General features: G+C 35.1%; 10 protein-coding genes across 14 annotated transcripts in view; 5 read left to right on the forward strand and 5 right to left on the reverse strand.

Annotated features, from left to right (window-relative positions):
* Positions 1–2,796, forward strand: part of LOC125207470 (protein GDAP2 homolog) — a 5,462-nt gene extending 2,666 nt beyond the window's left edge. The window contains exons 6-15 of the mRNA XM_048106835.1: positions 33–103; positions 260–353; positions 446–655; positions 1,009–1,260; positions 1,486–1,594; positions 1,739–1,806; positions 1,923–1,992; positions 2,086–2,160; positions 2,271–2,362; positions 2,586–2,796. Of these exons, the coding sequence (XP_047962792.1) occupies positions 33–103; positions 260–353; positions 446–655; positions 1,009–1,260; positions 1,486–1,594; positions 1,739–1,806; positions 1,923–1,992; positions 2,086–2,160; positions 2,271–2,362; positions 2,586–2,661 (1,117 nt within the window). The 3' untranslated portion in view covers positions 2,662–2,796. The remainder of the gene's footprint in view (positions 1–32; positions 104–259; positions 354–445; positions 656–1,008; positions 1,261–1,485; positions 1,595–1,738; positions 1,807–1,922; positions 1,993–2,085; positions 2,161–2,270; positions 2,363–2,585) is intronic.
* A 615-nt stretch (positions 2,797–3,411) lies between these two features.
* LOC125205745 lies at positions 3,412–8,166 on the reverse strand. 2 transcript variants are annotated; one of them, XM_048104843.1, is made up of 5 exons: positions 8,055–8,166; positions 7,816–7,915; positions 7,088–7,254; positions 6,137–6,968; positions 3,412–5,682 (listed from the first exon to the last, which is right to left on the reverse strand). In XM_048104843.1, exons 3-5 carry the CDS (start codon positions 7,250–7,252, stop codon positions 3,617–3,619), a joined length of 3,063 nt encoding a protein of 1,020 aa, XP_047960800.1. In that variant the 5' UTR covers positions 7,253–7,254; positions 7,816–7,915; positions 8,055–8,166; the 3' UTR covers positions 3,412–3,616. The 2 variants fall into 2 exon arrangements, with proteins under 2 accessions (XP_047960800.1, XP_047960799.1); XM_048104842.1 differs by having other exon boundaries at positions 7,816–8,164.
* An 11,410-nt stretch (positions 8,167–19,576) lies between these two features.
* Positions 19,577–23,544, reverse strand: LOC125207913 (ERAD-associated E3 ubiquitin-protein ligase HRD1B-like). 3 transcript variants are annotated; one of them, XM_048107427.1, is made up of 8 exons: positions 23,397–23,544; positions 22,118–22,663; positions 21,841–22,017; positions 21,514–21,663; positions 21,243–21,439; positions 20,853–21,009; positions 20,374–20,497; positions 19,577–19,976 (listed from the first exon to the last, which is right to left on the reverse strand). In XM_048107427.1, exons 2-8 carry the CDS (start codon positions 22,648–22,650, stop codon positions 19,833–19,835), a joined length of 1,482 nt encoding a protein of 493 aa, XP_047963384.1. In that variant the 5' UTR covers positions 22,651–22,663; positions 23,397–23,544; the 3' UTR covers positions 19,577–19,832. The 3 variants fall into 3 exon arrangements, with proteins under 3 accessions (XP_047963384.1, XP_047963385.1, XP_047963383.1); XM_048107428.1 differs by lacking the exon at positions 23,397–23,544 and adding an exon at positions 23,067–23,348; XM_048107426.1 differs by lacking the exon at positions 23,397–23,544 and having other exon boundaries at positions 22,118–22,674.
* Positions 23,545–23,866: 322 nt separating this feature from the next.
* On the forward strand, positions 23,867–26,722 carry LOC125204266 (protein UXT homolog). 2 transcript variants are annotated; one of them, XM_048102867.1, is made up of 7 exons: positions 23,867–24,157; positions 24,688–24,787; positions 25,004–25,033; positions 25,208–25,309; positions 25,670–25,777; positions 26,235–26,289; positions 26,465–26,722. In XM_048102867.1, the coding sequence occupies exons 2-7, from the start codon at positions 24,696–24,698 to the stop codon at positions 26,513–26,515; spliced, it is 438 nt and encodes a 145-aa protein (XP_047958824.1). In that variant the 5' UTR covers positions 23,867–24,157; positions 24,688–24,695; the 3' UTR covers positions 26,516–26,722. The 2 variants fall into 2 exon arrangements, with proteins under 2 accessions (XP_047958824.1, XP_047958823.1); XM_048102866.1 differs by lacking the exon at positions 23,867–24,157 and adding an exon at positions 24,272–24,371.
* Positions 26,723–37,910: 11,188 nt separating this feature from the next.
* On the reverse strand, positions 37,911–41,817 carry LOC125207770 (protein argonaute 7). The gene is made up of 3 exons (XM_048107248.1): positions 41,335–41,817; positions 39,651–40,881; positions 37,911–39,570 (listed from the first exon to the last, which is right to left on the reverse strand). Exons 1-3 carry the CDS (start codon positions 41,720–41,722, stop codon positions 38,121–38,123), a joined length of 3,069 nt encoding a protein of 1,022 aa, XP_047963205.1. The 5' UTR covers positions 41,723–41,817; the 3' UTR covers positions 37,911–38,120.
* Positions 41,818–45,886: 4,069 nt separating this feature from the next.
* Positions 45,887–48,315, forward strand: LOC125205571 (pentatricopeptide repeat-containing protein At1g01970). Its single transcript, XM_048104600.1, has 3 exons — positions 45,887–46,463; positions 47,143–48,047; positions 48,135–48,315. The coding sequence occupies exons 1-2, from the start codon at positions 46,029–46,031 to the stop codon at positions 47,905–47,907; spliced, it is 1,200 nt and encodes a 399-aa protein (XP_047960557.1). The 5' UTR covers positions 45,887–46,028; the 3' UTR covers positions 47,908–48,047; positions 48,135–48,315.
* A 932-nt stretch (positions 48,316–49,247) lies between these two features.
* Positions 49,248–51,598, forward strand: LOC125205574. Its single transcript, XM_048104604.1, has 5 exons — positions 49,248–49,717; positions 50,297–50,396; positions 50,478–50,601; positions 51,142–51,237; positions 51,307–51,598. Exons 1-5 carry the CDS (start codon positions 49,375–49,377, stop codon positions 51,442–51,444), a joined length of 801 nt encoding a protein of 266 aa, XP_047960561.1. The 5' UTR covers positions 49,248–49,374; the 3' UTR covers positions 51,445–51,598.
* A 902-nt stretch (positions 51,599–52,500) lies between these two features.
* On the forward strand, positions 52,501–56,813 carry LOC125205569 (integrin-linked protein kinase 1-like). The gene is made up of 11 exons (XM_048104599.1): positions 52,501–52,871; positions 53,653–53,727; positions 53,908–54,024; positions 54,627–54,721; positions 54,986–55,106; positions 55,191–55,270; positions 55,615–55,674; positions 55,769–55,890; positions 55,989–56,074; positions 56,169–56,284; positions 56,449–56,813. The coding sequence occupies exons 1-11, from the start codon at positions 52,563–52,565 to the stop codon at positions 56,573–56,575; spliced, it is 1,308 nt and encodes a 435-aa protein (XP_047960556.1). The 5' UTR covers positions 52,501–52,562; the 3' UTR covers positions 56,576–56,813.
* Positions 56,814–56,872: 59 nt separating this feature from the next.
* Positions 56,873–58,216, reverse strand: LOC125205575 (transmembrane emp24 domain-containing protein p24delta9-like). Its single transcript, XM_048104605.1, has 4 exons — positions 57,909–58,216; positions 57,333–57,542; positions 57,179–57,255; positions 56,873–57,096 (listed from the first exon to the last, which is right to left on the reverse strand). The coding sequence occupies exons 1-4, from the start codon at positions 58,122–58,124 to the stop codon at positions 56,952–56,954; spliced, it is 648 nt and encodes a 215-aa protein (XP_047960562.1). The 5' UTR covers positions 58,125–58,216; the 3' UTR covers positions 56,873–56,951.
* A 4,293-nt stretch (positions 58,217–62,509) lies between these two features.
* LOC125205572 (transcription factor MYB106-like) lies at positions 62,510–64,225 on the reverse strand. The gene is made up of 3 exons (XM_048104601.1): positions 64,071–64,225; positions 63,828–63,957; positions 62,510–63,382 (listed from the first exon to the last, which is right to left on the reverse strand). The coding sequence occupies exons 1-3, from the start codon at positions 64,201–64,203 to the stop codon at positions 62,719–62,721; spliced, it is 927 nt and encodes a 308-aa protein (XP_047960558.1). The 5' UTR covers positions 64,204–64,225; the 3' UTR covers positions 62,510–62,718.
* Between the last annotated feature and the right edge of the window lie 5,115 nt (positions 64,226–69,340).

A 69,340-nucleotide genomic window follows, 5' to 3' on the forward strand; every position in this document is an offset into this window, starting at 1 on the left:
TGGGATTGAGCTCTTTTGAAAATTGATTACAGCATTGCTATGGGTTGTGTATACACAGAAGCCAAAAACTATCCACGAGAACCAGCTGCACATGTGGCCATAAGTAAGTAGTTCCCTTACGGTTTTCTATCTATAATAAATTTCAATTTTCCTGAATTGAAACCCATGCCCTCTCCATTTTGTTTACTAGAATGCTTTTACAATTTTAGTACATACCTGTGTATTATGTCATGAAACCCAATGTGTATCTTTCCTTTAGGAACCGTGAGGCGATTTCTTGAGAAACAAAAGGATAAAATACATGCAGTCGTTTTCTGTACCACAACATCATCTGATACAGAGATATACAAAAGGTTTGTTCACTGAAACTACCCATCATTAGATCTAGTGATGCATATGAAACATGACTATTACTTTGTCATACATTTGTTTCTTCTTGCTACAGATTGCTTCCGCTTTACTTTCCGCGTGATAAACTTGAAGAGGAGATGGCTGTTTCGAAGCTTCCTGCTGATGTTGGAGATGAAAATGGTGAGACGGTCATAGATGAGCGCAAAATAAGGATACAACCTTTACCCAAATTGAAAAAAACCGCCCCAAGACCTCCACTGGCCTCTACTGATCTGGCAGACAGCAATATATCATTAGCAAGACGGTTCGTGGCTCGTCATACTTTTCTAAGTCCTTTTAAGTCATATATGATTTCACGTAAAAAGCTTAAGGTTTTAACCCTTATCTGGTTAACTATATGTGTAATGTGTATTTGTTGTTTTGTACTAGTTCTAAACTTGTTCAAACTTGTTTTGTTGACATACATACGTAGTAGCACCGGACATATTTTTCTTGTAATTGTTAACATCTTCCAAATGATACTTGCTTATGAGATATTCATCTTTGTTTCTGGTTCAGATGGTTTACTTTTCTGTTTAATGAGACCAAAACTCGTACAATTTGGGAGCTGTTTCCCTGCATTGACTGATATCAAAGCATTTCTTCTTTTTCAAACAGGGACTCATCGTACTTGGAGTCTTATCTGGATCCTGCATTCATGTCCCTGATCAAAGATCCAGATCAGAGACGCAGAGAACAATGGGAAAAATCCGCTCAGGCTCGAAATGGTTGGAGTTTTGCTAAAATGCTTGGATATGGAGACATTGGCAGTCCTCCTTTATCAGCTGCTGAAGAATACTCGCTCCATTCTCGATACCTTGCTAAAGCAAATTCACTTAATCTTTCTGATATTGCTGAAATGAAAATTGTGTAAGGCACTGTTAGCTTTCTATTTTAATTGATGTTATGCATTTAAGAGGGATCCCTCCCTACAAATGATTCATATCTAGCTTGACTCGGATTTATCACTGAACTGTTACTCAGATCAAAAAATTTGTAGACCATCTCTTTGTTATTATCAGACTAAACTTTAATAGTAGGATTTTCCCTGTATGGGCATCCTAATTAATACACAGCCTCTTGTCTTCATTTTAGTTATCGGGGTGGGGTTGATAGTGAAGGTCGTCCGGTGATGGTGGTGGTTGGAGCACACTTTCTCCTAAGATGTCTTGATCTGGAGCGGTTTGTGCTTTACATAGTGAAGGTAAATGACCACATTTCAGTAATTTAATTTATTGGACCACTGCGTCATGGCCCAAAATATTATATTTAATGGCATCTATCTACTACTTTTTTGAATCCTTACTTGCCTTATTTGCTAGATGACTACTTATTATTCTGTTTTCAGGAGTTTGAGCCCTTGATACAGAAGCCTTACACAATAGTTTATTTCCACTCTGCTGCATCATTGCAGATGTGAGTATTTTCTCAGACAGATTATTCTCTTAGTGCCATTTCACTGTTTGCTTTAAATTCCCTATAAAATGTTAATGAGCCAACTGCAGCATCTAATTAAAATTCCTATTCAACAGACAACCAGATCTGGGGTGGATGAAAAGGTTAGAGCAAATACTTGGTCGGAAACACCAACGCAATCTCCATGTATGATAATTCTCTTTAAAAGCTCCTATATCAACGCTGACAGACATTTTCTCTTCACATGCTCTTCTCACCGGTCTTAGCTTTATAATGTAGGCAATATACATTCTCCATCCAACCTTTGGTCTGAAGACTGCAATATTAGGATTGCAGATGCTTGTAGATAATGTGGTATGTGTGATCTCAGTTTATCCCGTTACACAACAAGGATGAATCCCCCAAATTTCAGATACCATGTCTCTCTTTTCCTGAAACTCAAGAAATTCTAATCCAATCTTCAGGTCTGGAAGAAGGTGGTCTACGTTGACCTTCTTCTGCAGCTATTCAAATACGTCCCTCGTGAACAACTGACTATTCCAGACTTCGTATTCCAGTGAGTTGCTGTGCCTTCCAATCATCACTTTCTTTATCAGCCTCATATAATCAATCCATGTTAATATGAACACTGTCTCAACTCCCATGATTGTTTAAAGTCCTAAATGATTACATTATTATAACCCCATATTTATTTTGGCTCATGTAGATCTTATTGATTCATATAAAGTTTGTCTAGAAGAAAATAGAGAAATTTAAGTATCATAAAATCGCGGTTGCAGGCACGACATAGAGGTCAATGGAGGGAAGGGCTTACTCGTGGATCCAAGAACAAAATATGTATATACAAGACCGTAGCAGCAGATTCAGACTCCAGCGTTTGTGACTTTTTCATAGTCTCATCATTTCATTCATTTATGGGTTAGGTTGTATTGTAACGAAGTACTACTAATATTTTCTTTGCTTGCATATGTACTATGATCCCTCTTCTCACTCTACAGTGTATTTATAATCTTGAATCTGTGTAGGGCAATAAAATTTTATGAGTCTGCAAATTTACATTTCTGAAACGTTGGGTAGTATAGAATCTAACTTCAGTCATATTCATGCTACAAGTAAGTATTTAAATTTCATATCTACTCTAGACATTCTATAGAATTATTACTTGATAATTTCTAATAAAAACACGCAATTTTTATTTTATTTATATATTGTACTTATGCCCCCTCATTTTAGGGTACTGGAAATGTGTATAATTTCCTTTTGGAATCTCATATTTCCTTTGTTATTGCTGAAATATACAAGTGTACTACATAAGTAATGTTGCAAAAGGCATGCATGTTGATTCAGGCAAGTCAATTTGTGATTTGAGTCAAGTGAAGAATAGTGATTTCTTTCAGCAACAACTCAAAATACTAGATTGGTGACCAAATCAACATTTGTCGAAACAAATAACGTGTGCACGAGTTCATAATCAGTTTGATCATTTTTCATGATTTGGTATAAATTTTCACGTTACCACAGTTAATTAATTAATCTCTCTCTACCAAGAACTGTATTCATGTTGCATCTCATATTCCAGTATTAGAGGAACACAAACTCCCAGTATTTGACATTGAAAACAAGGATGTGTATATATGTAGATATGAATGGGGCCACATTATTTCTGAATCAAAGGGCATAAATCACGACCACTACATTTACAAAGACAATTAACCAACATCACTCCCAAAAAAAAGTACACTACTTTATGTTGGGACATTAATCTATAGAACTCCGATTCAAGAATGCAATGCCTCTCTTTTCCATTGTACTATGTTAGCACCACAGTATGAGGATTACCTGCAGGGCATCTCTGCCGGCGGGGACGTCTCGTCGTTTTGCCCCATCCTGTTAGGCTTCTGTCCTCCAAACCGGCTTCGATGCTACTGAGTTGCTGTATCAACGGAGCGCAGACCGCGCTTGCAATGGCAGGCGGGACGCTTTCAACCACTGCTCGTCTCCTTCCCCGAGCACCCCCGTTTCTGGTGCCATTTCTTCTTGCTGGCCCCGAGTTCCAAGTATGGCCCGTGGCTCTCATCATCCCTCCAAATATTTGGAGATCTTCTGTCACCTCATGCCTTGCCAGTGATGCTAAACCAGGAAGAACGTCTCTTTGGAAATCCCTCCACTGCCTTCCTCTCCTTGCATGACCCCTACGAGTTCTGGTCTGAGGAGGCCGAGCTCGTGTCTCTTCGACTTTCTGAGGTTCAGGAATAAAAGGTGTAGGCATGTAGTCTTCTGCTTTCGTCTCGACTAGTTGCAACGCCCTAGCCTCAAAATCATCTATCCCCTGGGATGAATCCACCTTTGGTGGTTCATCCTTGACTGATGTGTTCACAACTTCATTAGAATCTGAAGATAATGCATTGGCCAACACAAGTAACGCTTCTCCCAATGAATCTTCAGAAGGAAGAGCAACAATATCCTCTGTATCGACCTGTTGAAATGATGAGATGCCAACTAGAGTTTCGGCTGCATCTCTAAGAACCTCATTCTGAACTTCCTTATTTTCAAACGGCTGCGAGGACACCTCGTTCAGCATTTTTCTTTTCGGCTCAATGCTATCATCCTCGCTCTCCTCAAGGATCGGAACTTCCAGATCTATCTCCAAAGTCATCTTGACTCTGGGATCACTCCGTTCATAACAGGGCGATGAAGGATCTTCAGAGTCACTAACACAACAATTCAAATCAATGTGGTCCTTAATATGAGTGCCCTTTTTTTGGTTTTGTTTCTCCATAATTGGCTCATCAGCAGCAATTTGTTCATCAGGCTCACATGCTACGTTTATATCAATTATCCCATTCTTTCTTCCATCACCCGTGGTCTTCCTTCCTTCAGGGTTACAATTGACATCCACTGAGATGGACTCAGGGCATGACCTCTCATTGTCGCGTACATCTGTCTCAAAAATGGGAAAGCCGAGAATTTTCTTAACGGCTTGAGGTTGACCTGCTGCTTCCTTCACTCTTAGAGTCACAGAATCACATGAAGTAGACATACGTTGTGAGGAAAACAGTTGATTAAGATCTCTAACTGTTCCATTATTGCTAGACAATTCATTGGAAGAATCAAGACGGTAGCCTAGTTCTCTCGATACTTCTGATCTTCTCGTATCCATAACCCGATCAACATGCACAGGCTTAGGTCTAAGCCATGGCAAAGCCAGATGATTGTCTTCAGGCTTGCTCTTCCCATCTGCCATATTAAGATCCTGCATGATCACATTCTCATTTGCGAGGCTTTTGGGAAGCTCTTCATTCAAGTTAATATCCATAGCAGGCTTTGGATCAGCATGATACGGACCCTTAAGAAAACTCGCAAAGCCATGATTAGTCGATGAAGATGAATGGTGGAATCCATTTGATTTTAGCTCACTACCCAAACCTCCATTAACATGCCACTTTTGGCCAAAAGATTGCTGGCATGGAGCAGGAGGCTGCAAATGTTTACCAATTGCTTCTACTGGATTTCTAGAAGTTTCTGGTGTTGTTACCTTGGGAGTAAAACTACTTGATGGATGTGCCCAAGATGAGACAGTCTGAAACCATGAACTGGCAAAAGAAGACGACAAATTAAAGAATGGATAAGAGCCGGGAGCATGAGAAGCTATAGATTCGAACTGGCTATTATTGGAGTGACTATAACATCTATCAGAAGATTCTAAACCATGCTGGAATCCCTCTCTCCATTTCTCTTCCCTATTGTAATTACTTGAATACATTCCGGGAGGATGATGAACCAGGTTAATGGTCCCTTGCCCCGGATGGGAAGATAAATGTGACTTATCTGGTTGACAACCTTGCATGGCAGAACTTAGGTTACCCTTCCGGGATCCTGAAAATACAAGAAATTAATGCTACATTAAAAAAATTAAGCAATAGTGCAAGATAAATATTCAGTTTATAACCAAATCGAACATGTCAAAGAATACAACTTCGACAGCACATGCTGATTTTTAGCATAACATTATTGGTTGAATTTCAAAAGTTATTCATAACATAACTGGTGTTTCTTCCTTCTCTCTCTGGCCACCATACTACCACTCTTAGGATAAACTATTGCATGGATGTGTTGATGCTTGATAGAAGAAAAATTTGACATACCATAACCAGCAAAATGTAAAACAGGCTGAAGGCATTATAATACAGTTACAGTATAGATGTGAATTATTATCACACTCCATATTTTTAGTTCAAGTAACCCTAGTGTTTAGCTTATTTGATATCATGACAGCGAGAGAAATCAGAAATGGAGCAAAGAACTATGAAAGTTCATTAAAAATCATTACCTGCTCTGTTAGCATGGGGAAACCATCCCCTGTCATTAACCTGACTATCAACAGACGAATTTATTGAAATTCCATCACGCACATGCACGGGATCTCCAGCTACACTTAAAAAACTAGCAGTTGATTTGGCATGCTGGTGTATGGTTTTAGCCTCTCCATTTTGTGAAGTATGACCTAGGAAATCAATTGATGATGGAGCTGTTGCTTCTTCAATTTGAATGGGTTCATTTAAATCAGCCAAACCAACAGAACTCCTTAAACAGGCAGCAGAAGCTGAAGCTGAAGCTGAAGCTGAAGCATCCACTGGGCAATCAGTTCTTTTAACTGCATGACTACCAATGAATGACTTCATAACATTTTCAGGCCCATTGTTCAGATCACCGTTACGACAAGAACTTGATACACCAGATTTTTGGTACCCCTGCAAATTGTCCTCTTCTTCGGGGTCTACGTACTCATCAGCTGGCAGTTGTAGATCAAATAACTTCTTTCTTACTTTCAGTGGTCGTGAGTCTAATGCTTCAGAGTTTATTGTGGTGCACCCATTTGGGAAAGGAAGCCGACCTGGCTGTATAGGGTTCCCTTTTGTGCAAGTTGTGGGAGAACTAAGATTTTCAACAGCAGCAACAGATGTTCTACCATAACCAGAATTCGACAAAGGAAAACCTGCCATATGCCATTTTCGAGCTTCATCTGAAGGCACTTGAGGTCCTGGAAGACTTGATGATGATGCTGGTTCCACTGATGCTCGATCACCATTATGTGGTTCACTCTTTTTGAACTCTTCCATCATGTCCCTTTGTATTCTATAAAGACGATGGAGTTCCAAAACCTGTATGCCCAAAGTTATTCATTGAATTACAAGGATATAGACTGCCCCAGTTTGAGACCAAATTAACCAGCAAATGATCTTCGAATGAGCAACATAATGACAAAAGAGATCCAAAGTACCTGATTCTTAAATACTGCCTCGTGTTCAAGCATTTTTTGTTTCAAGGAGTCTTTCTCATGCCCCGGGTAACCATTTTCTAGAGTCCTACTGCTAGAATCATCATTAACGTCCCTCATCGTGTACAATCCTGGGAAGTAGCTTTTGCAATGCATCTTCGTTCCCATTCCTGTAGGAAATAGGAAACATTAATTTGCCAAGTCCATGGAGAAATATGGTAATATGTCTCCTTTTAATATGCTTAGTTTCCAGCATTTGCATTACCAAACCTAGGATATCACTGAACTTGAATCTACTGCATAGATGATATGCTACCCAGAACACAACTTAGAAACAGCAAAGATTGACACAATTAACACTATGTAATATCAACTCTGCAAGTAAGTATGCATTGAAAGCAGATCCTATTTGCACGATCACACATAAAAATACAAGCACCAATCCAATATCAATCCAAAACCCTAAACACGACAGCAGATATTCTTCAAAAGCAAATGGGCAATCCGAAATTCCAGCAAATGAAACCACTCATCTCCATAATTTCCAATTCAGGTTACAATCATGAATCTACTCCAAATAGGATCATCAGTCACATAGAAAAACTATTTACAAGCCAGTGGATAAACACTACCTCCGATTTTCCGTGTTTTCTGTCACAGTCAAACACGGGTAAACCTTAATTGAAAAAAAAAATGGAAGAGTAAAAAAAAAAAAAAAAGAGGGAAATTACCTCATAACCACATCCTGAGACCACTTCTCTCCTCAGCAATACCAAATCATAGAGCAGTGTTTCCGATAATTAAGGAAGGCGGAATTCAGAGGGTTTCATACTGTAAAAGACGAAGCCAACAGAATAGGAAAATAAAAAAAAGTAGAAAATAAAAGCTAAAGTGGCAGCAGTAATTATGGGGAAATGGAGGAAAGAAGTTAGCGTTTTGGTAACCCCATTGAAGAAGCTTAGATCCTCACCAAATTCTAACTAAATATTGGGAGATTTCGATCTGCTGGGTCTCTCTCTGTGTGTGAGAGAGAAGAAATTAAAGGTAGCAAATTTAGAAAGAGAGAGAGAATGAGAAGAAATGAAATAAGAAAGTGAGAATTTTATGCAACTGTATATATTTAATTATTATATATACTAAGTATTTAATTAATATGGATTTTGTAGAGAGAGAGAGAGAGAGAGATCCCAGATAAGAAATCTTAACAAAAACAAACGACCTTCTAAGAACAGTGACATAAAATTTGTCAACATCCGGTCTCTTTTTATTCTCTCTAAAATCTCTCTCTCTCTAAAACCTCTCTCTATAGAAAAACACTACTTCCATCTATGTTTATATGTGAACAGATTTAATGGATTTATGGTGAATTGCAACCTACAATTTCATCTTGAGCTCATAATATTTATTTTCGTAAATAAGGGTTAGGTATTTAATTGTTATCCAAACAAGTGTAGTTACGTGTGACATCTCTTAAAACAGAAGATAATCAATGTATATACTCGTCCATTCTATTAGATCTTTTACACACATTAAGAAAAACATTTACTGTTTTTGAAAATGTACAATATACGTATAATTATTCTATTTTGTCTTATCTATTGCTACACATATTATCTTCATAAACATTATAGAATATTATATTAGTAAATAATTGAGAAAAATCAAATAAAAAATTAGCTATATTGGAGTAGTAGTAGTGTATATACTTAAGTTTTCTCGGTTACAAATTTACATTCTACTATTTATTTTACTTTACTTTCTAAATATGTGTTAGATGAAAATGAAAATATGGCGGTGTATAAGGATTTAAGATCATTCATAACGGATCCCTTTACCTCTCCTCGGACATCTACCATTTCATTTTAAAATTTCACTTTTTAATTACCAGTGAATTTATTAATTTAAATACATAATAATATAAATTACTAAAGTATTAATTAAAAGCATTAAAATTACAAGTCTTCAAAAAAGTGTGCATATTTATAACACTACGAATAACTAACTTACTTAATTAAAAGCATGAAAGTTACTAAGTCCCTAAAAAATGTGTGGAGTAATCTGACTTAGATTTCGATGCCTGCATAGTTTGTTGACTAAATTATGTGGTTATTTGTATTTGCCTGTAATTTTCTAAACTTTTTCTAAATTTTGGTTTTGCACCAACTTTAAAATTTATACATAAATTTTCAAATTACTTTATGATTTTGCAATCAAACAAAATTTAGGCCTTCTTAACTATGCATGCTTACTAAAATACATCATACATGGCACAGCTGTCGTTCACTCATACTTCACTTTTCATGTAACGTAAAAATGGGTTGAAAACTCTAAATAAATTCCATTTATAGTAATCAAACCTCACTCTGAATGCAATTAGTGTAAGTAACTGAAATTTATTGATTCATCTACATTACAGAAAACCTGAACAAAGAGAAATCGGCAAAGGCAGACATATAAAAATAAAATGAAACAAAATTTGATGAATCTAGAAAAGAGAGTGGAGGGTAGGAACGAATGTGTAGTAAGAATTCTTGGAATGTCTTGGGCATTCTTGATGGGTGTAGAGGTAACTTTTGGTTATAAAGAGCATGTTTGACCGGGAACATAACTCATCTGCTTGGAATTCTATAATCATTTAGACTTTCAAAATGAGTTATAAATAGTCATAGAATTCCAAATATAGATGAGTTATCTTTCCTATCAAACATGTGTCCAAGGAGTCTCGTACTTCACTTTTGCAAAGCAAAAAATTTATAGGAGTACAATAATACGTTGAAAGTTCCAAATCAATCCACTCCCACAGCCCACAATCATCCCATTGAAGGTGAAGTTTGAGTAACTCATTTTATTACACAATTCAACCAAATAAAACAACATAAGCAATAAATGTAGTTTTGTGATTACAATTGTAAAATCGTTGATCCTCAGTATGTGACGTCCTCAACACAACGGAGACTTGATGGAAGCACAATCTAAAAGTATTTAATTTAGTATAATGTGAGACAGTTTGTTTGCCTTCAGTGTGACGTGATTTTAATGGTAGTCTGATTGTGCGACGTAATTTAAGCAGCAAGTTATGTTAGCGATGAAATCGACCTAGTGGCAAAATCAGATCAAATGAATAATTTGGTCATTTACTCACGAATTTTTCAAAGATAATATGCAAAATTCAAATTTAATGAAAAAAATAGGAATTTAGGCCAATACCGCTAATTGTATGTCTCTAAATGGTAATGAAGTTTAAGAATGCCATGGATCCCAATATGGAGTGATAATTTGATGGAACCGAATATACAGTAGAATGTAATGTTTCAAAATTTTATTGAGGCAAACAAAAATCAACTATACTGTGTTTATTTATTGTTAGTTTGTTTGTGAATGTGGAATTCAGTATAGTTGATATATTTATGAATCAATATAACAACCGTAATAAATTTCAAATGCAACCAAATATGTGTGGTGATTGATTCATTATTCACCACGATCCGAATTAAACACATGCGACTAGATTATTGTTAGTATTAGATAAATTTGTATATATTACTGTAATCCAATAGTCTAGTTGCACATAAACTAAAGCCCAAGAAACAGTGGAGACTTTATAAATTTGATATTTCCATGGATAAGAGTATTCTATGGTGAATTGCTATTTTAAGTAGTGTCGTATTGGCTAATGCAAGAATCTCGACAAAGGCGCGGGCCCCACCTCTAATTCTCTTAAAAAATAGATTTCCTGATTTTCTCTCTCTACTCTCTCACCTCAGAATTACGGAAAAGGGCTTTTTGATTCGCCTGCGGCAGATTTAATTGGCCAATTTGCTGTGTTTGGTATCAGAGAAAAGTAAGTGATTAAATATTTGTTTTATTATTATTTTTTTGATATATTTTGGGGTTTGAGAATTGAGGGTACACTGTATGTACTGTGCAGAAGCAGCCATGAATGAACAAACATGATCATTCATGATGGACGCGTGGCACCCTATCAGAGCAGCAACGACCACAAACATTTGATTTGCCTAGTCAATGATGATTGTCTTTCATTTTTATTTTTTATTTAAATCTATGGTTTCTTTTGTGAATGTTCACGAATTGATGTAATCGAATTAAATACGTAGGTATTTTTCTTTGAAATTTCCTCTGTGAATTTCTGAATGTTGCCACAGAAAATCAAACAAGTGTAAAATTCAATGACAAAATTAATGATCGAAGGAAATAAAGTATGTGTAGTGATGTTTACTTTTTAGCTTTTTTTTTTTATTATGTCATTATCCTTTTTAGTTATGGGTTGAAAATTGGAAATACATGTGTGGATTTGTATTGAACGTTGAGTCGTATAAATTGGCACTCCAATTTTATGTTTCACTTTCTTCTTTTTTTTTAAGGTAGGGATCTTCAAAAAAGGAATTTGTGCAAGGGATCGTCAATTAATAACGTAGGTCCAGATTTATTATGTTTTTAATTTGTTAAATATGATGTTTATCGTTTTTTTTTTAATCTTAGAATTCAAGTAAGTAGTTACTCTTTAGTCTCTTTGCAGTTAGAAGTGAAAATAACAGATCATGATTTGATTTCTATGTAGTTTGAAAAGTTTAGGATTCAGATTTTAAATTAAGACGCGTAATTGAAAAAATAAAACAAAAAATATTAACATGGAATTCATGATATGTAATAATGTAAAGAATGTTGTTTAGGTCGTCAACAATATTTTATTAAAGTAATACTCCATTGAGTGAGCGAGTCAAAAAGAGAGAGAGCAAAAGGTCGACTTCATTTTTATTTTATTTTGTGAGAGAATCCCGCGGTACACGTATTAATAGTAGAATTTTAATTAATGATTCTAATTAATGTTGTAGTAATAACATGTTTATGTCGTAAATGAATTCATTAAACTTTAATAACATGTTTATTTAGGTTCCTAATTTTTACATTTAAAAATTTTGTACATTTAATTTTGTAAATATGATAACATGATAACTTATATTTATAGTGATAACCTAATAATTGGAGTATCATAACTGGAGTATCATTTTATAGGCGAAAGCATTTTTGGCAAATATGATTTTAATACTCAATAAAATGATATTCTTTCAGCTTGTTTAAAATGATATCTCCTCCGTCCCACAAAGTTTGTTCATTTTACCATTTTCGTATGTTCCACGAAGCTTGTCCCAATTGGAATCTTTCAAGACATTAAATATACCCCTCAATGTGGGACCCTTATTCCACTACACACCTCCATTTAATACAAACTCAAACAATTTCTTAAAATCCGTACCGAATTAAACTGAGATAAACTTTGTGAGATGGAGTGAGTATTTGTAATCAATAAAATGATTATGATCATAGTATGTATATATAAAAATGATATTTATATAAAATGATATTCAGTAAAAAAAAAGCCTATATTTTATCTATAAAATAATAAATTATTAGATTATCATCCTAAATAAGTACATAATGAGTTATCAATTTATCATTCTAAATTTCTAATGGACCCTATGTAACTAGCTAAAATAAATTAGCGCTACTTTTTTTTTTGACTGCATAAGCTGTTTCATTTGTCAAGTGTCTTCTTCATTACCTATAGCTGTGAGTCTTTATTAATTGTACAAAATATATTAAATTTGTAAATACGGATGCATTTACGTTAAAAATTACGGATTCATCTAAATAAAGTAATTATTTTGTACTTTCCTATCAACCCAGTTTTATGTACTATCTACTCCCACCGTGGTAAAAGTTGCAATAAGATTTGTTTGTGTTAATTCTTACGAATTATTAATATTGTATAGTATTAATAGAATATAAGTTTTACAGTAAAGTAAAATACAACAAATTAGAGTACGAGACTAGATCTAGTGATCTACACTACAAATCAGAAACAACATTTAATCATGTCTAAAATCCACAGATTTTATACTTTGCATCCTTTGTCTAATTGTCTTAATTTTTAGTAAAACATGATTTCTCGTCAATTGAAAAATAATAAAAACGGAGAATGAGGAGACAACAACAAGAAGAAAAAAAACACTTCCTCAATCCAACACCGACAAACAACGCCAGCTAGTCTATGTCAACCTTCTTTAGCTGTTCAAATTCATACGGACAAGTTCTAATTTCTAAATTCGATATTGATACAAGATGAATACAAGTGATCACTAGTAGTTCTAAATAAGATGAAAAAATTACTCACATGTTAGGATATAAAAATTAAAATATTACGCTAAAGAAAGTCATGAGATGCATCAATCTAGTCACTTGAACTAACCTTGTGGGATTGCATATACAACTACAGTGTTAGTTTATTCTTTTTGGTTCGGCTATACCATGACTTTCTTAACAATTACAACGATTTCCAAAAATATTTATAAATTAGTATCAAGCTATAAATATATTAATTTTATCCCAGCATTTCCGATTTGTAATTAAACCTCTAAATTTTAATGGGCACCAACTCTCCCGTTAGGTTCTTGCCCATGCCAACTGTAAGCAATAATAAGTGAAGATAAAATGTATTCCGCGGATAATAAGATATTTCTTCTCTATTCAATAAATTATATCCAATAAATTATAAATTAAATCATTATGAAATATATGGAGAATCATTATTTATCATCTTTAATAATAATAATAAATAAATAAAACTACTATCATAGTAGAATATCTGAGTTGAGAATAAGTTCAATGGGGATATAGAAAGTCAACAATAATATTTGTTGGCATTGACAAATATTCACAAACCCATATCACAAACTTCAGAATTCCTCAATCAGTAATAGAATTATAGAAAAAGCTCCAAAGTTAGGGCATGTATAATCAAAGTTTTATTTACTAATAGTACCAAAAAAGTTTTATTTACTAAAAAATCATATGGAAGATTGTGGGAAACAATTAAAACGAACATATTGCCCTGGCCGGGGCCCACCAAGAAAAAAAGACAAACATTTAATTACCAAATACCCTAGGATTTATTTACCAAAAACTCAATTGTGGAGTAACCTTCTTAAATGTGTATATATTTTATTTGATTTATTTTGGAGTCATGAATTTGGTCAAACTTAGCTTTTACAACGGCAAAGATCTTCATAGCTAATAGTACTATGACAAACAAATACTATAAAGCTGTTTAAAAAGATAAAAACACTTTATTGATTTACACTCTTTTTTCTCCAAAAATGATAACTTCAAGTTTTTTTTGATAATGTCTATATTTTTTTTTATTAGAGCATCCACGGTGCCGGCTAGCCGATTCGCGGCGCTGGCCGATCGGCTAGCCGAACCATTGCAATCGGCCAGCAGCGAATCGGCTAGAAAATCGGCGTGGGCTAGCCGGTCGAGGGGCGCTGGCCGATGCGCTGGCCGCCATTGTGGTGTGCCGATCGGCCAACGCCTATTTTCTTCTTTTTTCTTTTTGAAAACCTATATATACGCGATTTTAGCTTCATTTTCATTTGCACCACTTGTTTTAACGAGTTTTCTCTCTCTCTAACTTTCTGCACAAGAGCATCATCGAGGGATGAGTCACGCGGGTGGTAGTGGTGGTAGTGGTGGGGATGATGAGGAGTACGAACGGCAGGATGAACGAGGCTATGGAGGCCTACATGAACCGCGAGATGGAGTGGTACATGCGAAGGGTGGAACAGCAGGCGGTCCCTCGCCCTCCACCGGTTGTCCACCGCCATCAACGGCTATATGATGACTACTTCGCTCCGGACCCGCGGTTTCCAGCAACCATGTTCAGGCGGCGTTTTAGAATGCGCAGGGAGTTGTTTATGCGTATCGTTGACGCTTTGGAGCGTCGATATCTTTATTTCCGCTTCAGGCACGATGCGGCTGGCAGACCCGGCCACACCCCTATCCAAAAGTGCACGGCACCAATCAGAGAGGTTGGCCTACGGAGGCGCGGCAGGCATGTGGGATGAGTACCTCCACATCGGTGAGACGACTTCTCCTCGCAATGTCTCAAGTATTTCTGTCCGAGCGTGATAAATATTTTCGGTGAGCAGTACCTTCTTCAAGCCCTACTCCACAAGATTGTCAGAATTTGATGCAGATGCACGGGGAGCAACATGGGTTCCCCGGGATGTTAGGAAGCATAGATTGTATGCATTGGGAGTGGAAGAACTGTCCGACCGCCTGGAAGGGGGCCTACACGACCGGCTACAAGGGAAAGAATCCCACGATGATCCTCGAGGCCGTAGCCGATTACCGGCTGTGGATCCGGCATGCGTATTTTGGGGTAGCCGGGTCGAACAACGACCTCAACGTCCTCAACTCGTCGCCCCTCTTCAACGAGAAGTGTCGGGGCATCGGTCCAGCCATCTCATTTGTGGCCAACGGCAACCGGCATGATATGAGCTACTACTTGGCGGATGGGATATACCCTAGGTGGCTTTGTCTTTGTGAAGACGATCAGGCACGCAAGTGATGAAAGGAAGGCCTACTTTGCGGAACGACAGGAGTCGGCGCCGCAAGGATGTGGAGCGCGCATTTGGTGTGCTCCGGTCTCGATGGGCGGCAATTAAGGGGCCAACGCGTTTGTGGGATGTCAAATGCGTTTCCCAAATAATGTACGCCTGCATTATCATGCACAACATGATCGTCGAAGACAAAGGCATACAACTGACTAGTTGGGCCAATGACGATGAAGCCGGCCCAAGCCACGGAACGGCCACCCCTAGCGTACGGTGTGGGGTACCTCTCGATGAAGTCGGCCGCCTCAAGGAATTTGCCGACATGCGCCAAGTGGATGCTCATATTCAACTCCAAAAGGATATAATTGAAGAGTTGTGGGCACGGAAGACATGCACGACGATAGTTTTTTTCCTTTATTATGTAATCTATTTTTTTAAATGAATGTAATTTTTTTTAATGCAATTAATGAATTTTCCCGTATATGTCTCGTACATTTAATTCCGCAATTTAATCGTAAATTTAATTCCGTAAATATAATTATTTTTGAATTATTTTTATTACAGCTAGCTTATGGCTGGCCTATTACCATTGTGGATGCTCTTACTACGTTCCAAATTTAAGAACTACGACAATAGTATTTTAAAGATATCTTAATATGTGCTGGACATACTAACACTTTTATACTACTCCATTTCTCAACATAATCGAACATTAAGGTACACTTTTATACTACTCCATTTCTCAACATAATCGAACATTAAGGTGGTATGCAGCTGATATTAGTAGTATCTTTTTTTTTAAATATCTTTCTTTTTAATAGCAACCATCTAAACAGATCACGTAATATTAATTTTTAAAGAATATAAAAAAACTATTGCCTAACACCGAGATCTATCAATAATTCAAGACATAAAATATTTAATTCTGCGCAATTAATAATTTCCCCTTCAAATATTTCAGCTTTATTTTCTGCATATTAATTGTATCTTTATCAGACAAATTCGTGGACTTTGCTGGCCTATTTTGGATACATATGATATGATTCCATTTAAGTTAATTTTACACATATGCGTCTAAAACTTTTACGTGCAAATGTGAAATAAATTAGCGTTGCTATTTGTGTATATCATGATTTAATTGAATTAATGTCGGTATGTATACCGTATACCGTAAATAATGGCATACAATAGTATTTCAAAATTTTGGTATGACATGATATGTTGTAGTATATCTCTATTTAAAAATTCATACGGTTATCATACGTGAAGCATTTGATAAGATTGCAGTAATTATTTTAATTAATTAGCATGGCAACTTAAAAACAACTTAAAATTTAGGCAAAATCTAATGTGCATCGTGTCAGTTTAGATATCACTATTTTTTATTGGATCAATTCCACTTTTTTTTCAATTGATTGAATGATGTCCCTTCCTACTAGCGCTGTGGCTTGGAATTTCTTTTTCTTTCTTTCTAGATGATAAATTGTGAATAATTTATTATTAAATGGGACACAAATTTTTTGGCCTATTAACTATGGATTTATTATGTTAACCTTTTACCATAAGAAACTAAAAAATCCAAAATAAAAGTCAAAGTTGCCCTCTTATTCTTTCCTTGTTGTCATCCACTATACTCTATTTTTTTCATTTATACAACTTTTTGAAATTAAATAGACTAAACAAATTGTTTTATTTCAGTTGAATGTAGTAGACATGAGTTTTTAAGGTCAATCACGGCTGTAAATGAAATTGACATGTTATGGACAGTTTGGAAATCCAAATAAAATCCAGATACAGTTTGAATTTATTCATCATTTTATCGAAATATAACAATTCAATTCAGATACACAAATGGTTAAATAAATACCAAATTAGGAGATGCGATAATAGTGTAGTATAACACACCATATGGGTATTTAATATTTATGTACTTTTTGGCTAATTAACAATATCCCTAAAGTCTAAATTAGTACTAGTAGCTAGATTTAATTTATTTCCGTAGAGTATATTTTTTCAATTCGATTTCATTTTATCATCCAATTTCACACTCTGAATGATCATTATCATGTGGCTCACTATGAATCTTTCTTCAACAGAACAATACTCTTTCCCAATTAGTTAGCTTTAATTTCTAGTACAAAAACAAAATTCAAAAGAAAAGAAAAATATTGTCTTGTTTAATTAAAACTTAGGTGGGATATCTGATGACACAAGTTAGTGATTAAACATTAATTAATGACTTTGTAAGCTAATCACTTGGCATGTTGCTTTCATGGTGTCATAATGGCACCTGTCGCTGTCGCCCAAACTTAATCACAGATCTTAAACCTTTGACATATGGGAGTGGGTTAATAGTCAATTATCAATTAAAGGGTTTAATCACATCTAGATTATTTTTTTAGCTCTTTTTTTATTTGAGGTAATTTCTTGATTTTTATAATGTTTTTTTTTTGTGTGCTTGGAGTGGGGACCACAGGGCCTCTAGTCATTTTCATAGAAAATATCTGAAGGTTTGTTACTGGTTGAAGATTAGGCAACCTTCGGAGTTGGTGGGCCCGCTGGAATTTCAAGGTTCTTGAAATTTTAGTAACATTACTATGATTTTTTTATAAATATAATATTTTATTGTGAATGTTGTAATTGCATAAATTCGAATAGATAAAGTGTTATTTCGGATGACTTATCTTTTCATGGATATTCCAGTATTTACATGTTTGAAAATAATTTAGAGGAATAATGTTCAATTTTGTGCCTTTTCTTCTTTTTTCCCTTTTCTAGTATTATTAGACTTTACCCCCTTTAAAAAAGTAGATATCAAGGCGGCTTGTTTTTATCTATCACAATTTGGTTATTTAATAATATCTTTTTGATAGTACCAATAATGTAGATTTTGCCTGGAAATGTTCGTAGAGTACATAAAATTATAGTACCTCTTAATTATTACTAGTAATATTCAATCTAGGAGACAGAAATAAAAATCTTGCTGATGAATAATAATTGGGTCCTTTTAGATTTAAAAGGGTCTGCCATTTCATTATTTCTTTGAAATCATTTAGATTTTTGAAGGGGGAAATAATTATTGCTTCGAGTACTTTAATATTATTGCAATTCAAATCGACATGGGGATGGAAAAGTAAAAAAGAAATGCTGGAAAAGTGTGGATAGCCTTTTTTCCAAAATATTTAGGAGTACTAACTTTTCAACATTTCATTGATATATGTTTTAGATGCGTAGAAAATAAATTCTTGCAATTTATTTCCAGAAGGTACTTTTGTTTTTAGTTTCCCCACAAGTTGAATATTTCATAGAAATAGTAATATCATATAAATACTTGACCAAAATAAAATTAAATCTAGCCATTATCATTTATTAATATGGGCAGAGGCTTATATTAGGTCCAACCGTCCAAGGGGACCATTTGTCCCCCAAATCTTAACTCATAGTGATTAAACTTTAAAGTTTTCTGTCTCTTCTTTGTACTAATTTTTCTTTTATATTTAGGAATAGATTGGAACTATAATTATTGAGTATTTTCCTTGTTGAATTTGTCCAGTTTTGAATTTTTTTAGGGATTATTCCATTTCTATGAACCAACACTGAGAGCTTCGCCTTTTTCGCATCACTCGAGCTGATGTTAAAAACAATTTTTAAGATAATAGAATCAAGTTAATATAAAAAAAATTAAAATATAGCCTAAACCATAGTAGTACTCACGAAAATATGATTTGTTTTTTTATTGACCCAAGTATATGAGAAAGGAACAGATCAACATCCATTATTGTGTAACTGTAATTTGTTAAATTAGTGATGTTAACAACAATTCATGAGGTACTAGGGTCAAAACAAACAATAAAATAAAAAAAATGCTAATGTAGACTAAAAATAAACAAATAATAACGCTAATGCAGACTAAAGATGATACTCCTAAGAAGCTCAAAGAAGATGATTAACGATTTAACTCTCTTAGGGCCATTCAATTAAAAATATTTCTTACTGTATCTGAGAAGCTACAAATTATATAGCCTACCTTTTCCTCATCATTCAAGAAAGGCATTCTTTGAAGTTATAATAAGCAGGATTGGCTTGATCGAGTCAAAATACGAATGCTGAAGTATACTACACCGTATATACAGGAGGAGCAAAAAAGCCCTAGATTAACTCACACTGCATTGCAAACCGTATTTGGCAGGGAGTCTAACAATCAAGATACAGAGCATATTATGCTGACTCTCAAACAGTATCAATACAGAATACTTAATGTAGTTCGATTGTGAAGGCGAAAAAGGAATAGTGGCTACCGCAAATGTAATTCCATGGTTTTCCTGTTAGTCAGCCTATGGGTTGCCCGTCTCACTAGAGTCTACAATAGACGACGAAGATGGTGATGATACTGCCTTCCCTTTAATATCTGATGCTCCTGCGCCCGTTTTCTTCTCACTGCCTGATGCTTGTAGATGCTGGAGCTGCCATTGTAGATACTGAAAGCATGTACAGAAATTTCACATCATAAAGGTGCAGTTAATTTATATTAACTGGGTCCAGAAAAGAGCAGTGTAGTGATCGACATATAAATTTTAGAGCATGTGATATCTAGTCACATTTGCACTCTGATAGCTGCTTTCAAGTTTTGAGATTTCTATAGGGACAGCCATATTTGCAGTGGTAACTATAGATGGTTTAATCATGAAACAAGATCATTGCAAGAAGCAGTGTTTATATAGTATTATCACATCCTTGACCTTGGAAATCATTGAAGCAATAACTTAATCATGAAAAATGGTGGCTTGAAGTAATTTATCTCAATTATGTTATTGTTCAAGCCCTCCACAAAGAAAGGAAACATTGTATTTGACAGGTAAATAATGTTATATATACCTCAATCTGGCGCTCAATTAATTTTACTTGTATATCCTGTTGAGAGGCTGATGCACTATCATTAGCTGTCATATTGGGGCCGGAAGGTCCAAATGGTTGAGGAGGTACAGTATGTCCAGGCGACCTGCAATAGTGGAGATAATAAATGTAACTATTTGCCATTTTTATTTTTCCTGTTAGAGAACACTTGCAGCCTTGCAGGCAAGACTACCCACGCAATCAATATGATTCCTCCTCATAAGTGGTACAAGTGACATTCCAAAAGCAATGTGTCGCTCAAACTATAACGCAATGTATGGTCTATGACCTTATAATAGCCCAAAACACGAAATCAATGATATTCTACAAGTCCAACATTCAGAAAAAAACATGAATTTCCATGCCTCACAGTTTTGACTACGAAGCAACAGTGTGAATAAGAAGCTAATAAGAACTACGGAAGAAATCTAATAATTGGTGAACAGAGAAACAATGCATACCATGCTAGAGTACTTGGAGAAGGATACACAAAAGACTTCTGATACATAGATGCAGCAGAAGCAGCAGCTTGGAGTCTAGCCTGATGCTGACTGATATTACCATTCGCCTCACCAGAACTGACAGAGCCTTGAGATGATGTACCAGTAGCGCTAGTTCCTGTACCCACGGGAAAGTTAGTAAGTTGTTTGTAAAGGTTCATTGCATTCCTTCATATGAAGCATAACCAAAAGATGGCATCATATTTTTCTATTATAGAATCATCACCAGTAAGCTTGTTGATCCTAAATTGAAACACTGAGAAATGCAGAAAAGTCTAACCAAATGCTCAGTTCTTAACAAAAATGAAGCTCTATTGCTCTAACAAGGGATAATAGGAAAAAACATTATACCTTGTTGTTGACCACCAGACCTCGTTCCAGTAGTACTCATCCCATGTTCAGGTGGTACAACAGGTGCTCTGCATGTAGGGCATGTATTTTGTCTTTCTAACCATGACCTGAGGCAGTGGACATGAAAGAGATGCCCACATAGAAGTTTCTTTGCAGTAGTCATCTCCTCTCGGCAAATAATGCAGGTTGCATCACTCCTGAAAATCAAAAGATATGAAGTAGAGTAAGAAGTAGAAATCCAGCTAGTTCCACCGAGCAGTAAATAACTCACGAGTTGATCTCTTCAGATGTTGCATCAGGGAAACGATCATTCATATTTGAAGTAATCTTCCGATAGCGTAGATAGTCAGCAATACGGATTTTGAAGTTACGGAAAGTCTCATACAGTTCCCGTATCAAGTGAAGAGGCACACCATAGTTCCTGAAGAAAGAAAATAGCAAATTTGATATCACTGAACATCTTTTGAATAAGATTGCATTAAGAAAATATCAGGTTCATGATATGAAGCATCCATGTTACTTTTACTGATTAGCCAACCATAACACTAAGCTAAAAAGTTTTAAATCAATAGAAAATTAAAGCTTAAAATTTTCTTACACAAAAATGACGAGGAAGAAACACATGTACATAGTCAAGTGAAGCAAGTCTCGAGCAAGCTCCAAGTAAAAGGTGTAAACAGCCTTCTTCTCCCATTGTCCATCCATAAGCATGTCACTGACATAGAATATATATTTCAAAAATGTTGATACAGTTGTTGTGGCCAGTATCATGTACCTGAGAAAGGAAATGTGCACCATAACAATACAGATTAGAAATAGTATTCGAGCCATAAATCAAACAGAATAACCCACTATCAGTCGACAAAAAAACTTACTCGAATGCAAAGAATAGTGAAACTGAAGCCTGTTTGGTTTCCAAGAGATACTTGATTGAATTGTAGAGAAAGCTACAATCAAGAAGGAGAAGGAATCCCATGAAAGATACAATTCGGATATGAGCTAGCTTAGGAACAGATGGAGTCGTTTCAATGTATTCAACTCTCTTCTGGGCCAACCAATGCAAAGCTTTGATCAAAAGTAATGCAGTAACCATCACTATAAATGAAACCGAAAAATCTTGTCTGAAAATAGTTATGGCAAACAGTATTTCCATGACTTCCCGCCATGACTGCTCATTCAGCCTTTCCACTTCCGCTTCTCGTAACTTGCCAAGGAAGATCTTCTTTGTTAATTGCCACAAAATGCACATAACTACCAGGCCCATATTTAAAAGCAGCACCAAACTGATCTTTGAAGTAGAAAGGTAAACCATTGCCGGATAAAACTGGCCTCTGCTACTAAATGCATGATAGATAACAGCCAGTGTAGCTATTAAACTAATCCCTCCATAAGTTTGCAGCCTCATCATTTCGCTCTGTTCCCTGCCAATCATATTCACACAATCAGGCAAACTTATTCCTTTACAAGTGGAGTATCAAAATCTGAAATCTCAATTTCGACAATTGCGTAAACTTCAACTAACATATGGGATGTATAAATCTTTATTATACATATGGGATGTATGAATCTTTATAATACCTCATATATTATCGAATTTCTCCTAAAAAAATTCTTATACTCCACATATAGGATAAACGTCACCACGTACACAATACATAGACAATAAGGAATTGCCGATAGCATCACACCACGCATTCACAACCAACTACATTCAACAAATTAGGCAAAACCATGTGTAAAGTACAAACAGAAGGAGTACTAATTATGAAAATAAATAGATAAATAAACCAGCACAACACTGAAGACAAGTATTTCAGCCATCACCTCGTCAATTCCGTAAATTCGTTAAATTAATCCATTGTTTCCCCACCATTCAGCTTATTTCAGCCTTAATCACTAACACCCGCGCTCAAGTACAACAAACAGTGGAAAAAAAAGTCAGATGTTTGGAAAATTTTCCAAAAACAGCCCCATCAGACACTCAAACATCAATTTGAGGGTTTCCGGTGGAAGAAGAAGTTAAATTAGAATTAGGGCAAAAGTGTATCGATGGATCTTGTGCAGAAGTAGCTATTGATATGCGGAAGCAGCTAAAAGAATGAAATAGAAAATACAAAAGAAGAAGAGAAGTTGAAATCGGAGGTGGAGACGTACAGGATCGCCGCCGATATCGGGATCGTAGTTCGGGCAAAGCCTTTCAAGTCAGAACTCTGATATGACGTGTTTGTGTTTACATTACATAACAGTATTTAGTATTTACAGATTACTATATGAGATAAATTATTAGTCGTCTATTTCTGTAACTAAAAAAACACACTTGAAAAATTGTGTAAAACACGGGATTTTTTTTATACTTTTCTTATACAGTAGTACTGTACAGCATAATCTTTTATTTCTACCAATATAAAATCAATATAATAAGTTTGAGTACTATGTACTTATATTCGAGCAATTTTAAGTGTGTCAAGTATCGCTGAATAATTTCGGAGCTTCTTAATATTTGTATCAATATAAGTAAATTTAATAAGAATTAAAATGGAGTAATTAATGTAGGGTAATGGTTGAAATTGATGCATAATAATATTTCTAGTGTCCACTCTTGGATTTAAATTTACTCATCGAACGCCACTCTCTCTTTCATCTCAAATTGAAACCAATTTCTGAATTCTGACTCCAATCTCTCTTCTCACGCCTTCCTCCTACAATTCCTCTCTTCTCTCAAACTCTTGTCACTTCCTCTCCTCTCTACTCTCTCTCTCTCTCAACAATTCACCCCAAAAGGGAAATTCTAAATCCCGTCTTCCTTAAACGCTCTCTCTCTCTCGCTCTCTGCTGCACCAGCAGCTGCCGCCCACTCCACGCCGTCCAGCCGCCGGCGGAAAATCCGTCCCTCTCCTTTCTGTTACAGCCTACAGGTAATTCCCCTTCCCCTTTTCCCCAATCAATTAACTTTTATTCCAATCAAGAGAAAATCATAGGAATCAATATGGGGAAAAGATATTGAATTGAGAGGGTATACCTTTGATTGGAAGGAAAAAATTGTGATGTGTAGGAAGAATTTCGTCTCCGGCGTGGATATTGCAACTCTTAATTGTTCGTTTCGAGTCCATCCCTTGACTGAAAATTTAAGTGAGCCCTAATTTCCAGATTGCTTAGCTCATACACTTCATACTAGTTCATAGCCGTGGTGGTTTCACCCAAATCTTTGAAATCTAGTACTAGTTCGCAACATTTCATAATTTTATTACATAACTTTGAAAGCAAAAGCGTTCACTAGCAGTAGAAGGTAGGGTTTGGAGCAAAACGCTACTGGAAATTGCGTTTTACAGTTCAATTGGAATTGTGCTCATGTGTGTGAGGGTGTGCGCTCTGTTCTCCCCTCGAACAATTAGCCTTAGAGATACATTGATTGAATGCTGAATGTAGCGCGTGTGGTTTGGTGCAGGGGCTGCCATGGACACTGAGCTATCAGAGGAAATCAAAACGCTTGAGGAATTTGTTGAAGGGCGCTTGAAACCTAATCTTGTGCGTGCTATTACTGAACGGTATTTCTCATTTCCATCTTCCTCATTTCGTTAATGCAACTAATTCTGTTATTACTTTCTCAACTTTTTTGCGTACTTGTCTGGTAAAATCAGTTCAAGATCAAGAAAATTTTCCTTTCATTTATGTTATGTGTCATACGAAACATCTTTTATTGCATAAGAAATATTAGTCCAAAAGAAGTCTCGAAATGATTGATATCTTCTGCTACTTTGCAGGGACAAGGTCTTTGAGCGGCAGAAGACTTTGTATCCTTTGTGATTATTTAAGATATTACTCTTTTATTGGTCATTTACATCTATGATTTCTGGCTACAAGAGTATTTTTAGGTTAATTAGGGTGTTTAATAAAACGATTTTAGTCTTTTAAATGGTTTAGCTAGTTTATTTATAAATTTGCTTTTCTTAGCCTGGTTGCCGTAGCTCTGACCTTAGAAAAAACATTGAGAATCTGGAGAAGAATACGGTGACCAGTATGAGGACACTCGTCAACATTGGTGCCGAAATCTACACGGAAGCTGAAGCGTAAGCTCACCATCTTGTTAGTGATTTGAGCTGTGACCGCTGCTATTAAGTTTTCCCTAATTGTGGCCACATAAATGTTTGTATTAGAGCTGAGGGGCTTGATGTTGGAACTTTTAAAATTTATTTGAATAGCTTTTAGATAGTCTCTGACTCCTCTAACATGTAAATAAAACTGAATTACACAGATAAACGTAGAAGTAAAGCGAAAGGGAGATGACAGAAAGTACTTACTACTACTACTATGTACCTGAAAATTGATGGATGTTATGCTTTTGAATTTGCAGATGCCATCAACTTGAATGGTTTTTTATTGTAGCTGGGGTTTAGATTAATAGTTTCTTATTATCTGCATATTTGCAGGCCAGATACTCGGCATATATTTGTTGAGGTAGGACATGGATTTTATGTGGAGTTTACATGGGCTGAAGCTCTGAAGTATATAGCTGAAAGGGAAAAATTACTATCCAGGTATGTCATTGTCTCAACTAAAATGGAATCAACCTAATGTGTGTATGATTTGTGAGCCACTTATAAAATAGGTTACTTGCATGTTGAATTTTTGTCAACAAATGTCAGTGACTTTCTTCGGGTCTAGATCTAGAGACTTCAATAAAGGAAAAGGATCCTAAACTTGCATATAACATCTAACATTTGTTTGAAAAGGAAAAGGTCCTGAACTTGCTTAAGTTCTCTGCTTGCTTCTACCACTGAAGTCGACTGCCTCGTTTTCTCTTTACGTGTGTATGTTTTGTTATTAGTCGAACAGATAAAAGAAGAAAAATGAGATGTATGTAAATTGGATGGAATGCGATAAGGATCCTGGATTCATGATGTTGGTCATGTTTTGAGCTTCACTCATTGAATTTTTTCATGAACCTGTTGAATGTTAATGAGCAAGGAAGCTAATTTTCACTTGCTTTTGTAGGCAAATAGAGGAGTACACTGGCAAAATTGGAGCTATAAAAGTTCAAATCAAAGTGGTAACTATGCCGCCTCTTTCTCAATATTTCCAACTGTTACATTTGTTCATACGCAAAACATCTAAAACTAAAACTTGTTTGAAGAAATTAAGGAGAGATGACCTTGTCTGGTCGATATTAATCGTAACCTAAATATGTTGATGGTTTTGATAACTTTATTAATCGTTCCATGCAGGCATTGGAAGCTATAAGGAAATTACTCAACATACCAGACGCTGAGCTATAATCTATACGCGCTATTCAACATCAAATTGTTCAGAGTTACTAAGATATTTTGGCATAAAAAAAAGTGAAACATGATTTTGATTGTGAGAGAAATTTAGATAGGAAAAGACTAGTCTTTGAAGGAGAAATGGAGAATGTATTCTATAAAAACCTGCCATATGCCTTTCCTTTTTCTTTTGTTTTTATCATCATGTTAATTTCCTGCTGACGTGCTCAACCGTGCCAGTGAATTTTAATGATGAATTGATGATAGTGTGATATTAAAAAGACTAAAGTCCCTTTTTGGTTTTTTTTTTTCTCTTAACATATGGCTATTCTTTTAATTTGGTCAATAATATTATCTTTTGAATTATTTGGTCCTTAATAAATAAAAATTGGTCATATTTGGTCTGAAATTGACGAAGCTGTTAAAATTAACGGTCAACGAATTTTAAATCAATTTTGACTGAATTAAGAGTTTTAATTATGTTTAATTAATGTCTAATAACTAATTAATCAAAATTTGAAAATTTACAAAATTTTAAGTAAATAATAATAATAACTATTACAAAATTAAATTAAACATAAAATATATAACAAAAGAAAATGAAATAGCGAAATCTCTCAATCGCGAACAAACACCACAACAAAGAAACAAAATCCATACATCACAACACTACGTAATTTCTCTATTGTCCTATTATTCTCCTCGATTGATGACAAAATCAAACTAAAACTCTCACATTCGGTGCATTGAAGAAGTCACGGCGTCGTCTTCGTCGATTGTCTCACACCACTTGAAAAATTGGCAAACTTTTCTCTCACAAATAAAGTATAGCTTCCCCCTTGTTGGTTTTCCATAGGTGTTGACGATTCGGAGTGAAGCCCGATTCTTGCAATGGCAAAATTCGTACCGGAATCGGAGGTCACGTCCACCGCCACTCCCACCGGTCTCTCTGCTGTAGTTCGAACGGTCCATGGTTGACAAGTTTGGATTACTTGATGTTCTTCCAAACAATGAAGAAGATGAAAAAAGAATACTAAGAATGTAAACTTGTCCTAGGGTTTTTAAATGATACAAGCAATTCCTTTTAATAAAAATAATTTCAAAAAAAATAGAATTTATTTGAAAAAGAAAAAAATTTCTAATTTTTAAAACTCTTAATCCGGTCAAAATTGATTTAAAATTCGTTGACCGTTAATTTTTAACAGCTCCATTCATTTCGGACCAAATGTGACGGACTTGTGTTTGTTAAGGGCTAAATAATTTAAAAAATAATGTTATGTACCAAAATAAAAAAATCGCCAATATGTTAAGGACTAAAAATCACCTTTACTCAATTAAAAATACAGATGCTACTATAATTTATTTTTCGTGTCCAATTTGTTATAATATCTATAGATTTGAATTTGACTAAAGAGCACTGGAAAATATTAGGTAGAATAACAAGAACATCGTGCAAAAAAAATATTAGTAGTAACTGCTTAATGAAATCGTTTAATCAAATTTTTTTAAAATTAAATAAATTACACCTGAACATTAAGATAATGGTGCCGTTCAATTTTTAGAAAATTAAATAAGCTGACTGACTTAATTGGCAAATATCATAGTCGATGTGTGCTCAGTCTAAATTACGACATTGAGATATTCTAATGCCGGAGAATGTAAATGAACATTTTTGTACACATAAATAAGATTGTGGGGTTATAATTATCAATCTCAAAATGTGGGAAATTTTATCAAATATTTAAAAATGGAAATAGGTCAGAAAAAAGTGTGAGTTGGAATAGTTGTCTTGATCACACACAGCTGCACACTAGTACCGTTTTCTACATATGAGTTGATTGATTTGTAATTTCAGTTGCGACGTGAGATTCTCTGTTTTATTACTACTGTCAAATTCATTTGAAAATTTAATTAAAAAAAGACAAATTTCGAAAATAGAAGAATAACTGTTCATGTTTGCACAAACACAGTTCTGCTCGAATTTTAGTACCCTTTCTATTTTCCTTTTGTTCGCCTTGCAAAATAAAATTAAAGAAATAAATAAACAGCAATAATGACGAAGTGGGGCCCACGGACGGAATCTCGTGCAGCGCGGGGTATGGTTTCGAATGTCATCTAACGGCTTATATTTATCCAGAGCTGATTTTTGACGCCTCGTGATGTGTGATGTACTGCACCAGTACAGCGGCGAAAAGGAACTTCTACGGCAAAAGGAACAATACCGCTATTTCTTGTTGCCGGTTGAGTTTTTTATTCTTTTTTTGTGATTTTTATATTCTAAATTGGATTAATTCAAGTGCTGTCCATGTTTCATTCGTTCATACTCTCTCTAATCGAACAAAAATTATGTTAATTGAATTAAGTAAATAAATAGTACTCCCTCCGTCCCTGATTAATTATCACTATTTGATCAGATACGAGTTTTAAGAAATATAAATAAAAATTGGTTGAAAAAGTTAGTGGGACGTGAGATCCACTTTTTTAAATTGGTTTTATAATAAAATGTGAATAAAGTGAGTTAGTGGAATTTGTGACATACTATTTATGGTAAAAATGAAGTGTGACAAATATTAAGGGATGAATCAAAATGGAAAAGAGTGATAATTAATAGAGCATGGATAGAGTAATAAAGCAGGAAAGAAAATGTAGAAAAATCAAAAGAAAGTTCTTTTTGTTCATACTTATCAATAGATATAGTGTGGAGTGGATAAAACTTTGTCAATATATAGGCTCTGTGATAAAAATATGTTGTTTGGTGTAAAAATAGAGAGCGAAAAAAAATTGAATGTATTATTCCCTCTGTCGTAAGATATGCGATTCACATTCAATTTTGGGACATCGCAAGATAAGTGAGTCATTTTCTTTTTTGATGTCCCATCTCTTACTTTTTCTTTTTACTTTATCACTTTTCACTTTACTAACAAAACCTCATTTCCTCAAAACCTCATTTCCTCAAATCCCATGTTAAAAAGTTTGTGCTAATTTATCTTGGGACAGAGGGAGTAATAGAAAGAGAAAAAAATAATATTAGTTAATGTTTATTGTATTTATTAGTAACATCCATCTTGTGGCAGGGTAATATATTGCGTTGCTAATATTTTAAAAAAAACATAATCATATCAAATTATATGAAGCACAATCACAACGAAAAATATAACATCATATACATTGTACTTTAGTAATATGTTTTACAACTATAAATATCATACAAAGATATATATATATATATATATATATATATATATATATATATATATATATATATATATATATATATATATATATATATATATATATATATATATATGAAAACATTATATATATATATATATAGGGATGTATTCATAGAGTAGTGATATAGGACAAACATCCCTTAAATATATAACTAGAGAGTAAATCTCAGCCACACAATCAAGAAAATTAAGGGTTGATATTCAACTTATGCTTTTCAAAATTGTCCCAGATTGTACTTCATTATGAGAATGAATTAGTTCACTATAATAAGGCGGGGCAAAATAGTCATTTACAAAAGTTAGGGTTAAAATCAATTACACTCATTTTAAAAAATGTATCGTTTCGCACCCACTGCGCTTCTTCTTCTCTACTCTCTTCTCTCAATGGAAACCTAGGGTTCTGCAGTTTCCTCTCTCTTCGTTGCTCATTTCAGCCGCTTCTCTCACTTCCTGCTAAGTTTCAACATCTAGTCATCGTTTACGCCAACGTCGGGGTAGGGCTGGGCCATGGGATGTTTGCGGCGAAGGGTCTCGCCGGAGTGGCGTTGGGAGAGAGATCGATGGGGTGTAGCCATCGTTGTTTTCGGTTGGGATCGTATAACCATTAGCAGTCACTATCAGTTCTCTCTCTCTCTCTCTACTTACTACACTAATTGGATAAAAATATATATGTTTATGTCTCTATTGCAACTATGCTTCTAACTATATCTGTATTTGTACTAAAATTGTGAATTACAGGAGTGGAAAAAAATACACATTTACACACACTAGTCTTATTCTTATGCATAGTCTTTCTAGAGAGAGAGATCTGCAGGGATGAAAAGAATCACGATTGAAACTTGATGAAGTATATTATGCTTACGGTGAAGTATATTGTGTTTATAGTGAATTAGTATTGTGTTTATTGTGAACTAGTATATTGGCATGTGAGTTGATATCTGAGTTATGTATATTCTGTTTATAGTGAAGTATATTGACATGTAAGTATACTATTTTGACATTTGAGTGATGTGCTTGTATTGAAGTATGTTGTTTTTATAGTGAACTATATTGGCATGTGAGTGTAATGTTTTGCATTTAAGTGATGTATATTATGCTTATAGTGCAATATATTTTGTTAGTATAATAACATGTGAGTGTACTGTTTTGCCATTTGAGTGAAGTATATTATGATCACAGTGAAGTATATTGAGTTTATAGTGAAGTATATACTGATTACAGTGAATTATTTTGGCTTTATATTAAATGTTGATATTAATCTTTTTTTACTTTCTTTAAATGATAGGACTTTCTGTTAATCTTTCGAAAGCTACAGATATACATAAAGAAAGACGAAGAGAAGGGTATAGAGCAACTGAAGCAGAGGCTAAGATCAAAGTATTGCAGAACATTAATGTTGTTGAAGATGAACCATGAGTCATTGACTAAATCCAAGGCAACATCAAGGCATTATGAAGATTGTAGCAAACACATGGACATAGATGTGAAAAATGATTGCAAACTTTATAGAAAGTGATATAGTTAATAACATGTGTCATTAAGTTCACTGTAAACATATTCGATTCATTCAAATTCAAAAGTCAGTTCATAACTTACATTAATATTTTGTTAAAAATTTTTTTATCTATTTAGTTCATAGCTATGCACTTTTAGATGATTTTTATTAGCTATTTTTTTAATAATTGAATACTTGTACTGTGAATATGTTTTACAGTGATGTTTTAATACCTTATAGTGATGTTTGAATGCCTTATAGCATATATACATGTTGATCACAAACACTTCACTCTAACCATGGAATACTTCACTCTAAGCACGTTTTACTTCACTGAAATAAAAAAATAGTGCACTATAAGCATGAATCACAAACACTTCTCTCTAAGCATGTAATACTTCACTTTAAGCACGTTTTACTTCACTAAACTGAAAAAACAGTGCACTATAAACAAGGAACACAACACTTCACTTTAAGCACGTTTTACTTCACTGAACAGAAAAACAGTGCACTATAAGCAAGGATCACAAACACTTCACTCTAAGCATGAAATACTTCACTCTAAGCACATTTTACTTCACTGAGATGAAAAAATAGTGCACTATAAGCACGGATCACAAACACTTCACTCTAACCATGAAATACTTCACTCTAAGCACGTTTTACTTCACTGAAATGAAAAAAAATAGTGCACTATTCACTCTAAGCATGGAATACTTCACTTTAAGCACATTTTACTTCACTGAACTGAAAAACAATGCACTATAAGCAATGATCACATATACTTCACTCTAAGCATGAAATACTTCACTCTAACCATAGAATACTTCACTTCATGCACAATTGACTTCACTGAGATGAAAAAATAGTGCATCATAAGCACGGATCACAAACACTTCACTCTAACCATGGGATACTTCACTCTAAACATGTTTTACTTCGCTGAAATGAAAAAAAATAGTGCACTATTCACTCTAAGCATGGAATACTTCACTTTAAGCACATTTTACTTTACTGAACTGAAAAAACAATGCACTATAAGCAAGGATCACAAATACTTCACTCTAAGCATGAAATACTTCACTCTAACCATAGAATACTTCACTCCATGCACAATTTACTTCACTGAGATGAAAAAATAGTGCATCATAAGCACGGATCACAAACACTTCACTCTAACCATGGAATACTTCACTCTAAGCACGTTTTTTACTTAACTGAAATGAATGAAAAAATAGTGCACTATAAGCATGGATCACAAACACTTCACTCTAAACATGGAATACTTCACTTTAGGCACGTTTTACTTCACTGAACTGAGAAAACAATGCATTATAAGCAAGGATCACAACACTTCACTCTAAACATGAAATACTTCACTTTAAGCACGTTTTACTTCACTGAATTGAAAAAATAATGAACTATACGCAATGATCACAAACACTTCACTCTAAGCATGAAATACTTCACTCTAACCATAGAATACTTCACTCCTTGCACAATTTATTTCAATGAGATGAAACAATAGTGCACCATAAGCACGGATCACAAACACTTCATTCTAAACATGGAATACTTCACTTTAGGCACGTTTTACTTCAATGAACTGAAAAAATAGTGCAATATAAGCAAGGATCACAACACTTCACTCTAAGCATGAAATACTTCACTTTAAGCACGTTTTACTTCACTGAACTGAAAAAACAATGCACTATAAGCAAGGATCACAACACTTCACTCTAAGCATGAAATACTTCACTCTAAGCATATTTTACTTCACTGAACTGAAAAAAATAGTGCACTATAAGTAAGGATCACAAACACTTCACTCTAACCATGGAATACTCCACTCTAAGCACGTTTTACTTCACGGAACTGAAAAATCAATGCTCTATAAGTAAGTATCTCAAACACTTCACTATAAGCACATTTTACTTCACTGACATGAAAAATAGTGCACTATAAGCACGGATCACCAACACTTCACTCTAACCATGGAATACTTCACTCTAAGCATGTTTTACTTCACTGAAATGAAAAATAGTGCACTATAAGCATGGATCACAAACACTTCACTCTAAGCATGAAATACTTCACTTCAAGCACATTTTACTTCACTGAGCTGAAAAAATAATGCTCTATAAGCAAGGATCACAAACACTTCACTGTAAGCATTAAATACTTCACTTCAAGCACGTTTTACTTCACTGAGCTGAAAAAACAATGCTCTATAAGCAAGGATCACAAACACTTCACTCTAAGCACATTTTACTTCACTGAGATGAAAAAACAGATCACTATAATCATGCATCACAAACACTTCACTCTAATCATAAAATACTTCACTCTATGCACATTTTTACTTCACTGAGATGAAAAAATAGTGCACTATAAGCACGGATCACAAACACTTCACTCTAAGTATGAAATACTTCACTCTAATCACTCTAATCAGTATATTCTCATATTCTGATTGGTCCTGACTAGTGGTAAATCCCAAGAAATCGGTTCTATTTTACCTAATGGATTTGGCAGTCTGGTACGTAGCAATTCCAGCTTCCTCAATGTGATCTAACTATGTTTTAATGCGAACCATCTACGATCATCTGAAAATTATCTTCAGCTTCAGGCTCCGCATCTTCCCAAACGATAATGCCTCAGATCAAAGTAATTTTCGTATGCTATAAAGTCCATTACAGACGTAATCGACGAGTGAAAATACAGAATAAGTGTTGGATTGATCGAATGTGATCCTTGATTTCGCGATTGAAATTCCAATTTTTATTTTCAAAAAATTTCCACAATCGACAAGCAAGACGATGCCATATATACGCAGATCTCAAATTGACGACCGAAATATGAAAACTAGGTTAGGTGATTTCAGCCTCGCCTTAAGGTGCATCGACGGTTACAAGCTGCGATCGACGCCGCTAGTTGGGCGGTATATTATTAGGAAGCCTACTACGTCACACCGGAGATGAAGACGAAGCGGTAGGAGGTTGAAGGGGAGCCGGAAGAGATGAGGGCACAGTCGGTGGGCCACATAGATGAGATGACAGGGGGAGGCAGCTGCAAGAGGAAGCCGGTGGAGGAGGGCGTCGCCGGAGAGGAGGTTGATTCGTGTCCCTCCACCTCCTTCGTGTATAGAGAGAGAGAGAGAGTATGCATGAATGTGATGTGTACGTCAGAATATGAACAAAGTTGATTTCCCAAATTACCCCCATGCAATATTTATTAATAGAAAATGAATACTTAATTTAGTCATTAGATTAAGATAATGAGTGGCTGAGATTTATTCTCTAGTTATACACTTAAAATTAGTTAGACCTTGATCACTCCTCTGTATTCATATCCTTATATATATATATATATATATATATATATATATATGGAGATGATCAAAATAAGAATGCATTTAAATCTAGAAATGCAGCCCAAATCTTGGCCCTAGGATTAGATGATCTAATGGCCAATAATTAACCCAAAACACGGAAGGTCATAATTAAGTAGTTTTAGGTCATATTATAAGATTTGAGTTTATGTCATGTTAAGATCATTTTAGGTCATGCTTTGTTAGCATTACCTAAAATTAAACTAACTATGACCTAAAAATGCCCTACGTGTGACTGTGTTATGTGTTTTTATATTTAAATCTGGTCTTCATAGATTAAAACCCTATATATATATATATATGGTGAGTTGTGATCAATGTCGAACCATTTTTAAAGACCGAACTAGAGACCAAATTTGGGCCACTCATTTTTCTTTATCTTATGATTATGATTAATTTAGAATTAATTTAATATTTTATTAAATAAAAACGTTTTTAATTTATTTTTTTAAAATTTTTTAATTTTTTTTATAGAATTTTTGTTTATTCGATAAAAACTTGTTGGAGTAAATAATGAACTATATTCACTACATAATGAACTAAATGAATTTATGTTATGAAGTAATTTTTCGCATTCATTATATACTGAATTTACTTCAACTGAAAGATAATTATGTCATAATTATGAAGTAATTAAAATAATAAAATGAAGTAATAAACTAATGAAATGAAGTAATAACATAACTGAATGAAGTAATAAACTAACGGAATGAAGTACTAAACTAATAGAATGAAGTAATAACATGATTGAATGAAGTGATAAACTAAAAGAATGAAGTAATAACCCTAAACTCAACTGAAAGATAATTATGCCATAACACATTATGAAGTAATAAACTAATGGAATGAAGTAATAACATGACTGAATGAAGTAATAAACTAACGGAATGAAGTAATAAACTAACAGAATGAAGTAATAGCATGAATAAAAGAAGTAATAAACTAACGGAATGAAGTAATAGCACGACTGAATGAAGTAATAAGCTCATAACAATAACATGACTGAATGAAGTAATAAACTAACGAAATGAAGTAATAGCACGGCTGAATGGAGTAATAAGCTCATAACAATAACATGACTGAATGAAGTAATAAACTAACGGAATGAAGTAATAGCATGACTGAATGAAGTAATAAACTAACGGAATGAAGTAATAACCTTAAACCCAACTAAAAGATAATTATGTCATAACACATTATAAAGTAATAAACTAATGGAATAAAGTAATAGCATGACTGAATGAAGTAATAAACTAACAGAATGGAGTAATAAACTAATAGAATGAAGTCATAGCATGAATAAATGAAATAATAAACCAACAGAATGAAGTAATAGCACGACTGAATGAAGTAATAAGTTCATAACATACATTCATTTAGTTCATTATGTAGTGAATATAGTTCCTTATTTACTCCAGCAAGTTTTTATCAAATAAAAAAAAACTAAAAAAAATTAAAATTTTAAAAATAAAAATAAAAAATTTTAAAAAAATAAAAAAATAAAAAAAATCTAAAATAAATAAAAATAAATAAAAAAAACGTTTTTATTTAATAAAATATTAAATTAATTGTAAATTAATCATAACCATAAGACTAAGAAAAATGAGTGGTCCTAATTTGATCTCTAGTTCGATCTTTAAGGGTGGATTTATGGTTAACACGACTCTATATATATAATTCAAATGTCAATAAATGAGAACCACTTGTTATAAATACAGTACTACTACTCCATATGAAAATGAACGAAACATATATGAAAATCTGGAAAAAATCCGATTTAATATGCTAAAATTGTACAAACTCACTTTTATAGAGTGCATAACCACCTTATATATATTCGACTAAGAAAAATGTACTATACTAATAATATGTAGTAGTATTTTCGTGTGGAATGATTTATAACCATTAGATCAACATAATTTATGGATATTAATTGGTGTATATTATTTGAGTCTTGGTTATTTATTATTGGGCTACCTATATTCGGTATAGAGTAAAGTTAAAATGAATGAAAGCAAGGACATACTGCCATACTGGTTATAATTGAAGTTTGCATACAATTGGGTCCCCTTTTATTTGCAGAGTTCTCTGAGCATACTGTAAAATTACATAAGAAAGCTAGAGACATAAGTTGTACAAACCTATAATAAGTGAATACAAATAAAAGGTAGTAAGAGAGAGGGCAGCATACCAATTTTTGGACAATAGACAAAAGGGGAATTCATCCATTTCCTTCTCTCTTTTTTGCCTTTTGTCTCTACTTAACTATATTCATCTTTTCTTTGCTCACTACTCATTTCTCCAAATTCATCAAATTTCATGTTAATAAGTTTTTCACTGAATCAAGATGTTGTACTTACAACTCTCTTTTATGTCCGAAATTTCAAACTCATAATTTAAAAAAATTGATTGCTATCATGATATAGTAATAGTGTAATACTAACAGCCATGTAATAAAGAAAAAGTACTAGTACTTATATGTATGGGGTTGTCAATTTATGAGAAATGGAGCGTATAAATGAGGGCAGAGAGGTTTTTAGTCAGATCTACTTTTTCTTGTGACTTTATCTCTGTTCATTCTTCAATTCTGATCAGTCTTCATCTTCAACCAATGACACATTCTGTGTTATCCTCTCTCTCCTCCAGACTGCAGTTATGTGACTATTCAAAATTTCTGGTGCTATCAAAAAGGATTCTTTTGCCTCAAGAAGACCTAATTTGTAGAGACCTTCTGCTTAATATTTGAGTGACAGATCTCCATAAACTCCATTCATGTCAACTCCATTATGCTATTGCTTGCTTTAGTTCCATCCATCTCCCTACCATTATTGCTCACTAAATGCCAAATCACCCATCCATATACAACTAACATACAAACTTTCCATCTTTTTCACTGACATCTACCATGTTTTGCATGGAGGGTAGTATTGTAATTTCATCCTCTCAATATTCTTCTACTACAAGTACTCCTCCCTATAATGCAATCTTGTCATTTTGAATCCAATCAATTCAAATGTTTTGGATTCAACTAAATTCAAATTTACCCCTCTATAAAAATCATATCAATTCGATTTATCTCTAATATTGCGGCGTGGATGTAGCTTTGATAGGATAGCAATTATCCACATAGAACCATCCTTGATAATTTCATCAAACATTATAATTGCTTTTTGGAACATCAACGCTTTCAATTTTGTCATGTTATGTTTCAACTACAAACATAACATGCTTTGTTGGCAAGTGTTACCACAAAATCTCTTCTTACATCATCACACACACTAAAAAAAAATCTTTTGAATCAAGAATTGCAAAATCTGTTAATCATGTAGTATTAGCAAACATTACACCAACATAGTAGAAAATTGAAATCTGATCAAACTATGAGAAGAAAAGATAGTATAAGATCAGTAAGAATAGGTCTGTGATGAATGACACTATAACGCATCATCATCATTAAGGTGTAAATCAGACCTAATTTTGTTTCCGATTTTCCCGCCAAAATCAGCAGTAAAACATTAGCTTCCTAATATTATCACTAAGTTTAGGCAAGGGCATTGCCTGCGGCGGGGCCGACCGCGACACGGTGGGGCTCGTCGAGCTCGTAGTTCCTGAATCCGAGCGCTCGAGGTACAGCCGGCCCCTGTACGCTGCAAGGTGCGCATAGTAGGCCGGCGGAACCAACGAGATAGGCTTAGTGCACCTCACAAAGGTGTAGCATAGGTTATAAACCAATTTCTGTGCTTCATCGGACGAGAAGCCGCTCTCGTCCCACAACACGTGGTAGTGTATCGGTCGGCTCGTCCCCTTCACGCCCCAGTGGCTGCAGAGGTAGAAGTCGAACTCCCGGGGGTGCGTGATCACTGTGTCCACGACCGTCCCCGGATGAACGTTCTCGTCGTTGGATTGAGACGGATCGGCTCCCTCACACGGGAAGAGACGCGTGTGGTGCCGCTTTTGTACCACAAAAAACGTGATCGGTGGGTCGTAGGCCGGGAACTTCGAGCAGGCACGCCGTATCGCCTCTAGCTCGTCGTGGAGCACCTTGTTGAACTGCGTCTCGCTCACCCCATCTCGGAAGAACACGATTCGCCTCGGGAGTTGGGAGAGCTCTTCATAGAAGTCATCCAATATCTCCTTAACCATTGAGGCCAAATCTTGGATGATCTCTTGCCGGTGCGTTTGTGATCTCATCCGCGATGCGTACTTATTCGCGGCCGGCCAGTTCACGCTTCCCACGACCGCAGCAACGGAGGGGCTGCTGTCGTCCAACGGGTGGGGGTGAGTCACATCGGCTCCCATGAAGATGACTGGCTCGTCGTGCTTGAAGAGCCTCGGCATTTGGCAAGGCAACGAGTTGTACAACGCGACCGTGCAACCCCCGACTTTGGCATTGATCTTGAGGGCTATGTTGGCGAGGAACTGCGAGCTCGGCCTGCCAAGATTCGAGTAGAGGCAGCACTGGCTCAATACACCGATGCTCGTCTCAGCGATCCGTTTCAAGTCGGCGTATCCCTTGTGCTTCCTCTCCATCACACATATAAGGAGCTGCAGATTGTTGAAGGCAGCCTTGTGAATCTTCCTCAGCTTTGATTCCAACACTTTGGCATTTGCAAGGACATGCATTGGCTCAAAGAGAGGGCTAATCACAGTGCTCTTGTTTAGGAAAATTCCCAACTGTTCACATCTTTGGCATAGCTGGTTTATAAATCTTGGGATGCCGGATTTCTGATCAGTCGAGCCGCCAAAGCTTATGATCGCCCACCTCTTCACGCACGTGCCCTCGAAGACGTGGCTGTCTAGGAGGTTCCATTGACGGTCGTGGCGCGATGGGGTCAGATTCCTCACATGGCCACTGTGTCCGAGCTTGAGCTTCGGAGGGTAAAGGATTCTCCCTTTCAACTGTGTCATCTCTCTAGCCACATGCAGCTTGAACTCGTTCGCCATGCTCCCACTGTCGATAAACGGACAACCTCATGAAAAACGCACAATCTTTCATCAAAGAAGGCAAAAAAAATCGAAGATCTACACTACCTTGTTGGTCCGGCTGGCCCATGCATGACTCCATCGATGATAGCCTTGCGTTGTAACGGCCGTTGGCAGCCCATTTTGAGGAGCTTCGCGGTCTGATCATCCGAGAGCTTCCCGAAAAACTTCTGCCCTTCACAGATCACACAAAGCTCCATAGGTAGATAGCAAGGCTTCCTCCTACTAATCTGCAAACATGGCAGATTTCTATACTGCACATCATAATCATAGTGATCTTTGAAATAATGTAAAAGCCTCAAACTTGAACCATCTCTATCAGGGAACCATAGATTCTCAGTAACTTCCTCAGTTAAGCTATGGACTCGATATCTCTGCACCGTCTCTCTATGGCAGACAAAGATCCGGATATTCTTAAGGGCCCTCTCGACCTCCTTCCTCTCTTCGCCTGTCAAGCACCTTGCCTTTGTTTGGCAGACGTCGTGCATGAAGTCGAACCGTTTCTGCAAGTAAGGGATCACTCCGATGCTCTCGTGGAAAGCTGTCACAGAGAAATCCACATTGAGGGCAAGACCTTGCTGTGTTGGCCTCAGGCTCTGAAAGAACCCTCTATATGCAATGGCTCCTCCCCCGATCTCCTTCGCCCCTCCCATCAAACGAGAGTAGAACGACCTCCCTGAGGCAATGCACTTATCCGTCGGCCCCTCCCTCAGCACCACATCAAGAGCATGGATGTACTCCTGAGGGAGAGGTGTGGCATCATCTCCTTTGCTATCCAAATAGCTGCTCAGAACTTTCCCATCCAACTTCGACACGAGCTTGATATTTACTCGAAAGATCTTATGCTCCTGCTTTTTCTGTGACAAGTCCACCACTTCTTCCACAGAAGTTTTAGCTATAGATACCGGGAGGCTGATGAAGAACTCGAGCCTATCGTCTTGGAACTCAACAGGGCTGTATAGAGTCCTCCGGCCATCATATACAGGGAGAGCACCAGATAAGAGGCTTGGATGCTCCTCAACCAGCTTCTTCTTGATTCTACGCGCAATGTCCTTTGAGGGACTCGGAGATATCTCAACATCGTAATGGAAAACACGGTGGGACGGGCTGAATTTGACTAGGAAATGGTTAGCAAGAAGAGTGACAACTCTCCCTTCCACCCCACCAGAGTCTGGCCTTCTTGCTATTGCATATGACATAGCCTTAGAATCTGATTTCTTTCTCCCATTTTCCTTCCTGTTATAAGGCATGCTAACTGGATTTTTGATTTCTCTTTTACCTAAATAACAAAAAGTCTCCCACAACTTAAGCAATAACTATATAATCAATCATCAATTTATTTACAAAAACTCTAGCAAAAACTATAGCATCAATCATCAACTACGCCAATATATCCATTCACATAGTACCAATTTTTTTTTGTCATAATGATTGTTTAGTCACAAAAACACTGCAATAGTAGTGATAAGACATTTAGAATTCAAGAATATATACAGCATTTGAAAAATGAGGTCTTTAAGGTTGAACTAACCACCAAGATTCCTTTTTTAATTTGTTTGCTGAGCAGTGAGCGCAGAATGATTTAACATGCTACAACCAAACATGCAATACGAAATAGTACCCAGACATAACAAAGACAAAGATTGAAAAAACCCCATATTCAAGAAAACCAAAACAAGAAAAGGGTTTTAACTGAAACCTGTGTGATTTTATTTTTTTTTCATTTTTTTACCTGCAGAGAAATCTTGAACATGGTAATCCGAGGAAGTTGCAAGAGCAGGGCTACATAGACCTCTCCGAAGATTGGATTTGTGTCCAAAGGTGTGATTTTGAGGGAAAGCTGTGAGCTGCAGAGGTATGGTTGGAGGCAGAGGGAGCAAAGCAGGGAAATTTTGGTATTGATTTTGGTAGCCAAATCCAAAGCCATAGCCAAAGCTGTATGAATTCTGCAACAGGTGGTGGTGGCGGTGGTGGTGATAGGTGTAAGCTCTCTCTCCCCTCTCTCTAAAACTCATAGTTTTGGGAGTGCATTTGGTGCTGGTATTGGATTCATCTTCTTCTTCCATGACTTGTTTGAGAGGGAGAGAGCTAAAGGAGTCAGCAGAAGGGCCTATATTCATGAAACAGAAGCAGCAATTAATGGTTAAGTTAATTCCTTTTCCCTCTAGAGAGAGAGAGATAAAGAGAGCAGACAGACTGAGAGTTTATTTTGCTCTCTACTTTTGCTGGTCAGTGGTTTTAAAGATACTGGGAAATGCTAATGGTCAGGAGGTAAAAGGTGGGCCATTTTTTCACCTTTGTCAAAAACAGAAAAATGTGATTTTTTTAATAAAAAAACAACAACGGAGTTTCTTGTTTCTAATCACGATTAGATTTTTTATGATGCCCTTTTAAAAAATAATTGATTTTGATGATACCCATTTGAAAAAGATTATATTTTGATGAGAGCATTATTCATTCTATGGGTGAAACTGTGTAGGTTTTGCATCAAAACATAGGAGTCTTTATTGTTTGTAGTTATATTGTCTATGTTTCTTTTTGACCTTGAAATAAATATTAGTAGTATAATCTTTGGCCTTTTTGTCTTTGAAGTCAAGAATTGAGCTTTTTGGTGTATGCTTTTATGCTTTCTCAAATGACTTATAATAATCTTGATTTTGATTGAACTTGCATCTGATCATTCCATATTAACTACTACCAAGCTAAACTATTAGAATATTTAGTAAAAAGGGAAGTAAGAAATATGATATTTTGTTTAATCATCATTATATTCAATGAACATCGTAATAACCGTCGTGGTTGTCATTATCGTTGTTTTGCCGAATTCACGATTATTTTTAAGCAATTTTAAAGGATGAGATGAGGGTTTTGAGGGCGTTGATGTTTAGGACAAGAAAGATTAGTTGAATTTGAGATTTTTGGGCAAGGATTAATATGAATAGATTCTTGCTACATATAAATCAAATTCAAATTATTCAATGCGTATATAACTTTACTCTCATACAGGAATCATATAAATTGGGAGTTATATGCTACTCATTTAAAAACAATGTACTATTTCGTCTTTAAAAATTCGTCACTTATTTTTATCTGTCCTCAAATATTGCCATTTTTTCACTTTTATTATTTTTAACAGTGGATCTCATATTTTTCAAAAAATTTTAACTTAATTTCTACTATTGTATTTTTAGGAATTGGTACACAGTCAAATTATGATAAAATTTAAGGGACGAAGAGAATATAATCAAGATAAAAGTTAGTAAAGATGATTACATAATAAATAATTTAATAATATTAATAGATAAGAATGGCTATCACCTTATAATAAATTGTGATTAATGAGTAGGTACTATTCATATTTTTTCATATAAGAGATAAGTATTATGAATACAATAGTAATGGTTATTACTTCATATTTATAATTTACTTCACGAGAATTTTCAACTTTGGTCAAATGGAAAAACTTGGAAGCCGACCCTTTTGGACTTGTTTGGATCTTCTTGTTTGATTTTGTTTCGTATATATATCGACGCCTGCAAAATATATTTAGAATACAAATTATTGTAGGTCGTGATTGAAATGCCTAACTAAATCTTGGTGTATAATCAAATAATTAAATATGAAGGTTATGTTTAGAGAGCCCATATATTAATTTTAGATTGTTTTAATTCAAAATGGGGAAAAACAGAAAGGTTATTTTAAGATTATTTTAGATTAAATAATCATATGAATTAGATAAATTCCTTATTTTAATTAAAATTAATGGTGGGAGGGTCCGGGTTGTGCTATCAAAATGACCAACTAGGCTTCGGGACATAATTTCACTAGTCCAAACAGTTACCAAAATGCTTTCATTTACAATTAAATTGGATTGGACCGTTTTGGGGCAAAAAAAATCTACTTCCTTTATTCAATTGAAAGAATATTAACGAAATATAACAGTCATCTTATGTAGTAGTATATCAACAAAAAATATACTCATACTTTATGAACAAAGAGAATATATATTCAATATTCAACCACTTTATGAAAAATACTCATGCTTTGTGAACAGAGAGAATATATATTCAATGAATAATCCATCATAAAATGGAAGCAATTTATGGCGCCGAACCACCTTTGACACATCATCAATAATCATGATGACAAAACAAAGTAAAAGGTCTAGAGCTAGGATCATTCAAATAAGTCAATTCTCTATTTTCCCTTTAAATCTTTTTGGGGGTTTAGAAAGTTAATGTTATCGGACTATTTGAATATTTATTTTGCTAGTAGTATTTTTTCTTTACATTTATCTGATAAATAGATATAGGTAGTCTACAACAGTGCGCTGTTTTCAGTTTTACTCCTCAAATATATGTCCTACTTTCTGCTTTCAGCCACTTTTTTGCTTCAGCTTTTATCAACATGTTCATTCTCGTGCTCTGAAATATGGACGCCATTTTAATTTCTTTAATGATTAAAATATTTACCCATATTAGTATAAGTTGGTACAAATTATAGTTCTCCCTCCGTCGCGCCCCGTCGCGCTTTAGCAGTCCCATTGACTTTTCTGCCATCTTTTTGTAAAAATGATAAAAAATAGTTAAAGAGGAGAAATGGTAAATTAAGAGAGAGAATAATATAGAGAAGAGTCTTATCTACATTATTGTCTCTCTTATCTTACCATTTCTCCACTTTAACTATTTTTTATCATTTTTATAAAAAGAGGGCAGAAAAGTCAATGGGACTGCTGAAGCGGGACAGAGGGAGTATTAAAATACTACAACTAGTAGAGATGGACCACAATGCGCCTGCTTAAAATATGTTTTTTCTTGAGGAGCATTTTTAGAATAATAAAAAATGCTATAAAATCAAATAAACAAAACGCAAAAATCCAAATGCATGTATATGTATATGCGGTATTTTTTTTTGTGTGTGGATACATTTGACGTGATTATATTTTAATTAGAAATTCTTTTGCCATACAAGTTAAATTTTAGTAATACGGAATTTTAAATAATTGCCATTGAAATATAACTATCTCGAGTGCTTTAATTTTCCAAGCAAACAAAATATTGAACTATGTAATTATTCATTAACATGGCATAATCGCCAATAAGGAGACAACAAAAAGTATAGTATAATGAAAAAATTTGATGATATAAGTATGGCCTAACTACAATCAATGTGATGATAATTGTATTAGATGATTGGGCCTATTTGAATTTGATGTGATTGGCTACTCACGGGCTTTCCACTTTCTGGGCCATAATGGGCCTATTGTTGCGTAATATATAATCAATTATTCATTATTATCTCGTCTATATTTCAATTATTTTATTATTTTATTAAAAACTATTTCCTCCTTTCTGCCGTGGTGGAGTCCTTCTAACTTTTAGTAGGTTCCGTTTAAATACAATCATATTCTTTTTAAGCAAAAGTCAACACATTTTTTCTCTCTTATTTTACCATTTTTACCTTTTTTATTTATTTATTTTTTTCTTCATTTACTTAACTTGTTTCACACAATATTTCACAAATCGCATGCAGTAAAAAACCTTTCCACTGCTGCAGAACGGAGGGAGTGGTAATTATTAATCTAAATAGTAGAAGATTCGTATACTTCTTCCGTCCAAAAAAAAAAATAGTTTCATCTGTGGACAATACGAGTTTTAATGATAAATTGGTAAAATAAGAGAGATGAAGAGGAAACGTGGGTAAAATGAGAAAGATAGTGAAAAAAAGTAGATCAATTACGAGAAAAAGGAATGGAAAAGTACAATAAATAAACTTTCCATTTTAAAAATAAGATTATTTTTCATGGACGGAGAGAGTAGTAAAATTTAAATACAAAACTAAAAAAATATAAATATATCGATCTTCATAAAAAAATTCAATAGTTAGTTGATACTCCATTTTTGTTTTTCTCTTATGTCCAAATGCGGAGTGGATCTCCCTATCACTTTTTATATTCCACCTCTCACAATTTAATAAAATAATCTTATAACATGTAAATGATGATTAACTAATGATGTGATTATTTTATGAAGTTGTGAGAGGTGGAGTATGAATGGAGTTGAAAAGGTGGAGTACGAGATCCGCTCCGATCCAAATGATCTATAAACATATTGGAGTTTGGGAAGAAGAATTGAATTCTTCTTGTCTAGTGTAATTGCAATTCAAGTGTTATTTTAATTGTTTTTACCAACAAAGTATTGAAGCTCATGTTATTAGTCATTTCCTTACTAAAATTGCACTAATTCTAAAAATAAGAAAAACTGAAAACTAAAACGATGATAGATTTAGAAAGAAAAAGAAAAAAAAGAGAAGAATCTGCGAAGTCAAAATCCCTAGTAAAATTTGGTGTTTATCACTAAATGAATGAATTCAACTTCCCCAGAGCCCCTATCAATGAATTCCAAATCCATGTAACAACCCTCAACGATGGCTTATCTCGCGCCAAAATTATCCTTCACGCCCAGCCCTATCTGCACATTAAGCTACAAAACTTCAATTTTGCTTCACAACTCAGCATTCGGAATTCGGAAACCCCATTCGCACAAGTTTCTGCTTTCCAATCGAATAAATGTCGGCGGAGATAGTGGAAATGGAGTTAGAGAGATGGAGAGGCCGGCGCTTAATCGGGCTAGGGCGAGCCCCAAGTTGAGCGATGCGCAGAAGCTTGCTATCTCTCAATTGCCGCCGAAGATGACGAATCGGTGCAAGGCGTTGATGAAACATATCATTTGCTTCTCAACTGAAAATGGATGCGTCCCTCGAATGCTGGCGGCTTGGGTGAGGAGCACGAAGCCGCAGAGAGCTGATTGGCTTGCTGTTCTTAAAGAATTGGAGCGCTTGAATCATTTCCTCTATTTTGAGGTTTGGTATTTCCTTTTTCCGGATTGTTTCTATGCACTGAAGCCTTCCTGAATTGTTTAAGATTGATATTTTTCTGTTGTGAGGATTTTGACGTGATGTTGTTTTTCTTGTCTTGGTTGGAAATGTGTATTGGATGCTGGTTGAATGTGAAGCTTGATTGAATGTGTATTGTGAGGTTAGAGTTGTCCACAATTTCCAGTTTGTTTGAATGATAGCTCATGTTAATTCTATATGGCTTAGGAGAGCATACACACTTTGATGATGAATATCATTAGTGAATCTCATAGTTTAGGCAGCTCGGTATTTGGAGAAGACGTAGCTACCCACCATGGACGGAGTTTGAGGGGATCGGTAGTTATAATTCTTGGTTTCCTCATCTGAAGTTGTGAATCGGATTTACTCCCCGTTGGCCCTTCCCCTCTACATTGAGGAAGAGCGTGTTGTTGTAACAAGGAACATAATAACCAGATTTTGAGGGGATGGGTAGTTATAGTTCTTGTTTTGCTCCTGTTGGGACGAGGAAGACTTAATAGGAGCGTCACCTCCATATTCCAATACTCTGATCTTCCACTGCTTGACACACTCTTGCTTCTATACATAATTTTCAGAACTCACTTCACTTTTTCTTTGAGGTGAAGTAGTAACAAGTTTTAATCCAACTCTGTTTCTTATTTCTTAGATTGCTGAATATGCCCTTACAGAAGAATCTTTTGAAGCTAACATTCGTGATTATACCAAGATCATTCATGGTTATGCAAAGCAAGACAAGTTGGGAGAAGCTGAACGCGCTTTGGAGGCCATGAAGAGCCGTGGTCTTATGTGTGATCAGGTAACTCTAACTGCTCTAGTGCACATGTACAGCAAGGCCGGTAATCTCAAGATGGCGGAAGACACATTTGAAGAGATGAAGTTGCTTGGCGTGCTACTGGACAAGAGATCGTATGGCTCCATTGTGATGGCCTACATCAGAGCTGGGAAACTAACCTCAGCAGAGAGCTCACTGCGAGAAATGGAAGCCCGACAAATCTATGCACCTCGAGAAGTGTACAAGGCGCTGCTGAGAGCCTACTCGATGCTAGGCGACAGCCAAGGCTCTCAGAGGGTCTTCGATGCTATCCAAGTTGCTGGCATCATCCCCGACGCCAAGGTATGTGGGCTTCTCATAAATGCGTACGTTGCATCAGGGAAAACCCGTGAAGCTCGTATTGCATTTGAGAATATGAGGAAATCTGATCTGGAGCCTAATGACAAATGCACAGCCTTGGTGCTGGCCGCTTACGAGAAGGAGAACAGAGTGAAAGAGGCATTGGATCTGCTGATAGAGTTGGAAAGAGACAATGTGATGCTAGGAAAGGAGTCTTCAAGTTTACTGGTGCAATGGTTCCGTAGGCTAGGGGTCGTAGAAGAGGTCGAACACGTGCTGAAGGATTTCGCTTCTCGATGATGCATGAGCCAGTTTGTAGCTCACCATCCCGACCCCTCACCAGTCATGGATAGTCTGCACCGTTTTCCTCTGGCATTTGTTTCTTTTGCTATTCGGGTTACATTATCGTTCATACGGCCTTGAGGAGCTCGGAAGTGCAGGTATTGACCGATCTTCCTTTCAGCCACCTTATTTTCGTTCGAGAGTGGTTGCATTGAGTAATGCAAGATTGTGTATTCATGTTGCAGATGTGTCAGTTTCGACCTTGCTGCTGCAAAAAGAAGCAGGAACAAACAACTCATCAACAGCCTCTGTATATATAGCTTGCTTCGCCGTTTTGTTTCTTTGCAGGATCAGTTGGTTATATTTGTTACATCAATTTTACAAAAAGAAATTATCATGAGTTTAGAATATGAGATTTATATGTTACATGTCTTCTCAACTTTCCAACGCCTGTCGCTTACAACAAGTTTTTTTTTTGTTTTGTTGCTTTACAACAAGTTATATCTACCTAATATTTTTTGATATTTTGTGCAAGTTAAATGTGATACAGACATACAGTATTAATTTGGGAGCTGAAAACCCGCTAAACATTTGGGACATAAAGTGGTATTTCCTTTAATAAAGAAATACTAAGAGCAATGAAATTGTCGGATAGATTTTTGAATCGATTATCACAGGGCTATATCTGCATTTTTCGAGTCAATTAATATAAGACTATGTAACTAAAATCAGTTATCTCATAAATAAATCACAAAATAATCTTGGTTACAGTTGTAGCTCATAAGATATAGAGTATACATTGCACACGTCTCATTAATTTTCTCAAACGTAACAAATTGTGTGGTCGTCTGTGACGACGACAATGTTTCCTTGTTCGATTTGGAGACGATACTAATTATTTCAATAATTTTATTTATTTATCATTATGCTTCAAATTGAATAATAAACAAATAAGCGCGGCTCGCTCCATAATTCTCGCAAAATAAAATACTCCCTCCATCCACAAACAATATATCACTTTTGTCATTTTGAGACAAAAAATAGATCACTTTCTTAAAATGGAAAGTTTATCTCTCATATTTTTCCTACTTTACCCGTTTTTCTCCCTGTCTCTCTTACTTTACCTACTTTTTCTCCTCTTCTCTCTTGCTTTACCAATTTTACATTAAAACTCGTACGTGATCTATTTTTTTTGGACAGAGGAAGTAGCATAATTACTTTTTTGCCCTTATATTTTCCATGATCGACGGAGTGCGGCTACACGTGGACTTTGACTCCTGAGCCGTGTCCAATTTCCATTTGTTGTTTGCACCTACCCGACCCGACTCCAAGCAGACCCAAAAATATCTACGGAAAACATGAATCTCCAAACTCCATTTCTTCCAATCTAATTCTCGGAGCTCCACTATTTCTACAGATTTCCGCCACCGTATATATACATACACAGAAATTTGTACAGAGTTACGAAGCGCGATACCCTCAATTATGGATTCTCTGTCTTCTGTATCGCCATCTATCGTGCCGCCGCTCCGCTGCAACCGCCGGTGGCCCAAGGCTGTATCGTTCACATGCAGAAAATCAATTGGCGGATTTGGATCGCCTTATGATTTTCGCGGAAGACATCACAGCATGCGAATTTACTCTAAATCGGGCGGGGAAGCTGATCAGGAAGGGGGAAATCAACGGCGAGATGAGGACCTGGAGAGAGCGCTGCGGATGGACGGTACGATCCCTGGAACTTCCGATGAGTTTGTCAAGCAGGTCTCCTCGCGCGCTTATGTTATGCGTCGCCATCTCCAGCAAAGTTTCGATAGCAGTAGCTACGATGGTCAGTTTGCTAATGTTGCTGAATTTTTTGCTTTAGCTATTGTGATTGTTTGTTTGTTTGTGCCTTTTATCTGTTGCTGCTTTTGTTTTTTTTATAGTAATAAATTTCGCATCATGTTGTAATTAGCAATTGTTAGAGATGATTAAGTTGAGTATATACTCCTCTTTAGCTAGCTCATCCGAACAGCACTTTGACTCGTTGAATGCGTGTTTGATTACTATTTGTTGTAGCTGTTTGAATACATAAACTATGAAATCTCTGTCCCTGATTATCAATATTGATCATCTTGGTTATAGCTGATTAGGAACAATTAACGATATGAGTCATATGACTAAGATCCTCATTATCTTTGGATAAATGCAACTTAGTTCTGCTAGATATAGGAAATCTTCATCTTCTTCTCTCTAGGTTGACAAGCATGATCCAAGGTTTTATATGGTGCTTAGATTGTGAACTCGTATACAGACAAAATTTCACCCGACTAGGTTCTAGTTACAACTACAGTCCCTTTTATGACTCTGTTTTGACTTTGTCTGCATAAGTGCAAACTTTGTCTCTCAATGTCATATATATGCGCAGTATTGGAGGCAAATCCTTGGCAAGAGTCCTCGAAATCTGTCTATGTGCTGACTCACCAAGAAAACCAACTATGCACAATGAAAACTCGAAGAAACCGCAGGTGATTTAGGTTTTAATTTCCATGTGTTTGCTCTGCATCACTACTTCCTTCAGTGTTCCTCAGGGATTATTTTTTATGCAGTGAAGTCGAGAAAGAGCTTGGACTTTTGTTTTGTAAAGGAGGGAAGAAGCAAAACAAGTCAAAGCAGCCAGGAACCAGCACCAAATTTCAGATGCTTGTTGAGGATGTTCGGGAGGGTGTTCTGGTAAAGTCACTTTACTTATCGTTCCTATGTCCTGTTTCGTTCGAAGCTTAATTCATTAGGACATTAGAAACAATACGGCACTTGGAAGTCTGAAGAGTTGGCTATAATATAGGAATAGTTGAGAGACTGTGAGAATTGAAGTGCCTCAAACTTGACCATTTTTATGCTTAAGCATCATAGTGTTCTTAATTTCTAATAGAGTGCAGTATATTTTTTGTGGATGGGATTTTGTGTTATTCCCTTATTTATGCGGAGAATCTGCAGCTGGATAGTTCTGTTTCTAAAGGAAAGCCAGATGATCTAAGCGGAAAGTTAACTTAAGGTCTGGACTGTCTACGAACACGCCCAAATGGGGGAGTCCAAACCCAAATTTAGGAAGAAAATCAACAAAAAGTTACTACCAAACACCCACAAAAGAAATCAGGGTCTTGGTTCCCCCAAATCAAAACTAGAGAATAATATCCCCATTATCTAGTTTTCAAATCAGTCGATTTTCTGAATATGGTACTTGACTTCTAAAAACTATCTGCTTAACCAAAGGTATTCGAAGATCAAAATGAAGCTGCAAGGTACTGTGATCTGCTTCAGGGAGGAGGGCAAGCTTGTGAAGGTGTTGCAGAGATAGAAGCTTCATCAGTAAGCATCTATGTCGAACCGAACTCTACACTGTATGCATTTTCAATATTAAACATGATTTGGTTGCAGGTGTTTGATCTTTGCCAAAAGAACAGGGCTCTTGCTGTCTTGTTCCATCGGGGTAGAACACCACCTCTGCCAGAGAGCCTTAAGCTTGACCTTGGGGCGCGTAAACACTCCCTCGAAGATGAAGAGGACTTGGCTTGAAGGTTTTGGAATGGTAGCTGGGTGGTCACACATGCATAATTGCAAACACACACATACAGCTCTATAATTTCTTGTGAAGCTAATATTGACAGGACAGTTTCAACAATATACTGATTATTTATACTGTATATAATGGAGATTTTTTACTTCCAAACTGGAGTGGAACTTGATTCTATCTGTTAGTTTTCTGTTTTATGAGATTGGAAAAGCAGCCAAGCTGGGCCATGTTGAATCATTTCAAATATACCACCCTCAACATATTTAATAGTGCTTCATTCTCTTTTTAAAAATTGTAGGATAGATCGGATTGAGAAAAATATCAAAGTTATGATATAATTGACCCTTTTTGAAAGTTACGGAATAGATCAGAATTTGACCAAACTTAGAGTTTTTTTTTTTTTGTTGCCATTTGTACTTGAATTTATACACTACATAATAATTTACATGAATTTCCAATGTTATTTGCATTGCCTTTATTTCCCAAAACCTACGATCATAGCACAATAAAATAGTGAAATACTACCAAGGATGATATTGTAGCCCCAATTTATCTAAATACACTCAAATCCCGAAAAAATTAGAGGATATTCGGTAATGGATTCTTTCATCACCGAATCCTTTTATCTCGTCAAACACAAAAGTCAGATTGGAATCAGATTCTACAGCTCTAAATTCTAATCACATGTCGAAATATTTCTATCATTGCTAATGTTTCCAAATTCCAATAATACCATCAAATAATGAAATACTCGATCGCTTTTGTCTTTAAATAAAAACCCCAAACAAAATATCCAACTATTTGTAGTAAATTTCCGACTTTATTTGTTTTACACCGTCAATGTAAGCTATTTTAAATCATAATTGGCCAAAAAAACCAATTCACATATGCATAATAGCTCCAAGTCAAACGACAGTTTATTGCAAAAAATTATACCTAAAAAATGGAGTGGACTATTGTGAAGGGGATTTGTGTTAAAAGTCAATTCGCAGTTAAAAAAATGTGAAGAAAATATGCAGGTTAAAATAAAAAGAAATCTGAGAATGAGAAGAAACCAAACAAAACGGTTACTTTTTATTTCAGTAAAACGAACTGCCCCCAAATTTAACGATCCCGATCCATGAGCGGAAGCGAGGGCAGCTCAGGGAACCATGCCGCCGGAGAGGCGCCGCCTCCGCCTTCCGATAGAGAGAAGAAGAAGGAGAAGGCGCGCGTGAGCCGGACGTCGCTGATTCTCTGGCACGCGCACCAGAACGACACCGCGGCGGTGCGGAAGCTGCTCGAGGAGGACCCGTCCCTGGTGGCCGCTAGAGACTACGACGACCGCACGCCGCTGCACGTGGCTGCGATCCACGGCTGGATCGACGTTGCCAAGTGTTTGATTGACTACCAAGCAGATGTCAACGCACTAGATCGCTGGAAAAACACGGTATAAATTTCTCTTGCTGCGTATTTATGCAGTTGTGAAGCGTGTTTGGGTTGTGATTATCTCTGGTTATTAGGTATTGTCGTCGATTCAATAATTGGATCGATAGTTTGATTTCGTTTGAGTTCCGTTTTCTGTGAGATTTGGTCAATTGTGCCTTTTAGGATGTGAATTGGTGCTATCTGGATTCATAATGATGATGTGTTATGTTGCTACTTCATTTCAACTAATTAGGATCAAGAAAAACTAACTTTTACTACTTCTTAAATTTCAAGTTAATAATGAGACAGGGTGAATCTTTGTTTGTATTTCTATCAAATTGTAAGTTCACTGAGTTGTTGTATTCTGTTATTTACTTCAAAGTTTGACCTTCGTCGAGATCATCATCAGCACTGAGAATGAAATATGATGTATTTTTTGCTTGTATGTTTACAGATTCAAGGTTCTTTTGTGTTTTTGTTGTATGACACAACGTCAGAGCACTGTGAATTGATATATAACCATCTGCACCTTCTTTAGCTAATTCTACCATCAGATTTTTTGCCTAAACTTTTGCTAGTTTTACTTCAAAGTGACAATCATTGCAGTTTAGATCATTATTAGTGATTATTGTTTGATTATCACATGATTCAACTGTAGGGTTCATGCTGAGACAGGTTTCTATCCGTGAAATGCTTATATGTGCCAAACACAAACATTTCTTCTTTGTCATTTCTATTTCTTGTTAACATGAAATGGACATTAGTAGATGCTTGTCCATCTTAATTTTTTTACCTTGAAACAGCCTTTAGCTGATGCCGAAGGAGCAAAAAGATCGGTCATGGTTGAATTATTAAAATCCCATGGTGGAGAATCGTATGTAAGTCCCATGCTTCTGAATTGCATTCCTACTACTGGAATTCTTTTTCTACTTGGATCTCAAAATCCCTTCCCATTTCTCATATTTCCTTTCTTATGCTTTAACATTTTCTAGTATCCTATGTGAGAGTCATTCAATAAGTATCATTCCACATTCAATAAGTATCATTCCACATTGCAGGGCCAGAATGGAAGTCACTTTGAACCAAGACCTGTACCACCTCCTCTGCCCAACAAGTGCGATTGGGAGATAGACCCTGAAGAACTTGATTTCTCTAACTCAACTCTTGTGGGGAAGGTCAGAAATATTTATGTTACTTCTTAATCAACTTGGATATAGACTTATGACCCCTGAATTCGTTAGAAATTTCGATACCATATGATTCACAACGCTAGAGTCTGATAAATTACATCTCTTATGAAACAAAATCAAAATTGGGAATGGGATAGTACATGTAGGGTCCCTTTCTGTTTCCACTATTTATAATATTTACTCTTGCCATCGATCTGAAAATAAAACCAACCTAGATTTGATTCCATTAAAAAAAAAAATTCGTCTTGTAATACCATGTGCATGTAGGTCTGCCCTTGTGGAATTTTTGAAAGTTGTGTGTGGACCTTGTTACTGCTTCCTTCTAATTCTCCTCTGCAATATATACTTCGTATACGGCATGATGTGAAGTCAAAAAGTGAGAAACCAAGAATATGGTTTACCTTGGATGGATTTCCATTTTGTATAGGGATGTGGTATGCTTATCCTAATTTTTTCCTGACAACTTTCTATGATTTTTTTTCCCCTCTTATAACATCTAACCGTATTATGAATTAAGCTACATGTATCTCATCTCTCCTCTTATGTTCTCAAAACTCGTTCTTGCTAACGATACTTGATATTGATAGGGCTCTTTTGGTGAGATACTAAAAGCTAGTTGGCGGGGCACACCAGTAGCTGTGAAGCGAATTCTTCCAAGCCTTTCAGATGACAGATTAGTGATGTATGGTTTTTCAAATCACTATTTTCAAGTTCCATTTTCACATTATACTAGCGTGTATTGTTTCCCCTAGCATGCCTGAATGGGACCTGCACCAAATCTGTCATAAAATATTCTAAACCGTCTGTTTTGTCTGGCTCATCCATATGCTAAACTCAGATTTTATCTTTTTTAGCTGCACTCCCTAGTCTCTTATCTAGTATCGTCTCACCTATATACTCCTGCTTCCTTCCTATTTATTTACTTGGTCTCTTGATCATAATACAGTCAGGACTTCAGACATGAGGTCAATTTGCTTGTGAAGCTTCGTCATCCAAATATTGTCCAGTTTCTAGGTGCTGTTACTGACAAGAAGCCCTTAATGTTAGTTACAGAGTACTTGAGAGGGGTGAGTGATACGTTTTCTGTGAGTTTAAAGAACTGCATTTCACTTTGAAATGTCCCAACCTTAATTGTTATATCTTCCTTATAGGGTGATCTGCATCAACATCTAAAGGGAAAAGGGGCACTGAGTCCTGCAACTGCAATTAATTTTGCTATGGACATTGCCAGGTAAAATGATGTTATTGTTCGTTTTGTTCTAAACTTACAGTACATTAGTTATTCGCCGCCCATCTCAATCCCTCTCAATCTCGAAGCTTTGTCTCCTACTTTCATGCTTAAATTTTATTAGTTAGCAAAAATATTCATCCAATAAATACCTTCTGTGCTGAGTAACCTGCTATTTTTGAATGATTGGCTTTTCCTCTATCTGCCATAGTACACCTAGCAATATCATTATGAGATCATTAGGTGGCAATAATTATATCTCAAAATATTAAATGGTGCAGTTTATGTTATCACAGTAATATCCAATGTGTTTTATGCTTCTCTGAAAGTTTTACTTGTTTGGACAGAGGCATGGCTTATCTCCACAGTGAGCCAAATGTTATAGTACACAGAGATCTTAAACCAAGGTTAGTTGGTCGTTTTATGTCTCTCCTTTTTGGCTCGCAAGAGAAACTGTGTTGACTGTGTCTCTATATGATGATGAATGCGGTGTTTGTCCAGGAATGTTCTACTTGTGAATAGCAGTGCTGACCATCTAAAAGTGGGAGATTTCGGGTTAAGCAAGCTCATCAGGGTAAAACATTCTCATGATGTTTACAAAATGACTGGCGAGACTGGAAGCTGTAAGTAGTTATATGGAGTATAATACTGATCTACTAAGTGCTGCTGGGAGTTGAATCGAATTTCATGCTGTATATTCTTTTTTCTATGACCTCAACAGACCGTTACATGGCACCTGAAGTCTTCAAGCACAGGAAATATGACAAGAAAGTCGATGTTTTTTCTTTTGGGATGATATTATACGAGGTAAGCGCTCTACCCTCATAATGGCATATGGCATTAGAAACCAGTCTCAGTTAAAGCATAAACTTAAGTTAAAGAGAGTGTTAACCTATTGCAGATGCTTGAGGGAGACCCTCCAATGTCAAATTATGAGCCATACGAAGCAGCCAGATATGTAGCAGAAGGACACAGGCCAATATTTAGGTCAACAAAAATTATTCCTGAACTAAAAGAGTAAGTACTTACATGAATGTTGGTTTTGTGAATGCCATTTTCCTCATTATCTGCATAAACTTGAATCTTCATTACTCACAGATTTACATATATATAAGGACTGCAGCAGTCGATATATACTTTGATTGCAATGGAAGTCAATGTAATATCTGTTAATCGTACAGGTTAACTGCACAGTGCTGGTCTGCAGACATGAACCAGAGACCACCTTTCTTGGAGATTTTGAAGACACTCGAAAAGTTAAAGGAAGTAGTACCCCCTGATAATCACTGGCACCTATTTGCGTCATGAAGGACTTGGATCTCAATGGATGTTGCTGGGTGCGGTAATGCTTTACATGGAATTCGGCAGAACTAGCTACGTTGTGATTCCCTCATTATTATGAAGTTATGTTCTTGTTGGTGTACATGTGTTGTGAGTGCTCTGTTTATTTCTTTCGTCATTTATTCCCTTTCTTGACCATGACGCATTGCAGCACAAGCTGAGAAACTCGACATACGCTAATGAAAAATTATGTTTGCTTCTGTCAGATTTGTTTTGTTTTTTCTAGTAGATCATGAATGACAGTGTGTGTTTATCAAAGCTAGCTAAGCAGTAAGCACCCTCTAAAAAATATAGCATGTCTTGTCTGACAAACTACTGGAATACAAAGGCAGACATGGTGAGTTTAAATAAGCTTCTTCTTTTGAAAGAATGACTTCAAATGCCAAAGCTGCAGCCCCGTGACAGATAAGGAAACGAGAAGTGACAGAAAACTGAGCCACGCCATTTTTGAGTTGGTCGATATATTTAGCTGCTGCATTTCTTTTTCCCTGTTACACCAACTAGTATTCAACATCTGAATCTGAACTGTTGTTGGAGACTAAGTATAATTTTGTTAGACAATAGTATTACCTTTCACGTAGATAATATATCTCGTCGTGAATGGCCTGGACCGTATCATACATCCTCTGCAACTCCAGTTCCATTGCCTGCTTGAAAATGAAGACATGAATGGAATGCATTCACTAACACTAACACATTAAGATGGATGAAAGCAAACACTTACGGTAACTGAACCTTTCTTGGCAATGTTGCTCCAGTCCTTGGCAGCAACACCAGACTTCCATTCGAAGTCTATGGTCATAAAACTTGAGGGTTTGGTGTCAGCTGCGAAGAAGCAAGTCATGTAATCACCGGCATCGGCTGCCAGAAACGCGAAATGTCCCCATGCCACATTTTCTGCGTAGTGGTAGTTGTTCCCATATGATGAAGTAACCTATCAGTTATATTCCACAGATTAATTTACCATCATTTTCTCTTCAAAGGTATTTTTATACATAAAAAACCACTCCACATAACTATATGGAATCACATATACACTAAGGCCCAGACTGCTCTAGTCCTAATGGAATCACATATACACTATGACCGAATTACATGTCTTTAAAGTTTAAACTACCAACACTTCAAATCCTGAAAATATGCATTAATCACACCACAGTGTTTATTGACACAACACAATTTATTCATACAATCCATTATCATACCAAACACATTAAGATCATGAACAACCTTAATTAGCAAATTGATAAAGCCACAATACAATCTAAATCCCCCCCAAAAAACATACATATATACGTACCCGAATAGTAATTTTATGGGAGTCAGGCAAAGGCAATCCCTCATTGTAGTTTACGAGTTGATATTTTCCAACAGTCATTGAATTCAATTTGATATCCTCTGCTATGCATTTGGTGTGGCCAGTTTCCAGATCGAAACGAATCGATTCCACCGACCTCAATATCAACAAAATTACACCCAAAACCACTATTATATCTCCTCTTTCTATCAAACTCATCGTAATTTAATTATACTGCTGCTATTCAGCCATATGATATGATAGATGCTTTTGGCTAAAACATGAATGACTATTGATTGTTTCCGATATTTATGCAGCTGTTGGAGATGAAATTGGAAATCTCACTACTCTAACTCTACTATAGTCTATATACATCTGCTGAATTCTTGGACTTGCACTTCATCAATGCCTGCCACGTCCAAATTTTTGTTAATTTATTCAATTCATCGGAAAATTAGTTTTAAGATTTGGTCTACCATTTTACACATTGCCTAATTTTTTATTTATTTTCTTCTCGACCATCGTTCATCTCTCATTTAATTACTTGCTTGTTTATCACAAAGATTTACGAAGGTAACATCAAAAAATCAAAAGTCTAATAGAGTCATTTCCTTTTTTAGTGAAAGTCAACACATTTCTCTACACCTACTTTACTCTCTCTTACTTTATTTCCTCTTCCTTTAGTTAAATTACCTTAATCATTTTTCACTCTACTCTTCATTTGCTTAAATTACCTAACATAATTTTGCTTAATCTATGTACCAAAAAGAAACACTTCTATTACTATGATTCTAAGTTTGGAATGTTGGGCTCGGTAGTGTTTGTGGTATTGGGCTTGTCAGTGACGGGAATGGTGCCCATTCTGGTCAATTTCTTCTTGTTATTTAATTATTTAGTATTGTTCAATATCGTCAATTTATTATATAGTACTACTTCATCGATCTTAATAAAATAGATTAGTTTTACACTATTTAAGATTGTCTCTTAAAATTAGACCATGTTTAAATATGAATTTTTTTAACTAATTACACACCATTAATTACTGTGGACTCCACAATCCACTAACACTACTTTTACTATATTTTTGCATCTCTTTTACTTTGTCAATTTTACATTAAAATTCATGTCATTTCCAAAGTTTCTATTTTTAGAAAACGAAGGATGATAATTTCCATCTATTTATTTAGTATTGGCATTCAAATATAAGCAATTTGTGGGATTTACGTACCAATCATATTAAATCAATATGATTGTAGAAAATAGTGTTATCAACATTTTCATAAAGGTGAGAAGTGGATGATATTTGAAGTTTTAACGGCACACAGATAGTGATGCACATTTTGTTGCACGAACAAAATGGAGTATTAGCTACTATTCTGAGTCACTTTTAACCTAAACCATATGCTACCTATGTGGCTAACTATGTTTGCACATATGTCAAAAAGAAACACTTGAGTGCACCACTCGCTCGTCATTCATCAATCCTATGTCCAAACCCACATTTCTGTAATAAGTACAGGGGTGGATCCTCTGCCGTACTATTTAGCACAACAACTCCTGCTATCCCTAATATAGAATTAAAATAATATATAAATATTTAATTTATTTAATTTATTTATTTAATTTTTTTTATTGTGATGTGTGTAGGGACTGCTCTGCTTAGCAGAGGATCCCCATCCAATAAGTATATCGCATCTAAATACTCAAACATATGTTGTGCAAGTACTAAGTAGTAGTAGCATTTAAATGAGAACCTTTATTTTTTGTAAAAATGTGCATATCGAATGTAAATATATTGCATTATCTATAAAATTAATTGCACTACAAAAAACACTACAAGTATTTTCGTTGTATTCAAACCCAAGTGATAACCGACACTAAACATATACTGCGAATCCTTGTGGCCTATATGCCCAAGTTCAAAGCCCAATTAGGCCTAATGTTCCCATCCCATTTGCCCTTTCGCTGTTCCAAAGATCTCTCTTTAATCTCTGAAATGTTTTGATTTCTTTTGTGGCATCTCTCTGTGAGTGCAAAAACATGAACAATTGCTTATATCCGACCAAGATCAAATATTAAATTTAGGGTGTGTTCTGTGTTCACTTTGAAAGAATTGGCCAATTCTTGTGTTCACTTTTCACTAATTAATTGTTGGGGGCCTTACAATTGAAGTGGGGTCTGCACTATTCATGCCAATTGAGGAAGAATTGAATCTTGCAAAATAGGTAAGATTTGGGTGTGAATTGAAAAGTGCACCAAGAAATAGACTTGGTTTTACACATTTGCCCCACCTTTTCACTTTTTCATCTTTCCACATTCCCAGTTGGAGGGATAAATTTTGTAAATCTATAATTCTATTAAGTCAAAGTCTTTATTGGAGTATAATATTTGGATCAATTCTTGGGCCAATTCTAGTATACTAAACAAGACAAGAGAGAACATATGAGATATGTGGCCAATTATGGCTCAAATGTTGACCGGCCCAAATTGGTAGAAATGAAATATGAGAAAGTGAACACGCAACATTAATATATGGAAAGAATAGAATTGATGCCATATGGAAACCGAATTTGATTAATCCTGACCTCCAAGAATAATTATGTTAAGTAGTACATCAATCAGTTGTGACAATTTCTCGATTCTCAGTATACTCCCGCCATCCATGATTAAATTTGAATGTCTCATATTTAACCAGTACGAGTTTTAAGAAATTGTTTGAATTTATATAACGAGACCTACTTTTATATATTAGTTTAATAGTAGTAATAAAATGTGAGTGAAATGAGTTAATGGAATGTAGGGTCCACTTACCAAATATAGTAACAGCGAAATGAGACATCTATTGATGCACGGATGAAAAAGGAAAAATGAGATATTTAATAGCGAACGGAGAGAGTATTTAACATCATTGGTGCTATTTGACTTCCATATATAGTAATATGCTCCACATTTCACTAAACTTTTTACACTCACATTTTATTATAAAACCAATACTATATAATAGTAGAGTTATCCATATTTCACTATCTTTTTACACCAACTTTTTTTACTTTTCTTAATCCGTGTTGAACTCAAATAGGACTCCTAGAATGGGCCAAGAGAATAGTACATTATATTGTTATAATGTTTCAGATTCAATGTTCATAATGAATCTGATTCAATGTTATATATTTACAATACTTTTAGATAAAATTAATGTGAAGTAATTAAAATCCGTGTCATTTATAAATTTATCTATATATTTTTTTTAAAGATTAAAGAGAGTATTTTATTTTGTCAGAAAAATAGTCTAGATAGCACGGTAGTCAACTAAAATGTGAAGTAAAAATCGTACTGTATGCATTTGATGTGGACAATGCAGACGGTAATCATGAGTGCTAGTATATCCTTGCTCTGCATGCCAATATTTACTCCTTTTATTTCATTATATGCATACGTCATATTTACTGTACCTATCTCACTCGGCTAATTATTATATGTATCTATTTTATATGTCCTATCTTTATATATTTTTTTTTAAACAATCCTACCTTTATATATTTAATTTTTATGAAATATACTGATAAAATATAAGTAAAATAAGTTAGGAGAATATACCTCACATTCACATTATACATTCTTCTACCTATTTTCTTTATATTTATTAACACTTGTGACCAGTCAGAGAAAAACATTTAATAAGATAAGCAAGGAGTATAAATGTATAATAGTTCCCTTTGCTTCTTCAAATTAATAAAAACATGTACGCCGTTTAATAAGGTACGACATGGTCCGCAGTCCGCAGAGGCAATGCAGTTGATTTCGGAGGAGCAGATTTGTATGATTGACCAAGGATCAAATTCCACTACTGTCATGTAATTACAACACATCTCAGGCACAAGTGTGAGACCTTGGGAGGTGGGCTTCTGGCAGACAGTGGGTTAGGCCTTCTTCCTTAGCGGATCACTGCGTACCCTGATTTAACACTCCTCATAATATTATCAGACCGGGATGTGTGGGCCCTTAGGGTTGGGGTTTCAACCTTTTTTGTATGATAGAAGTACACAAATACGACGTCGGTTTTAATATCGACTTGTTTTAAATATCTAGTTAGTTTTAAGATTAAGGTTTACTGTAAACACTCTGAAATTGGTGGCGTAATTGTTAAAAGTTTTATATTTGTTAAAGTCATTTTTCGCCATATGCATTATTTATGATCAAAATTAAAGTAAAAGAAATGAGTAAGTTTTCTCTTACTAAGTCGCCATCAATTTTCCAATTCAATTAAAACTTAAATAATAGAATGATTAAACGAACATGCAGCGTGCACTATTTTTGATTTTTTTTTTCCAAGTCTTTACTTACTTTGAAATTGAAAAGCGAATCCAAAGCAAAGATAAGTAAAATTCTCAAAAAAGAAGAATAAAATATTAGACAAAATGAAAACATAGACAACGGAATGTTGTGATAGGCACGTAACACGGTTGTTGGGATTTCTTATAATTACTACTCCTATCTTTAGCTTTCTATAGTTACAACCAACTGTTAGTTGACACTCTCTGCAATGTGACACAAACTAGAATTGGTAAAAAAACGAGATATATATTAAATAAGCTCATAGCATTAATTCGAATTGACTCATTACATATTACACGTTATTGCTGCATCCAATCTACTTAATTATAACAAACATGATTAGGAAAACCTAATCAAACATTGACCAATACTTAGCTAGCAAAGACTTAACTAATGAAATCTCGGAATATTCGTAATAAATTATTGTAGCATAATATCTAACCCTTGTTAATTAATTTAACTCTTTAAACTTGGACGATCACATGTTGCTCCAGCAATTAACCTTGTTCTCCTCAAGATCTCCCCAACAACCTCCAAGGGCATTATTGGTATATTCGGGGTCAGAGACTGCACCATCGAGGCCGTCCATGAAGATCGGAAACCCTAAAGAGTCATGATCAACATAAGTAGGATGATCAAGTTCCACTGAATTCCCCATAATGCCCCTGGCCTGATCAATAGAGCCATAATGTGATTTCCCAGCGGATTCCTTCACGGTGAACGATGAATCTCCATCGAGCATGTTCTTTCCATCGGATGGATTAAATCCATTGAGAATCATGGAAGAGATGTCCTTTCCAGGATTTGTCCATTCCCACACTTTGAGGATGTCCAAACACGGACTCTGCATTGTCGGCCTCTGTTGGGATGGACCGTCAATGCAGAGTGAGTTTGGGTTGAAAATGAGTTTGGATTCGCGGACAAGCCGGGACTCGGCTTGAAGCCGGGCGCTTTCCCACTGAGCCATGTGGTTAATGTTGGCCATCTCTTTGGATTGGTGGCAATTTTGTGCAAGATTTTGGGGCTTGTGAGTGATTGGATCAATCCCCAATTTTGTCAATCTCTTCTTTAGACGAGTGTTCCAGTAATTCTTGATTTCATTGTCTGTCCTCTTAGGTAGGTGACTTGCGATAGCGGACCATCTTTGGATCAAATGATAAATCATAATAGCATGTCAATAATAATTTAATAATTATTTTAAAATACTAGAAACTTTAAGTAACATTTATGAACTTCACTCTTTATGTTGAATAAAATATAGTCTTTAATGTAATAGTAATAATATCGTATGAATCTACCCCTCAAATAAAATATTGTACACATCTAGAAGCTAGCTAGATGTAGCCCACAAACTTAAAAGGGCCAGACACCATTGGGGTAACAGATGAACGTTTTGCTTAAACAAATATAGGTCAAGTGTATAGACTTAACTCTTCCTATCATAATCATCACATTAATCTATGAATGCAATTTGCCTTTATTTCCACAAATGGACATCTATCTAGATAGAATATTGATTTTCATGGAAAGATATGTTGTGAATACATAACAATTTTTTATTGCACAGTCAAATTGAAAAATACTAACCTATTTCCAAGAAGGGCATGGAGTTGGATGATAGTTTGTTCTTCTTGTAAGCTGAACTTTCCTCTCTTAATATCTGGCCTCAGATAATTGGTCCACCTCAATCTGCAGCTCTTTCCACATCTTTGAAGCCCTAATTAAACCACAAAATTTGTTAATCTTTAAGTAATATATTTAAAGGAAGCTTAAATCAAAGTTAAAAAATGTACACATTGCATGCATGAAAAGATAGATAATTAAAATTACCAGCTTTAGAGGGAAGAGAACGCCAACTTCCATGGCCATGTTCTTGAATATAAGCTAAGAGTTTCTCATCTTCTTCAGCTGTCCATGGCCCCTTTTTCAAGCTTATATTATCACAGCATGGAGATCCAGCCATTTCTTTTGAGGGAGGTGGGAAAAATGTGGATGGTTTTTGCATGCAGGAAGGCTATGAAATTGTACACTATATATAAAGATCAAATTAATAGGTTTTACTCTACCAAAACAATATTTTTACTTGAGCTTCTGACGATGAGAACAGCTGCCTAATATCAACAATTAATGATTCAAGGTAAAGGATCTACGGTTCCAAAGTTAGGTACATAGTTCCATTAATAACATATTGATACTTCACGAGTCACATTTTTCATGTCTATATTATCGATTGTGTTTTTTGACTCTCTAAGGTGGGTAAAAATGCAAAAAGATAGCGAGCACAACACCGAACACCTTCCGAGCATCTAGCAAGCACTTGTCCAAATGATCGACCACTCAACAAGAACAATCAACTGAGTCGGAGATCGACGTGGGAATAATATACGGAGCACAAAATTGTTATGTGAAAGTCATTCTTGGTGAGCACGTACCAAACAACATGTATAGTATCGTTGGGAATTTGCAGCGGAAAATTGCAAATTAAACAAATTTACAAACTCTATTTAGGTGGTTATACGATTAAAACTAATTCGTGCATACAACAAGTTGCATGCTAGAAACGCATTTAAATCACATAGTCGAATTAAAATCCTAATATATGATTTCTGCAAATTAGTAATGTATCGTTTGATTATTCAAATAATCGAAGGTTTTTTTGAAAATTCTACGTGGTAGAATTCGTGTTCCTGTCTCATATATATTCTTCTTCATATAAAGGTATGACGAGCCAGATCAGATTCATGGATGTTAATTGGACTAGGCCACATCTATTTTGGACCCTCTCTTATAAAAAAAATAGAAACTTTGGATCAACATAGGGTTTGTATAGCTAGAAGTGTACTTTCTAAATAGTTGGATCACGTTTGATATTTGGTAAGTTTAACTTGTTGTGAACCATAGGTGAAATGTTTGGAGTATTCGCATTATTGAGAACCAAAATTAGTAATAGTAGTAGTAAAAAAGATAATTAGGTGATAGATGGGAGTAAATTTAAGTGAATGGAGTAATATTTTTTATTACATGACAAATAAAGAGAAACAATGGGCCTCCATTTCAGATCCGCTGCATCCTCGTCCGGTTCAATGAGTCAGTTTGTCGGTGCTGATAAACAAGTATTAAATTTAATTATTAATTTCAAATAAACAACAATTATCGAGCAAGACAACTTTTAAAAAAATAAATACTAATAATTATCGGCAACTTTTAAAAATAAACATTAAAACTTACCGACCACCAATTGAACTCAGAGGATTAAATATTGAAAACAAGAAATATTTAACGAGCGCCATATCTTCAAAGGTTAGAGAGCAACTCAAGTGCTAATTAGTAATTAATATATTAAAATTATCAAAAAAGTTAACTGTAAATATAAATTAATCGGTAACTTTTACTCAACAATCTAGTGCATGCTCATTAATTAATTTATAAAAAGTAAAAAATCATTATCGAGCATACTTGTTACCAAGCACTTAGGGAGCATTTTGTTTACGCTTATAAAGATAACAAACAAATTATTTTTATTTTGTAAATCTATGTGAAAAAACCTTAATTATCGAAACGAATTGCATGAAAAGTGGGTATCGTGATTTTTTTAACTTATGATTGAGTTTAATTTGATTTAGATTCGAAATCATGATAGTATTGGCAAATGCGAATCCAACTTTATGAAAAATTGATTTTCGGTCCAAAGTCTAGGCAGCACGTCGTTTTTTGTTCACCATATTTTGGACCATGCTATCATGTTGACAACCATGCATGTTTCTTTATATAGTTTTTGCTTCATAAAAATACTAACACTCATATACTTAACACCTAAATAATTACGATGCTTCTTAAATCATCACTACGTGTCATAAAAAAAAACCAAATCGTGTGAATATATTGAACTTAGATCGAGCTAGTGTTACACAAAGTGCCTAAATTTTTCATTTTACAAGGAAATGAATGGGCCGATTATAAATTGATGGTACAAATAATTAACATAATGATTGAGTGATAATTAATTTCAGTTCAAGTGTTTCAGTAATTGATAAGACAAGAATTTTAGAATGAAGAACGAGATGGATAGATGGTCCAGTGCATGCTAAAATTAATTATAGTACTCCTCTTACTTTCAAATTTAGTAAGAAAACATTCCTTTGTTTATCCTTTATGATCTTACGTGCTATATTTGATTCGTTTGGAGTCGTGACTGTTAATTATGGTGGAAGTACTTCTGGTTTCAATGTTCAAATGGATATTTCTATAATTAATTAAGTTCCATGAAAATTATATTATACGTTTACAATGGAAAACTACTGAAATATATGACGCCAATCTAAATTACAATATTCATGTAAATTGTGAAATCCAACTTCATTTTTAGGCATAAAAATAAATTTTAAATTAAAAAAAATATTTTTAAAATAATATAAAAATTTAGAATAGATCAAATTTAAAAATAAAATTGATCCAACTGATAAAACAATATATTTCAAAAATAATTTGGTCGCACCCTATTTATGTAAGACTTTTGGTTGTAATTATCTTTCTTTAATTGTTGATTTGGTATTAATTATACTTCCTAGTAGGATAGGAATATTAGATGGCAAGGATTTGACATTATCTATGTTCGGATTGTCGACTTAATCCTTCATACTCCCGATGTGGGATGAGTTTGTACTCAACAATCTAATTTCGTTTGCTTCTACCTTTAGGTTTCCATATATCTTTACCTCATTATGAATGAAAATCGAAGTTTAATTATCAATGAAACGTTACTTTTAACTCTTTTTGTCTCGTCCCTTTGAACCATGGTGCACAGAGTCAATTTATTGATTTATCAAAACGGTCCTATCCTGTTTGTGGCATCATCATTCTACCTCTACGACTTATCAAATGGATAATCATCTTCGTTTATGATGTTTTTTTACTAGTCTACATTCTTGAATTCATTCAAGTTGGACACACATCCATGACATCGGTGTATTTTTCGCTCATTTCTGCAGCATTCCTGGACTACACATCCCTGTCGACATCGACTGTCGGTGTACGCTTACCTGCGAGGATCACATCCCACAAATGATCTACACGGACCTATGCATAGATTTAGTAAACATACAAGTGTAAGTGTGTAAGTGGTAACCTTATTAATCTGCCAATTCGTACCTCATACCATATTACTCAAAATTCCCTAACAAAATTTTGTAAAAGTCTTAACAATTCCAAAAAACTGTAGTGATCTATAACAAACAAAATCCAAAACATAAAATGAAATTTGATAGAGTACTAAACATTTGCATGCACAAAATTAAATACTGTTTCGAACCAAAGTGTTCTCAATTTCTCATTGATAAAATTAACTACCCAACTGCCCCAGTCGACAAATTAATACTTCAAATAATTTATAGTTTTTTAAAAAAGAAATATAATCCAAGAATAGTACTACTAGTAGTAGTTCAAATATTAAAAAAAACAAAACAGAATTTTGGTAGGTGGTCCAGTTTATGAGCAGTGGCCCAAACAAATAAGTATGATAGATACAAATGAGAAATTTATAACGATCACATTTATAGGTTGGATCCAAATGAGAGGATAGAGGTCCAACACGACATCTACTTCTGGGCTTATTAAATTATCAATGGAACAACTATTTCTTGGATTAAATTAATATGAAATCTGAGCATGGTATATAACTATAATTAAATAAGAGAATTACATTTTTAGTTCTTATGGTTACCAATTTCTGCTTTATAAATGAGACCATATGTCTTTGAATTTTGAAATTGACACTATGTCTTTGAATTTTGATAAAATATTGCTGAAATAATTTCACTATTTCATGATTTTTACCCCATGCATTTCTCTTTTTTTTTTTTTTTTTTTTTTTTTTTTTTTTTGCCTCAAAGTGTTTTTTATACGTCTACTATGCAAGCTAACATACGTCAATTGAAAGAGTACATGTGGTGGTCCCGCACCTTATCCCTTAAACATTAGGTCAGAGGTTCGATCCTTGCTCATGTAATCGAAGCAAACTATTTCTGGCTTCTTATCATTCGTTGTATACCTTCTACGTGCTTTATGGCTTCTTACTTTTACCTTCTGTACTTTTCTTTCTTCTTTCGTGTTCTTCTTTAAGTATTAGTACTATAATTGCTTCTTTAATTCAATAAACTTTCAAGACCTCGCTATATATAAGATCATAAACACTAAAATATAACAAAACACAAATACGGAGATTCCATATTCAATAAACTTTTCATGCATTTGACAATAAAATCTGATCTAATTAATAAGTATTCTCCACTGAAAAAAAAACCTTAAATTCCCTCTGAATAATATTATTTGAAATGATTGTAGATGTTTTAAAGTATTTTATTCCAACCCTTTAGACTTCACAAAGCCAAGTTATTAATTAAAAAAATGAAACAATGAGATAACTAGCTAGGGGTGAGAAAAAAAACCGAAAACCAAATATCTGAACCGAACCAAACCGAAATTTTGAAATTCGGCTCAGTTTTTTCGGTTCGGTTCCGTTCGGTTTTGAAAATACAAAATTTTTGGTTTTTCGGTTCGGTTCGTGCGAAAAACCAAATAACCGAATTATATTTTAAATATAATATTATATACTGTATTCTATTAATTTAATATATCTATATAATATATTTATATTCTTTTAATAGTATATTTATATTCTTTTAATATATTCTATATAATATGTATTATATATATTCTATTTATTTTATATTTTATATTTTATAGATATATATATTCTATTATATAAAATGAAATATATTATATATATTAATTTTTTTTTCGGTTTTTTGATTTTTTGATTTTTTCGGTTTAGTTCGGTTGTTGAAGTTCGGTTTTGGGTTTTTCGGATTCGGTTCGGTTTGAATTTTGAACTAAATTCAGTTTTTTGGTTTTGGTCCGATTTAGGCAAAAAAACGAACCGAAACCCGAATGCTCACCCCTAAAGATAACGCACTATATACAGTTGTCAGATGGGTCACTGGTCAGGTTAAAAAAAGTTGGTCGGCCCAAGCCACAGCTTGTTTAATACCTACAACTAAAGTGACCCAAATTCTTTTCTATAAATTTGGACCTAACCCAACTCA

Source organism: Salvia hispanica, chromosome 2 (genome assembly GCF_023119035.1).
Source record: "Salvia hispanica cultivar TCC Black 2014 chromosome 2, UniMelb_Shisp_WGS_1.0, whole genome shotgun sequence".
NCBI lineage: Eukaryota > Viridiplantae > Streptophyta > Magnoliopsida > Lamiales > Lamiaceae > Salvia > Salvia hispanica.

Bases quoted from the DNA above. Each gene is read 5' to 3' on its own strand.
- LOC125205745 (XM_048104843.1), bottom strand. From the start codon at position 7,252: ATGGGAACGAAGATGCATTGCAAAAGCTACTTCCCAGGATTGTACACG. The intron at 6,969-7,087 runs GTACTTTGGATC...TTGGGCATACAG, and splicing joins AGGCAGTATTTAAGAATCAG to GTTTTGGAACTCCATCGTCT. The intron at 5,683-6,136 runs GTAATGATTTTT...TTGTATTTTCAG, and splicing joins TCCCCATGCTAACAGAGCAG to GATCCCGGAAGGGTAACCTA.
- LOC125207913 (XM_048107426.1), bottom strand. From the start codon at position 22,674: ATGATTGGCAGGGAACAGAGCGAAATGATGAGGCTGCAAACTTATGGA. The intron at 21,010-21,242 runs GTATAATGTTTT...CCGTGGGTACAG, and splicing joins GTCTGGTGGTCAACAACAAG to GAACTAGCGCTACTGGTACA. The intron at 20,498-20,852 runs GTATGCATTGTT...CCACTATTGCAG, and splicing joins TCTCCAAGTACTCTAGCATG to GTCGCCTGGACATACTGTAC.
- LOC125204266 (XM_048102866.1), top strand. From the start codon at position 24,287: ATGTGTAGGAAGAATTTCGTCTCCGGCGTGGATATTGCAACTCTTAAT. The intron at 24,372-24,687 runs GTGAGCCCTAAT...GGTTTGGTGCAG, and splicing joins TCCCTTGACTGAAAATTTAA to GGGCTGCCATGGACACTGAG. The intron at 24,788-25,003 runs GTATTTCTCATT...GCTACTTTGCAG, and splicing joins GTGCGTGCTATTACTGAACG to GGACAAGGTCTTTGAGCGGC.
- LOC125207770 (XM_048107248.1), bottom strand. From the start codon at position 41,722: ATGAATATAGGCCCTTCTGCTGACTCCTTTAGCTCTCTCCCTCTCAAA. The intron at 40,882-41,334 runs GTAAAAAAATGA...TTTGTTATTTAG, and splicing joins TGTTCAAGATTTCTCTGCAG to GTAAAAGAGAAATCAAAAAT. The intron at 39,571-39,650 runs GTAGTGTAGATC...GTTTATCGACAG, and splicing joins GGGCCAGCCGGACCAACAAG to TGGGAGCATGGCGAACGAGT.
- LOC125205571 (XM_048104600.1), top strand. From the start codon at position 46,029: ATGGCTTATCTCGCGCCAAAATTATCCTTCACGCCCAGCCCTATCTGC. The intron at 46,464-47,142 runs GTTTGGTATTTC...CTTATTTCTTAG, and splicing joins ATCATTTCCTCTATTTTGAG to ATTGCTGAATATGCCCTTAC.
- LOC125205574 (XM_048104604.1), top strand. From the start codon at position 49,375: ATGGATTCTCTGTCTTCTGTATCGCCATCTATCGTGCCGCCGCTCCGC. The intron at 49,718-50,296 runs GTCAGTTTGCTA...ATATATGCGCAG, and splicing joins CGATAGCAGTAGCTACGATG to TATTGGAGGCAAATCCTTGG. The intron at 50,602-51,141 runs GTAAAGTCACTT...GCTTAACCAAAG, and splicing joins ATGTTCGGGAGGGTGTTCTG to GTATTCGAAGATCAAAATGA.
- LOC125205569 (XM_048104599.1), top strand. From the start codon at position 52,563: ATGAGCGGAAGCGAGGGCAGCTCAGGGAACCATGCCGCCGGAGAGGCG. The intron at 55,675-55,768 runs GTTAGTTGGTCG...GTGTTTGTCCAG, and splicing joins CACAGAGATCTTAAACCAAG to GAATGTTCTACTTGTGAATA. The intron at 55,891-55,988 runs GTAAGTAGTTAT...TGACCTCAACAG, and splicing joins GACTGGCGAGACTGGAAGCT to ACCGTTACATGGCACCTGAA.
- LOC125205575 (XM_048104605.1), bottom strand. From the start codon at position 58,124: ATGAGTTTGATAGAAAGAGGAGATATAATAGTGGTTTTGGGTGTAATT. The intron at 57,543-57,908 runs GTACGTATATAT...TATAACTGATAG, and splicing joins CCCATAAAATTACTATTCGG to GTTACTTCATCATATGGGAA. The intron at 57,256-57,332 runs GTAAGTGTTTGC...ATTTTCAAGCAG, and splicing joins CCAAGAAAGGTTCAGTTACC to GCAATGGAACTGGAGTTGCA.
- LOC125205572 (XM_048104601.1), bottom strand. From the start codon at position 64,203: ATGGCTGGATCTCCATGCTGTGATAATATAAGCTTGAAAAAGGGGCCA. The intron at 63,958-64,070 runs GTAATTTTAATT...TGGTTTAATTAG, and splicing joins TTCTCTTCCCTCTAAAGCTG to GGCTTCAAAGATGTGGAAAG. The intron at 63,383-63,827 runs GTTAGTATTTTT...TTTGATCCAAAG, and splicing joins CATGCCCTTCTTGGAAATAG to ATGGTCCGCTATCGCAAGTC.